General features: G+C 38.0%; 3 protein-coding genes across 4 annotated transcripts; 2 read left to right on the top strand and 1 right to left on the bottom strand.

Moving 5' to 3' along the window:
- The first annotated feature begins 31,390 nt into the window (after positions 1-31,390).
- Positions 31,391-32,173, top strand: LOC110867258. Its single transcript, XM_022116382.1, has one exon. It carries the CDS (start codon positions 31,391-31,393, stop codon positions 32,171-32,173), a length of 783 nt encoding a protein of 260 aa, XP_021972074.1.
- A 17,175-nt stretch (positions 32,174-49,348) lies between these two features.
- LOC110869289 (probable membrane-associated kinase regulator 6) lies at positions 49,349-49,924 on the top strand. Its single transcript, XM_022118589.2, has one exon. It carries the CDS (start codon positions 49,349-49,351, stop codon positions 49,922-49,924), a length of 576 nt encoding a protein of 191 aa, XP_021974281.1.
- Positions 49,925-54,944: 5,020 nt separating this feature from the next.
- On the bottom strand, positions 54,945-60,212 carry LOC110869288 (S-type anion channel SLAH2). Of its 2 annotated transcripts, none has more exons than XM_035975450.1 (5): positions 59,503-60,212; positions 58,172-58,310; positions 57,002-57,424; positions 55,581-56,348; positions 54,945-55,485 (listed from the first exon to the last, which is right to left on the bottom strand). In XM_035975450.1, exons 2-5 carry the CDS (start codon positions 58,283-58,285, stop codon positions 55,084-55,086), a joined length of 1,707 nt encoding a protein of 568 aa, XP_035831343.1. In that variant the 5' UTR covers positions 58,286-58,310; positions 59,503-60,212; the 3' UTR covers positions 54,945-55,083. The 2 variants fall into 2 exon arrangements, with proteins under 2 accessions (XP_035831343.1, XP_021974280.1); XM_022118588.2 differs by lacking the exon at positions 59,503-60,212 and adding an exon at positions 58,472-59,218.
- Positions 60,213-72,089: the final 11,877 nt, after the last annotated feature.

Below are 72,089 nucleotides of genomic sequence, written 5' to 3'. Positions count from 1 at the left end.
TTTAACTAGACTTGTTATACCGTTTCATAATTTTCTTATGTTGGTTCCTTTTTTTATCACGACGCTATCGGTTGTAAACTTGTAAAAATATAACCTTTTTAGAACTTGTTATTCCCAACTTAAACTAAGACAAGTAAATAAAAAAAAATGAAAAAGTTTTTGAAAAAATTTGGGGTGTTTAGCGGTTCCAATAGAGTTTTGTGTAAGGCTTGTGTTTAGGATTTTGCAAAATTTCAAGGTTTTAGCATCCCCCCCACACTTAAATTACACATTGTCCTCAATGTGTCCAAAAATATAGTTTTTGGTTGATTAGAATGTATAAAAGTGGGTTAAAAAGCAAAGATTTATGTTACTGGCATCCTGGACACGGCCCCGTGTTGACCGGGCACGGCCCCGTGTTGACCGGGCACGGCCCCGTGGTCAAGTGCCAGTAACAAAAATTACAGAATTGAAACAGAAGCCTAGACACGGGGGCGTGTCCGCTGAACACGGCCCGTGTCCAGTTACCTGAACTGGGTGATTTTCTGCAGGGGCTCAGCACGGGGCCGTGTTGGTTGGGCACGGCCCGTGTTGAGCCTTCTGTGATGGAGATTTTTGTCGGGTTGCTCTGTTCTTCGTGCATGGTTCCATTTTTCTTGTTCCCTTTTTCATCCATTACCACCATGAGTGTGTTTTATTCTCAAAACAACCATCAATCTTAAAAACCATCATAACATTGCTAATAGAGAGACATTACATTAAGTTAGCTAAATAACTAAGGGATACATAAGGTTATCATAAGGGTTCTACTTATTTAGGAAAATTTCGGGAATAGCTTCCCGATGTAGTAACACTCCCTAGCCGATGACTCCTCGGTTGTTACTCAAAGCCATTCTTCTATCTCCCTTGGGAGGTAGAAGGTAGCTTCATTCTCTTCCGTGTCTCGAGGAGGAACGCTCACCGGGACTCCTTGCACCACCCTTGGTTGAGGTACTTGGTGCATGGCGTGCCATTCGGCTGGAATGATGACCTCGGGTACTACATTCCACGCCCTTTGGGTTATCACTGGAACCAAAGGCGGGGAAGCGAGAAGGTTTAACCTTTGGTGCAGAAGGTTTACTTCTCGCAGGCAGCCCTCCAAACCTACCGTCAGATGATTAATACGGTCCACCAATGCTTCCTCTACCCCCGTCATTTCGTCTATGGCTTCCCTCAAAGCGTAAACGTAGTTTACTAGGGAATCCTCCGCCGTGGACGATCTCCTTCCATTTCGGTTATTTCTTGAAGATGTTCCGCTGTTTCTGCTGGCCATTTTCTGTGAAATAAACCGAAGATAACTAAACTTTTGCAAAACAGTACCTCGAACACGGCCCCGTGCTTAGTGAGCACGGCCCCGTGTTCAGCTGTCTGCAGGATTTTTTGTCTATCGATTCCAGGTTTTTAAATTATTTTAATACACTTTTATTGTGTTTTAAGCTCAGATAATTTAAAACAAAGTTATAGAACTAACTTTAGACAAGAATCCGTAGAAAAAACTCCTACAAACCTTTCATAGAAGGTTGGAATCATGGGTTTCCAAGCTTCCATGGAGGTAAGGTTTGAAAAATTTTTGGAAGAAGGAGAAATGAACAAAAGTGGAAAAGACAAGATGGTCCTTAGGAACCTTCTTTTAGCACTTACCTAGGATGGTATATGTGAAGATCTCAGGAATCTCTGCTTGGTGAAGTGGTAAAAAATGAGCAGGATTCAGGCTGCATTTAAAGAAAACGACAGCACACTGGACACGGCCCCGTGTGCGCTGGACACGGCCCCGTGTGCGCTGGACACGGCCCCGTGTGCAGAGAAAATCCTGACACATTTTGTCCATATTCTAACAGAATCAGCAGCGAATCTTCTGAGTGAGCACGGGGGCGTGTTGACCGGGCACGGCCCCGTGTCGGCAGGCTGTTTTATGGAGTTTTGTCTTTACTAAGGAGCTAATCTATATCGGGTGGCTCTTGAGTTGTTGGAACAACCCCAAAGTGCCTAAGATACCTTAATTGTCCTATACTAAGGCGAGAACGCAAGAGGTTGTCGGTGAGGGTAATTCCTATTTTCATTCTAGGTGGACAAGTCCAACCCTTTCCCGGGCTCTCGTTAAAGAAGGTGTATGCCGAATCGCTCAGGTCTATGTATGCATCGAACGAAGTCGATGGGGAGTCCTTCACGGCACAATCGGCACAGGGACGACTATCGTCCGCGTCTTTTCTAGGTAAGAAGGTATTTTCGGGAGCAACGAGGTTGTCGGAATGCGGTTCCAACATTTCCTCATGGTCATCATCTTGGGATGGATCTAAAAAATCCTTCCTAAGTTCTTTTGACCAATTGAGAAGTAGTTATTCTAGTTGAAATAACTCGTCAAGGAGCATTTCTCCTAGAATATCTGGCTGGGCGCATTCGAGGGAGAAATAGTGCTTATTTTTACTTTCGCCCCTCTTAAGGTTACAAGGAATCGGTGGGTCTATATAGTGGGGCCTATAAGTGAGGAAAAAACATTTTAATTCCTCATGTTCGCCTCCACATATTCGACACCACAAACCATAAGAGTGCCGAAAGTAAAAAGAATTACTATCACTCATGTTTGTGTCAGAAATTACCAACCGCCGGGATCTAACGGTTCTGTTTTCAGCAACTGAATCTTGGGCACGGGGGCGTGTTGAGTGGACACGGCCCCGTGTTCAGCCTACTGTCTGACTTAAAACAGGATTGCCAGTTCCAATGATTGAGCACGGGGCGTGTTCAGCGGGCACGGCCCCGTGTTGAGCTCTGCTGAAGCTAAAAATCTGAGAAAAAATCCTAAAAAATTAAAGAAAAATAAAAATATGATTAGGCCGTTGATTCCTAACTTTCTTAAAATCCTTGTGTCCCCGGCAACGGCGCCAAAAACTTGATGTGCGTATAGTGTAATATAATTTTGATGTATATTTAAGCCCCTTTTTACACTTTTAGCCAAGTTTTAAATTTATAAAACACGATATTCACTAACACTAAACACACATATGGGCAAGTGCACCCATCGTGGACGTAGTATAGTGTTGGTAAGATACCGAGGTCGTCCAAGGACACAAGAGCTTTTAATACCGGTTTATCCTCAACGTCTAATCAAATCAAAAAGTGAGAAAAAATGTTTTAAACTAAGAAAAATAAAAACTAACTAAATGCTGAAAATAAAAATAAAATAAAAACAGATAGACAAGATGAATCACTTGGATCCGACACGTGTATTAGTATAACCTTTGATTATTTTCGCACTTTTGCACTTGTTTAAGAGATTATCTTAGTTATTGTAGTAGGCCCCTCTTTTGAAGGCGACGTTACCCTCAACCCAGTAGTTTGAGTCAGCAAGGATACAATCCTAAAGGGTCGGATTATTGAAAGATAATGAATTAAGTTATTAATGCAAATTGTGGTAGGCCCCGCTTTTGGCGGTGACGTTACCCTCGGCTAAGTAGTCTGAGTCAGCAGGGATACAGTCCTAAATAGCCGGGTTATAGTATTAATAGTAGTTAACTTATGAGGGGGTCAAAGAGTTTGGATCCCCGCCATCCAATACCTATGGGCATTGAAGGAGATCCTACTAAATTTGACCCAGGTCCCAAGCAGGACCTCTAAACGCTGAACAAGGGCAAGACCCTTACCAAACCGTTCCCTTAACCCCCAACCAGGTAGCCAACATACCTCCATATAGACCGTGGAGATATGAATGGTGAAAATCTTTTATTTTATATAGACAGTAAAATAATGCCAAGACACCATGGACAAACGATAAGGAAAGATCACCTTCAACATAAGTAACTAGTTATTAAAGTCATTAATACAAAACCAAATAAAAAGTGCAAAAGATTAAAAATAAAAAGTATTATACTAAACACTTGTCTTCACCAAGTGATGTAAGAGACTTAGGCAAACATGGCCTTGATTGTCAAGAACTCTTACGATCAATCTTGGATCCCGAGACGACTCACACACTCTACGATGGACAATGGATGATGGTGGTGGATGATGGTGTTATGGTGGTGGTGGGTGGTGGATGAAGTGTGAGAGAGGTGGTGTGCCAAGGGATGAGAGAGAATGAAGCCAAGCTCCTCTATTTATAGGCTGAACAGAAGGCTGGACACGGCCCCGTGTCCGTTGGACACGGCCCCGTGCCCGTCTGACATTCTCTCACTTCATTAATTGTAATTGCGAATTACAATTAATGCGCCTGCTGTACTTTCACCACGCCCCCGTGCTCGCTGGACACGGCCCCGTGGTGGGCAATGGAAGCTTCTACTGGTTTGTCTTTTCTGCTGCTTCCTGGGCACGCCCCCGTGTTCACTGGACACGGGGCGTGTTCAGACTCTGTTTCTTCTCCTTTGCCTTGGGAGGTGCCGTTGAGGGTCCGGGCAGTCCACTTTTGTTTCTTTTCTTGTATTTATGGTAGAATTAGTTGTCTTTTTGCTTCTTTTGTGATTTTGAGCTCATTTCATCCTGAAAATACAAAAGGAAGACAAAAACACTCTTTTTCCAACATTAGTACTTAAAAAGGGTTAGTTTTATGCCTTAATTGATGTGATTTATATGTTGCATTTTACACACATCAAGGTGTTACATCCTCTCCCCCTCAAAATAAATCTCGACCCGAGATTTACTCAAACAAATAAGGGTATTTTTCTTTCATCGTGGCTTCAACCTCCCACGTGAATTCGGGACCTCTATGGGCATCCCACTGGACCTTTACTATAGGTACCTGCTTCCTTCGAAGCTTCTTTACCTGTCGATCTTCAATCAACAAAGGCTTCTCCACAAAGTTACCAAAGAATGAAGGTGATGATTGTGTGTGTCTGTTTGCCTAGAAAACAATCGAAGGGAGTAGGTACCTTTGATAACATCGACATCGATATCTGTGTTTTTTGTTAGTTTCATAGAAAGGAGATAAGGTGTCAACAAATGATTGGTAGCGTAAAGTATATTAACAAGGAAGGCGCGATCCACTCTTGTGTATTATTTTGTGTGTCAGTGTTGGGGACCAGAGAGTGAAACTATCGGCCATTTATACTACATTGCATTGTCCATTTACCAGTGGGAGTGTGAGGTCCGTTCAATGATTGATATTATACTCATTTGGACTTTGGAGTATATCAATAAAGTCGAGTACTTTTCGGTTTCCTTTGGATTTTTACATTTATTGTTAGTTAGATCCATAACTGGTAGGAATTCCAACGAAAATTTTGTCGGTATCGGTTCGTTGTTTCATTATTACAAGGATATTCAGTGTAACAACAAAAAAACCTCAAAAATAAAGCCGCGATATGCCTAAAAGGACATCGACACTTGTTATACATCGATTAAAAACCATAAAGACAAATAGTAGTACCGGTTTCAATACTACTGATACTGGTATCAGTTTGGTTCATCATTATACCGGTAGGAAACTGACACCAGATATAGCTTACGATACCAACAAATAATCTATTATGAATACAACCATATTTTCCAACGAAATTTATGCCAGGGCGTCGTGAAAAAAATTTAAACACATGTACGGATTATTTTTTGGTTAACGAACGCAAGTTATAAGAAAAAGTCAAATCAAAAGTATAATATTGGTAAAGATCAAATAAAATGAGCTTAACAAGCTAAACATGAGAATTAAAGAAAGTTTTTTAATATTTTTTACGTCTACCTAAGCATGATTTTAGTTGAAAATAAAAAAAATAGTTTTCTATTGTCACACCCCAACCTATGGCGGAAACATCGGGGTGAGGCACTTAGCGAACCAGATTGTCCAAGAGAATCCATAACACTATTAGTGACATTATAATTAACATTCATGTCCCATACCATAAACTCATAAAGCACAAACAGTTATTACAGACATTGTTCTCAAAGACAAATATTGTTACGACAACTCAAATATTATTCGTGGGTTTCTAGACCACCTAACTTGATTCCACAAAAGTCCGCCAATCCTAGCATCTTAAACACCTGTCACATACGTTAAAATAGGTCCATACACATAGTGTAAAGGTGAGCATACAATTTTAATAGTATAGTAGTAGCGAAAACGGTTTACGCATAACCAGCATGTAACACATTGAAATGTGAAGCAAGTAAGCTATCGACAATGAAATATGCACAAACATGACAGCGAGTTGTAGAATGCGCAACACATATCACAGCTGTGACATGTGAAGTAAAACCCTTAACAACCCTGCCCACGACAGGTGCTGAGTCCATACTATAGTACTATCGTTGCTAAGGTGTCAGGCAACAATCACTGTATAAACATAACATAAAAGCATTCATCGAATAATGTGTATAACATGCAGAGAGGTTAGATTACAAAAAGTGGTTGCGTTGTGTGTCGATGTGATTTGTTATAGGTAACGTATGTAACACCCAAAAGTGCGTTAAGCAAAAATGGGATCAAGTATACTCACAGATAGTGTTTAGTAAATAAACACAGTCTTGGATTGAAGGGAGTGCTTGAGAGTTAGCTTGATCAGAGAACGATAGTGTAAGCATTGAACAACATGACATAGTGTGTCGGTGAGATGGGTGATCGGATGGCGGTTCGGTCAGATGACAGTCCGGACGGATGGTCATCCGGACGGATGACCATTCAGTCGGTGGTCATTCGACTGAAGGAAATGTGTTTGTAAAATGTTGAACTTTTGAAGTTTTCATTGTAGTATAAATAAAATCATTCGATTGGCTGGTCATCCGGACGGATGGCCGTTCTATCGGATGTCTGTTCGATTTGAAAAATTGAAGTTTCAAAGAACATGTCTCTAGGTTGGATTGTCATTCGATCGGATGGCTATTTGACTGGAAGTGTGATATTCTTTGAAGCTTTGCAAAATTGGTTAAGTGTTGAGCTTGGAAAAGGGGCAGTCACCTGGTCGAATAGTCGTTCGATCGGATGGTCGTCCGATTGGACGACGATTCGATCGAGCAACCTGTTTTTTTGAAAACTTGTGACATCAGTTAAGTTGAAAAGTTTTACGGTTTAACAGAGACGGTATGACGAGGTGTTAAACAACGTAATTCTCATCAAGTCCAACTTGTTCGGTCGGACGGGAATCACCCCGTTCAATCAGATTCAGCTGTTTGAGTTGAAGTTTCATGTTCAACCCGTGAACTGGTCGTCTCTTGTAACAACTGTCAATAAAACCAGTAATTAGGATAATAATTATCCAATAAGAAAACCCTAATTAAGACACCCAAGTAATTTGGCATAAACCCTGAAATTTTCGGAATAATCGGAATCAGGATCAGGGCCCCTAAAACTCGAGGGGGGCAAACCCTCGTTGGTAATTATCTTAATAAATTCGTTGCTCAGTTCTGATTTGTTAAAATTGTTGAATCACCTAAGCTACAACCGAACTCAGCTAGGCTAGGAAGTAGGCTGCATCCTTTACGGACCGTAAGGATTGGACCTTACGGACCGTAAGGGTTTAGGCATACGGTCCGTAAGTATGTCGAAATTTTTGCTATAAATAGCCGACCTTGGCATGCAAACTGAGGTGCTAAAACGTTTCACAAATCCTCTGTGGACGATCAGTTATTTCGAGAATCAGTCTAAACACACACACACGATCACGAAACGCTGCCGCAATCAGGGTAATAACTCGATCGCTATTACGATTCAACGTCCGATCGATTATAACTATCCAACGATAGTCCGGGTGCTGCTCAATTGAGCTTGTACTTTGATTATTCGTCGTGATTTCGACTTGAATATTAGAGTGCTGTTCGAATTCGGACTATGCTCTGTTATTCGTTGTGAACCCGATTGAATTATCGAGTATTGCACTGATTAATCGTTGTGAGGGTTTAATCTCGTGAATTGTCGTAACTGCTGTATTAGTTACTAACCTGCCTATGTGTGCATTGTGTTAAACTAGGTGTAATCAAGGCTAATCAGTAGGCTTATCTATTGCTCGTTAATCTGCAATGTGAGTCATTCTTCTTTTTAAACTGTTTTCTCACAGTTTGTGAGTAAGTATTACAAAACTCCAAGTTATTTTCAAGGTTATAGTTACAGGGATTAAGTCTTTGTAATCACCAAATTACAGCTGGTATGTGGGGTATTGTGCACATTACTATTTTTATCACTCTAGGTGAGTAAGCCTGATATTCGTCACTATTGGGGCGACGGGACCCAATAGTGGTATGACCACAGTCACAGATCCGGTCAAGTGACAAATACCCATTCTTGATAATTGGTTGATAGAAACATTGTAATTGCTCTTGATACTGTAAATTTATAACTAACAGGTCGTTTTAGAAAACTGAATGATTCACTCAGTATTTCCCCGCTGACAAAACCTTTTTCAAACATGTTTCAGGTGATCTGTGTGATCCAAGAAAAGTGCAGTAAAGCACTATCAAGCTCAGAGAAGTGGCTCAGTGTGAATAAACCAATAAAACATGTTTTGGGAAATAAAGATTTCTGTGTGAAATCAACTTATTGTAAATTATGGGATTTATCCCTTAAACTTTGTGTAATATATTAAACGAGTATTTTCCGGTGAAAAGATCCTGTAAATAAAAGACTTCTGCTATCGCATAAAGTAAATACCACGGGTACCATTGAACTCTGCGCCGCGGCCCCCGACTCCGTCCAGGGTAGGGTCGGGAGCCGTGACAGAGAAGGTGGTATCAGAGCTAATAACTAATAACTATTGAGCCACTGATCGAGCCGCTGATTAAGCCTAATATTTGACAAAATACTTAATTCTACTAATTGTTATTCTGTAATTATATGTTTTATTAACTGATTATTTGTTAGTTACAGTATGGGTAAACAAAAGCTGTCTGCTATCTACCACAAATTAGATGTTGCATCTTCTTCTAAAAACCCAGTAAACTTAGAAGAAGGAATCTTTATCAGCAAGGCAAACTATGAGAATCCTCTTTCCCCAGAGAAAAGGGATTCGATACTTAAAAAGAGTCAGGAGAAAAAGAAACCCCGAACCAAGAGAGTTAGGTTTAACCCAGAAGTCCAAGAATTTGGTAATACTGCACCTTGGGAAGATAAAATAAACGGGAAATGGGCAAATCTCTATATGCTAGCTACTGTAGCAGAAAATGCAAATCTCTAAATATCTGATAAGTTGGGGCTAGTAAGAAAAATCATTATCCAGTAAATAAATAAAATCCCAGTGTGTTTATTTCCGTTGTTTTCTGTATAAAATTAAAATGCAATAAAACTTCAAGTGTTTGTTTGTTAAACTTTGTTCCAAAGTTTGAACATTGCATTATTTTGCATATATACTATGCAGCATGAGTGAGATATCGGAAGCATTTCAAAATCTCAACTTATATCCAGTGCCTATCGAAGTCTCTTACGACTTTACTGGTTACATTGCTGACATAGAAGAACCTGTGGAATTCCAAGCTCCACCGCTGGAAAAAGCCAAACCTAAAAAGAAGAGAAGATACGTAGGATGGAGGAAAGTACGCCGTAGGAAACCAGCCACTAGGAGACTCCCTAAAATAGAAAATCCTGTGAGCGTGAGCAAGGGAAAGGAAATAGAAACTGGAGAAAGTTCGAAACCACCAGAAAAGGAAATAGGAATAGATCGTAAGCAAAATGGAATAGAGATTGGCGAAAGTTCTAAACAACCAGAAGAAATCACGTTCCAAGACGAAATAGACCGTCTCTTAGAAAGCTGTGAGGTTATAAGCCCAATCCGCACAAATTGGTACCCTTACCCGGCTACAGTCCAATTTCCTTTAAACGTAGCACCAGCTATTCCCGAACCTTTAATCCACACCCGACCACTAGGCGAATTGGAGGAATGGTGGACAAACGACTGGCAATTCCAAAACATAGTTAACAGTCCTTATAGTTTCCTTCCACAATTCGACCCAGAACCAATCCCGAATCCTCCCATGAGTAACGAAAACCTAGCTGAACTCCGTCAGTTCGGTGAAGAACTGATAGGTACGGGTAATAGGATTAGGGAAATGGGAGAGCATCTAACTTGGAAATACGATGAGAGGGAGCATCGTTACTAGAACTGTCAGTTAAACCAACCGGAAGCCATATTGTGTAATAGTGTAAATAGTAACCTAAAACTCTGTAAAATGGGCAATAAAACTCTGTAAAATACGGTGTGTACGGAGGCATATACAATATACCATAACAAAGTGAAAGTCGAGAAATCGACAATTTTGGTTATACTTGTATGTTGTGATAATTTATGTGTTCATCTGTGCTAATTTTGTTATTAATAAGATAGACACTAATAATTCCTACAAATTAGCAGATGGAAGACGCTAACAATGAACCAATTAATGAAGTAAATCAATCTGAGCAAGAACAGGAAGATCAATATATAACTCGACAAGATATCGAGCACTTTATCGCCCAAGGGATAGCCCATGCTATTCCAGCAATTGTGGCTGCTGTTCAAAAACCTGCCGAACCACAACAATTAAATCCTAGTAAACGTACTCTGGAAGATAACGGCAGTAACATCATAAATGGAGGCGGCAATCATAACGATCATGATCTGCAACAAGTCCCACTTCTAAAAAGAATAAAAGCTGCAACGTCTGGTTGCACTTACAAAGAGTTTCTTGCTTGCAAACCCGCTGAATTTGCAGGTAACGAAGGGGCAACTGCAACACTGCGTTGGTTAGAGAAAACCGAAGCAGTAATTGCAATAAGCAAATGTGCTGAAGAGGATCAGGTGATGTATGCATCAAATCTATTCAAAGAAGGGGCACTAGAATGGTGGAACACGGTCCTCCAGGCAAAAGGAAGAAGGATAGCCTATGCCATAAGTTGGGAAGAATTTAAGAGTCTTGTAGAAAGAAAATTATGTCCTGAATATGAAAAAGATCAAATGGCAAACAAGTTCCTAAGTCACCGTATGACAGGGGTAGATTGCCGGGGCTATACTTCGACATTCTTTGAATACGCAAGGGTAGTGCCAACACTGGCTTCGCCAGAACCGGTACTTATTTCTCGTTACATCTGGGGGTTAATTAGTGAAATCCGAAACATCGTTAAAGCTGCGAGACCTCGTACTATTGACGATGCTGTAGAATTAGGTAACACCCTAACGGATGAATTGGTACGCACAAGAGAGGAAGATCGCAAGAAGGAATTAGATCAAAAGATTACCCAAGGATTTCGTGTAGGTAATACCAAGAAAAGAGGAACGGGGCAATCCTCATCATCTCCTTTCTGCAAAACTTGAAAAAAGAAGCATTATGGACAATGCAACATGGTTTGCAATTTTTGCAAGACAAAAGGACATCGGGAAGAAGACTGCAGGAAGAAAACAAGAATTTGTTATAATTGCAGAGAAAGAGGTCATTTCCAATTTGAATGTCCTAAATTAGCTAAACCTGTAGCCAACCAAGCCAAACCAGTTGAAGGAGCAACTAAGAGAAATGCGCGTGCATTCCAGCTAACCACTCAAGAGGCCGAACTCATTCCAGATGTGATAGCTGGTACGTTCTTAGTACATGATGTATTTGCAAAAGTATTATTTGACTCTGGTGCAAACCAAAGTTTTATAAATACTTCATTTTGCCAAGATCTTAAGTTACCTTTAACCACTCTTAGGCAAATATTCACAGTAGAAACCGCAGAAGGACATTCTGTGAAAATAGATAAAGTCTGGCAAGAAGGAAAAATAGAATTATTAGGCCATAAGTTTTCTGCAAACCTGTTACCAATGAATTTAGCCGGATTCGATGTAGTGTTAGGAATGGATTGGTTAATAGCCAACCATGCACGAATCCTATGTGATAAAAATGCCGTAGAAATTCAAACACCTTCCGGAGAAGCAATTTTAATTACTGGAGATAAACCCCGAAAGCCACTGAAATTCATTTCCGTAATGAAATTGGCTAGTTATTCAAGAAAGCAGGAAATGGTGTACATGATTTCAGTAATCATTAACACTAAAGATAAGGAACTTCAGGACATTCCGGTAGTGTCAGAATACCCAGACGTCTTTCCAGAAGAATTACCTGGGTTACCACCTGATAGAGAAGTAGAATTTAGAATTCATTTAATTCCAGGTACTGCACCAATAGCTAAAGCACCATATAGATTAGCACCTACCGAAATGCTAGAATTAAAAAAGCAATTAGAGGAATTGTTAAGCAAAGGATTTATACAACCTAGTTCATCCCCTTGGGGTGCACCAGTGTTGTTTGTGAAAAAGAAAGGTGGATCGATGAGAATGTGTATCGATTATAGGGAATTGAATAAGGTTACGATTAAGAATCGATACCCATTACCTAGGATTGATGATCTTTTTGATCAATTACAAGGAGCTAGGTACTTCTCAAAAATAGATTTAAGATCCGGATACCATCAATTGAAAGTGCAAGAGGAAGACATACCTAAAACTGCTTTCAGAACTAGGTATGGCCATTATGAGTTTACAGTCATGCCCTTTGGGTTAACGAATGCCCCAGCAGCATTCATGGACATGATGAATCGAATCTGTAAACCATACTTGGATAAATTTGTAATCGTTTTCATCGACGATATACTTATTTACTCCAAAAGCCAAAAAGAACACTGTGAGCATTTACACGTTCTCTTAACTTTGTTAAGAAAAGAAAGGCTTTATGCCAAATTCTCGAAATGTGAATTTTGGCTGCAAGAAGTACAATTCTTAGGACATGTGGTAAATCACGAAGGTATCCATGTAGATCCTGCTAAGATAGAAGCAATTACTAAATGGAAAGTTCCACAAACAGCAATGGAGATAAGAAGTTTTCTAGGCTTAGCTGGATACTATAGACGATTTATCAAAGATTTTTCTAAGATAGCCGTACCTTTAACCAAGTTAACCTGTAAAGCTGCTAAGTTTGAATGGGGACCTAGACAAGAAGAAGCCTTTAAGATTTTAAAGCATAGGTTGACAAATGCACCAATCTTAGCTTTACCTGAAGGAACAGAAGACTTTGAAGTATATTGTGATGCTTCAAAGTTAGGCTATGGATGTGTGTTGATGCAACGCAAGAAGGTAATTGCGTATGCTTCTAGACAATTGAAAAAGCACGAAGAAAACTATACAACTCATGATCTAGAATTAGGAGCCATAATCTTTGCCCTTAAGATCCGGAGACATTATCTGTACGGAAGTAAGTTTACTGTCTATACAGATCATAAAAGTTTAAAATATATATTTGGGCAAAAAGAATTAAACATGAGGCAAAGAAGATGGATGGAGATGCTGAGCGACTACGACTGTGATATTCAATATCACGAAGGAAAGGCAAATGTAGTTGCCGATGCCTTAAGTCGTAAGTATCATGAGAAGCAGAAACGAGTCCGTGCTCTGAGATTAAATCTACAAGTAGATTTAATGGCACAAATCAAGGAAGTTCAGAAAACAGCCATCAAAGATGATGCTGAAGGAATGAAAGGTTACCTAAAAGAACTAGAACAAGGAAATGATGGAATTTGGAGATTCCATAAGAAACGAATTTGGGTACCTAAGCAAGGAGAATTAAGAAATAAGATTCTAGAAGAAGCTCATAAATCTAGGTATACCATGCACCCAGGAAACAATAAAATGTACCAAGATTTAAGAAATAATTTCTGGTGGATAGGAATGAAAAAGGATATAGCCGAATACGTATCCAAGTGTTTAACTTGTTCACAAGTTAAGGCTGAACATCAGAAACCTTCAGGATTACTTCAACAGTTAGAAATGCCAGTATGGAAATGGGAACTCATAACAATGGATTTTGTTACTAAGTTACCCAAAACAAAAAGAGGTAATGATGCAATTTGGGTAATTGTAGACCGATTAACCAAATCAGCTCATTTCCTACCAATGAAAGAAACCTTTAGCATGGAAAGGTTAGCACAACTGTACGTGGACGAAGTAGTATCCCTACATGGAGTCCCACTCTCCATTGTATCGGATAGAGATAGTCGATTTACTTCTCATTTCTGGAAAAGTTTTTAGAAAGCAATGGGAACTCGACTAAATCTAAGTACTGCATATCATCCACAAACAGACGGACAGAGTGAAAGGACAATCCAAACGTTAGAAGACATGCTCCGAGCATGTGTAATTGACTTTGGTGGTAATTGGGATAGCCATTTGCCATTAATAGAATTCTCCTATAACAATAGTTATCATTCAAGCATCGAAGCTGCACCATTCGAAGCACTGTATGGACGCAAATGCAGAACTCCAGTATGCTGGGCAGAAATCGGAGAAAGTCAATTATCAGGTCCTGAAATTGTACAAGAAACTACTGACAAAATAACTCAGATCAAGGAAAGACTGAAAACAGCTCGAGATCGTCAGAAGAGCTATGCAGATAATCGTCGCAAACCTTTAGAATTTCAAGTCGAAGATAAAGTACTTTTAAAAGTTTCTCCTTGGAAAGGTATAGTACGATTCGGTAAGAAAGGAAAGCTAAGTCCGAGATACGTTGGACCATTCCCTGTGATTCAACGAATAGGACCAGTAGCTTATCGGTTACAACTACCAGAAGAATTGTCTGGAGTACATGATGTATTTCATGTATCCAATCTCAAGAAATGTTTAGCAGATGAATCCCTGGTAGTACCTCTTCAAGTTATAGAGGTAAACGAAAAGTTGAAATTCGTAGAGAAACCATTAGCAATCGAAGATCGAAAAATCAAATTCCTCAAGCATAAAAGATTGGTATTGGTCAAAGTCAAGTGGAATTCAAAGAGAGGACCAGAATACACTTGGGAGCTGGAATCAGAAATGAAGCGAAAATATCCTCATCTATTCCAGTAAATCTCGAGGACGAGATTTTTCTTAAGGTGGGGAGGATGTAACAACTGTCAATAAAACTAGTAATTAGGATAATAATTATCCAATAAGAAAACCCTAATTAAGACACCCAAGTAATTTGGCATAAACCCTGAAATTTCCGGAATAATCGGAATCAGGATCAGGGCCCCTAAAACTCGAGGGGGGCAAACCCTCGTTGGTAATTATCTTAATAAATTCGTTGCTCAGTTCTGATTTGTTAAAATTGTTGAATCACCTAAGCTACAACCGAACTCAGCTAGGCTAGGAAGTAGGCTGCATCCTTTACGGACCGTAAGGATTGGACCTTACGGACCGTAAGCAGACCGGTTTCCCTTACGGACCGTAAGGGTTTAGGCATACGGTCCGTAAGTATGTCGAAATTTTTGCTATAAATAGCCGACCTTGGCATGCAAACTGAGGTGCTAAAACGTTTCACAAATCCTCTGTGGACGATCAGTTATTTCGAGAATCAGTCTAAACACACACACACGATCACGAAACGCTGCCGCAATCAGGGTAATAACTCGATCGCTATTACGATTCAACGTCCGATCGATTATAACTATCCAACGATAGTCCGGGTGCTGCTCAATTGAGCTTGTACTTTGATTATTCGTCGTGATTTCGACTTGAATATTAGAGTGTTGTTCGAATTCGGACTATGCTCTGTTATTCGTTGTGAAACCGATTGAATTATCGAATATTGCACTGATTAATCGTTGTGAGGGTTTAATCTCGTGAATTGTCATAACTGCTGTATTAGTTACTAACCTGCCTATGTGTGCATTGTGTTAAACTAGGTGTAATCAAGGCTAATCAGTAGGCTTATCTATTGCTCGTTAATCTGCAATGTGAGTCATTCTTCTTTTTAAACTGTTTTCTCACAGTTTGTGAGTAAGTATTACAAAACTCCAAGTTATTTTCAAGGTTATAATTACAGGGATTAAGTCTTTGTAATCACCAAATTACAGCTGGTATGTGGGGTATTGTGCACATTACTATTTTTATCACTCTAGGTGAGTAAGCCTGATATTCGTCACTATTGGGGCGACGGGACCCAATGGTGGTATGACCACAGTCACAGATCCGGTCGAGTGACAAATACCCATTCTTGATAATTGGTTGATAGAAACATTGTAATCGCTCTTGATACTGTAAATTTATAACTAACAGGTCGTTTTAGAAAACTGAATGATTCACTCAGTATTTCCCCGCTGACAAAACCTTTTTCAAACATGTTTCAGGTGATCTGTGTGATCCAAGAAAAGTGCAGTAAAGCACTATCAAGCTCAGAGAAGTGGCTCAGTAGGAATAAACCAATAAAACATGTTTTAGGAAATAAAGATTTCTGTGGGAAATCAACTTATTGTAAATTATGGGATTTATCCCTTAAACTTTGTGTAATATATTAAACGAGTATTTTCCGGTGAAAAGATCCTGTAAATAAAAGACTTCCGCTGTCGCATAAAGTAAATACCACGGGTACCATTGAACTCTGCGCCGCGGCCCCCGACTCCGTCCAGGGTAGGGTCGGGAGCCGTGACATCTCTTCTGTAGGAACCCATTCTCAGATTCGTTTTCCACTATAGAGTGAGGAGGGAGTCTCAACGAGTCCAGATCCTAACGGTATTGAATGAAAAATAAAGAATGTTGAAGGAAAGTTTGAATCTAGCTGAAAATGTTTAGTTTTAGTTGAAATTAGTGTAAAATCATATGGAAATCCTTTAGATCCGAACGTATCTAGACGAGATGAGGTCACACTTCAGTGTTCATAAGAACTCCACGATGACGTCACCTTAAAACAACCCAAAACCGATGATTTCACGGTGAAAAGTTGTGATTTGATGGTGAAAATGATGAGAAAGTGTATAATGAAGATGGAAGTACATGATTTAGGAAGAAAACTTACAAGAATCGCGAGGAATCGAGAGAAAAGAGGCTGAGAGTGCACGGGTCGGACGGAGATGTCACATCAATGATCGGTGATGTGACAGGAGGGGTATTTATAGGTGAAGGGTGAGAAAGGCGGTGCAAGGTGAATGGGTCGGACGGCTGTCCGATCGGATGGCCATCCGATCGAATGGTCATCCGGTCGGATGTCCATGTCGTTCGGTCAGACGGTGCGTGCGGTTTAGTTTTCCGACTTTCGTTTCCTGCGTTGAGCGTTGCGTTGCGTTTACACGAGTTGCGAGTAAGCGATGCAATAGTATTACACATTAGTTACACAAATAACATAACTACTAAAAGACTTAAAAAGTAACCTTGCGTTTCCAGTTCGCAATGAGATTGCGTTGCAATAGGCTTGCGATTGCGTTTGCGATTAACATTCCAAAACATATTTATAGCACACACACAAGTAAGGCACATAATTACACATACACATAACGTCAATACGAATAACTGTGATTCGAGTTGCGATGCGATGGCGATAGCGTTTAAGTAAAATAGCGTTAAGTAATATATCGATTAACACATAAAAAGGCTACACTATTTATCGGGTCTTGAGAGTACAAGCAATAATTAAGCAAGGAATGACAGATCTGAATAACAACCTGACGTTGACCTTGACTTTGACTTTGACTTGTACTTTGACTTCAAAAGTCGGGTTGTTACATTTATCGTGTATTTACTCTAGGAGAGTAAGTATTTGCAATTACAATAGAGTGATTGCATAATTAATTACTCTACTAGTGTAAATGCACAGTTTTTTTTTTTCAGATTCTAAGACTTAAATTTATTTGGTTAATGATATAATAACTTTCTTTAATAAAAAAAAACATCCAAGGCCTAGAAACCCATTACTCTACTAGTGTAAATGCACATTTTACTCTTCCAGATATTTACCCACACTTTATATAAGTTTTCCACAAAACGATATGATATTTTGGTTTTGGCCCAAGGCCTAGAAACCCATTAAAAATTGTAAGTCTTCAATATATAAACGAAGCTTCACTTTCAATACATATTTTTGAGGATATAAAGATCTTAAGTTACAAATTTAATTTGTCGAAAGTTGAGTTTTTCTCCAAAACCTTTAGTAAATAATTTTTCAACCTCCGTACTTTTGAAAAAAAAAAACTCTCCAAAGTTTTTACTTCATTTAGGTGTTGTTTGTTTTTTTAAGAGGTAAAATGTCTGCAATCTGCGGACCACATCTACAGACATCTGTAGAAGAAGAGGTGGACCAAACCTCTGCAGTCTGTAAGAAGAAAACTGTTTGTTTTTAACGTATATAGACTTCTAAAATAAACTGGCGATGGTGTACGGATAGTGGTGGTAGGTGGTGGACGGTGGTTGTGGCAGACAGTGGTGGTGGGTGGTGGACGGTGGTGGTAGTGACGGACGGTGGTGGTAGTGATGGACGGTGGTTGGTGGTGGTGGATAGTGATTGTGGTGGTGGACGGTGGTAGTAGTGATGGACGATGGTGGGTGGTGGACAGTGGTGGTGGTGGTGGTGGACGTTGGTGGTGGTAGTGGTGCTTAACCCTCTGCAGAGCTTAGAAGATCTTAGAAGTGGCTAGGTCAAGTCTGCACCAAGAAGAGCTCGCGCAGACGTTTATTTAATAAAACGTCTTCTGAAAAAAAAAACAGTCTGCAGATGGCAATATCTGCGCGTAGTCTGCGCGGTGCAGACGGAAGAGGTTACACATATCTTTTTAGAAAAAACAAACACCACCTTACTAAAATGGTTTATGGCATATTTTCGAGGATATACAAATTCTTATTAACTTAGAGCATTCACATCCAACCTTTCATTTTGTACCCTATATTACACTAAAAATTACTATCTTTTCTCTATCCTTTTCAAAATAATACTTTTTAATACTTATATCATTACATTTTTTCTCTCTACCACTCGCAACCACATTCAAAATATATTAAAAAAATATAAAAAGGTGAACAACGTACACTCAAATTTATATGTGAACAGTAACATTTTCTATCTCCTCTACTCATAACTACTAACAACCATTTTTCATAAAATAAAAACTCCCCTCACATAATCTGGGGGGTTGGATGTGAATGCTCTTACAAGTTAGTATCTGCTATTAGGTCACCCAGGGTGTTCTTAATAAGCGATGGTCTGATAGCGGTACTCGATCATGTACACCGCCGCTACTGCTTTGGATACCCAAATAAGTAATCGAAATCCTTGAAAGTTACCTAAGAATGAAGGTGATGATTGTGTGTGTCTGTTTGCCTAGAGAACAACGTAAGGGAGCAGGTACATTTGATAACATTGGCATCGATACCTGTGTTTTTTCATCGGTTTCATAGAAAGGAGATAAGGTGTCAACAAATGATTGGTAGCGTAAAGTATATTAACGGGGAAGGCACCATCCACTCTTGTGTATTATTTTGTGTGTCAGTGTTGTGGACCAGAGAGTGAACCTATGGGCCATTTATACTACATTGCATTGTCCATTTGCCAGTGGGAGTGTGAGGTCCGTTCAATGATTGATATTATACTCATTTGGACTTTGGAGTGTATCAATAAAGTCGAATAGTTTTTGTTTTCCTTTGGATTTTTACATTTATTGTTAGTTAGATCCATAACTGTTAGGAAATCCAGCGAAAATTTTGTTGGTATCGGTTCGTTGTTTCATTATGACAACGATATTCAGTGTAACAAAAAAAACTCAAAAATAAAGTCGCGATATGCCTAAAAGGACATCAACACTTGTTATACATCGATTAAAAACCATAAAGACAAATAGTAGTACCAGCTACAATACTACCGATATTGGCATCAGTTTGGTTCCTCATTATACCGGTAGGAAACTGACACCGGATATAGCTTACGATACCAACAAATAATCTATTATGAATACAACCATATTTTCCAACGAAATTTATGCCAGGACGTCGTGAAAAAAATTTAAACACATGTACGGATTTATTTTTTTAGTTAACGAACGCAAGTTATAAGAAAAAGTCAAATCAAAGTATAAGATGGGTAAAGATCAAATACAAATGAGCTTAACAAGCTAAACATGAGAATCAAAGAAAGTTTTTTAATATTTTTTCCGTCTACCTAAGCATGATTTTAGTTGAAAAATAAAAAAAAATAGTTTTGTATTGTCACACCACAACCGATGGCGGAAACATCGGGGTGAGGAACTGAGCGAAACAGATTGTCTAAGAGAATCCATAACACTATTAGTGACATTATGATTAACATTCATGTCTCATACCATAAACTCATAAAGCACAAATAGTTATTACAAACATTGTTCTCAAAGACAAATTTTGTTCTGACAACTCAAATATTATTCGTGGGTTTCTAGACCACCTAACTTGATTCCACAAAAGTCCACCAATCCTAGCATCTTAAACACCTGCCACATACATTAAAATAGGTCAATACACATAGTGTAAAGGTGAACATACAAGTTTAATAGTATAGTAGTAGCGAAAGCGGTTTACGTATAACCAGCATGTAACACATTGAAATGTGAAGCAAGTAAGATATCGACAATGAAATATGCACAACCATGACTGCGAGTTGTAGAATGCGCAACACATATCACCACTGTGACATGTGAAGTAAAACCCTTAACAACCCATGTCCACGACAGGTGCTGAGTCAAAACTATAGTACTAACGTTGCTAAGGTGGCAGGCAACAATCACTATGTAAACATAACATACAAGCATTCATCGAATAACACATATAACATGCAAAGCGGTTAGTGTAAAAAAGTGGTTGCGTTGTGTGTCGATGTGATTTGTTATAGGTAACGTATGTAACACCCAAAAGTGCGTTAAGCGATCGATGGGATCGAGTATACTCACATATAGTGTTTAGTAAATAAACACAGTCTTAGATTGAAGGGAGCGCTTGAGAGTTAGCCTGATCAAAGAACGATAGTGTAAGCGTTGAACAGCATGACATAGTGTGTCGGTGAGATGAGTGATCGGATGGCGGTTCGGTCGGATGACCGTCCGGACGGATGACCATTCGGTCGGTTGGTCATTCGACTGAAGGAAGTGTGTTTGTAAAATGTTGAACTTTTGAAGTTTACGTTGTAGTATAAATAAAGTCATTCGATTGGCTAGTCATCCGGATGGATGGCCGTTCGATCGGATGGTTGTTCGATTTGAAAAGTTAAAGTTTCAAAGAACAGGTCTCTTGGTCGGATAGTCATGCGATCGGATGGTCATCCGATCGGATGGCTATTCGACTGGAAGTGTGATATTCTTGGAAGCTTTGCAAAATTGGTTAAGTGTTGAGCTTGGAAAAGGGGCAGTCACCTGGTCGAATAGTCGTTCGATTGGATGGTCGTCTGATCGGACGGCGATTCGATCGAGCAACCTGTTTGTTTGAAAACTTGTGAGACCAGTTAAGTTGAAAAGTTTTGTGGTTTAACCGAGATGGTATGACAACGTTTTAAACAACGGAATTCTCATCAAGTCCAACTTGTTCGGTCGGATGGGAATCACCCCGTTCGATCAGACTCAGCTGTTCGAGATGAAGTTTCATGTTCAACCCGTGAATCGGTCGTCTCTTCGGTAGGGACCCATTCTCAGATAGGTTCTCCACTATAGAGTGAGTAGGGAGTCCAAACGAGTCCAGATTCTAACGGTTTTGAATGAAGAATAAAGAATGTTGAAGGAAAGTTTGAATCTAACTGAAAATGTTTAGGTATAGTTGAAATCAGTGTAAAATCATATGGAAATCCTTTAGATCCGAACGGTTCTTGACGAGATGAGGTCACACTTCAGTGTTCATAAGAACTCCATGATGACGTCACCTTAGAACAACCCAAAACCGATGATTTCACGGTGAAAAGTTGTGATTTGATGGTGAAAATGATGAGAAAGTGTATAATGAAGATGGAAGTACAAGACTTAGGAAGAAAACTTACAATAATCATGAGAAATCGAGAGAAAAGAGGCTGAGAGTGCACGGGTCGGAAGGAGATGTCACATCAATGAACAGTGATGTAACAGGAGGGGTATTTATAGGTGAAGGGTGAGAAAGGTGGTGCAAGGTGAATGGGTTGGAGGCTGTTGATCGGATGTCCATCCGGTCGGATATCCATTCGATCGAATGGTCGTTCGGTCGGACGGCGCGTGCGGGTTAGTTTTCCGACTTTCATTTCTTGCGTTGAGCGTTGCGTTGCGTTTACGCGAGTTGCGAGTAAGCGATGCGATAGTATTACACATTAGTTACACAAATAACATAACTACTAAAAGACTTAAAAGGTAATCTTGCGTTTCCAGTTTGCGATGAGATTGCGTTGCGATAGGGTTGCGATTGCGTTTGCGATTAATATTCCAAAACATATATAAAGCACACACACAAGTAAGGCACATAATTACACATACGCATAACATCAATACCAATAATTGTGATTCGAGTTGCGATGCGATGGCGATAGCGTTTAAGTAAAATAGCTTTAAGTGATATATCTATTAACACACAAAAAGGCTACACTATTTATCGGGTCTTGAGAGTACAAGCAATAATTAAGCAGGGAATGACAGATCTGAATAACAACTGATGTTGACCTTGACTTTGACTTTGACTTGTACTTTGACTTCAAAAGTCAGGTTGTTACATTTATCGTGTATTTACTCTAGGAGAGTAAGTATTTGCAATTACAATAGAGTGATTGCATAATTAATTACTCTACTAGTGTAAATGCACAATTTTTTTTTTCAGATTCTAAGACTTAAATTTATGTTGTTAATGATATAGTAACTTTCTTTAATAAAAAAACATCCATAATTAGGTAGGAAAGGTAGATGGTTCTTGTAACGCCCAGCGTCCCTAAACTTTAGGATCCTGTCAAGACTAGTCCCTGAAGTTTAACTTTTGTCTATGTTAGCCCCTGGTCTATGTGGATTGTCTATTTTCTTAGAGTGTCTAAGTATACGTTAGGAAATGCCTAATTCTATACGATTTGAATGCCTAAATCTATGATTTGAATGTCTATTCGGAATGCCTAATGTTGAAATGCCTAAATGAGGAATGTCTATATGTGGGATTGCCTAAATTCTATATGGTTGAAATGCCTAAACGTCTATATATTTGGAATGTCTAACTCTATGTGCATGAAATGTCTACACCCATATTGGAATGTCTAAACCTATGTTGGAATGCCTAAATCTACATGGTGCCGGACTCCTTAGACTCGTGAAACTTGATTCTTGGTTGAACGAGAGACTGGAGCCTTGTCACTGGCATGATCTATTTAATCTTGTAAACCTTTGATGTATATGCTAAAATCTAGATATTTTACCTAAATTGTACATAACGCAACGCCTAACCTAACGCGCAAAATGAATCAAAATCGGGAACGCGGAAAGATGGATTCGCCAGAGTGGCCGTCCGATCGGATGACCACCCGATCGGATGACCTTCCGATCGGATGACCACCCGAACGGGTGACCACCCTATCCACCTTATGCCGCCTCTACCTCACGTCCTCATTATAAATAGACCTGTCACATCACCATTTTGAGTGATGTGACAGCTCTGCTCGAACCAGACGCACGCGCACGCTATTCCTTCATTTTCTCATCGATTTCGGTACGTTTTAGGCTAGATTCTTGTACTTTCTTGATCTACCCTTCATTTTCTACGTGGTGCTCACTTGAAATCACACTTCTCACCTGGAATCTCTCAGATCTGAGTTCTTGAGGGTGATGTCATCATGAAGGTTTGTACAAACTGACATGTGACGTCATTCTAAGCTAGATCTAGCTCAGATCTAAGATGATTCATGCGTTTTTTATACTAGATCTAAGCTAAATATATACTTTTCATATGAAACTTGGGTTACTTTTCATCTTTTCATTCAATTTTCGCCTTAGTCTGGTAGAATCCGGATCTAAACAGGCTATGGACTTAATGCATAGTCTAAAGTCGGCTTGGACCTGGGTCATACCGGAGAAGACGAGCATGAAACAGATTCCGACATAATTTCGTTGACAGGCGACTGATTGGGCAGGGGTGATTCCCACCTGATCAGGATGGCCTTGTGCTAACGAGTTTTACCGTTGTCTCGATACGTGTCGTGCCGTCACCATTAATCTAAAAACTTAGAAATTTAACAAACATGATAATCAAAGAACAAGCGTCGCTGACCGAGTGGCCGTCCGATCGGACAACCACCCTATCAGGAGACACTTACCTTCATCTTGAAACTTTCAAAAACTCCTGGTAAACAATAAAAACTCGGAAGCCTGATCGAATGGCAACCCGATCGGACAGCAGTCCGATCGAACATCCATCCGATTGGGATGTCCAGTTTACATACCATCCGATCGGACAAGCCACCCTGGTTCCTCTCATATGATTCTCACCCGGATGAGTGGCAACCAGATCAGATGGCCATCCGATCGGGCAGCCATTGTCACCTCACAAACACAAGGGTCATCCGACCGACTGACCATCCGATCGGACAGCCAGCCGATCCAGGGACTAGTTTAACACTATGATTCGATCTCGATACTCCGCCCGACTCTTATGCTATTATAATCTAATCAGGCAAATACTAAAAAGAGCTCCCTTTGATCCAATAGCAGTTCATACTGTTAAGCAATCACTCTGAGTATACTCGATCCCCTTTTACTTTAAACTTTTGGGGTGTAACATGTATTCTATGAAACTTAAAAATGAATCTTTGAAACTTATACTCTATCCTATGTGAAACTTGTGATTCTTGATTCTTGACTCTTTGTGCTATGTGACGTTTAATCCAGAGTGTGTAGTTCCGCCTTAACAATAGTAGCACTATAAGGGGTGCACATCTCCCATTATTCTTCGGGGGGTATTGTTAGGAGGATTCTAGTTTACCTTGAGTCTTGGGTAAACACTAAAGCATCGGGATACTTGGGCTATCACTGCGTGGACTGCGACACTAGCACGACTGAAACTATTTTTATATACTTACACTGTGGATATGAGTTGTTTTAATGTATTATTCTAGTATCAAACTTGTATACTCGCCAATACTTTTGTATTGATATTTTAAAACATGTTGCAGGCTCATAGGTTGCTGTGGAACTCATGGAAAACAAGCTAGGATGATGCCTAGAAACACCACCTAGTTAATCTAAGATTTTTGAACAATATTGATGATGTAAATCGGTTGGGGTGTGACAGATTGGTATCAGAGCCATAACTATAGGGAATTAGGATAAGTAGGAATACTTGCCCTAGTCTATAGTCTTAGGAACTTGATTCTTATTTGTTGTTTAAAACTTATGCATTCTACCGTATCTGCTTCCTAACAGCACATGTTCCTATTAAACTTACATGCCTTTCCTAAGGCTGCTATAATATACACTTTATACTACGAAGACGCTGTTACACAGTGTTTATTTTTAGCATGAGATTTGCCCAGAGGATAGGAGTGACATCCGAACCTTGATGGGAAATCTCCATATTATTCCAGTAGGCCTTATCTGCGGCTAGGTGCCCGCGCTAGCTAGGGTACGATGTTGTCAAGTTAGAGGTGAAACTCAAACCTTGATAACTAGTCCCACTCCTTGATGTTTTCATGTCTCGCCAAAGTCGCGTGACTTCCAATCAATTGAGTGCGTGAAGTGACTAAAAGAACGAATATCGTAGGCCTAACATCGATGACGTATTTGTCTAAGTAAGTCAGGGCACGCTACCTCAATTCGAAAGGGGTTCGAATCACTTTGGTTAGTCGCCGTTCCTCTACCCGGAACCATCCTATATTTTAAAAGCCCATCTTATTTTTATGTTATCTCAATTTTATGAATGTGGTTTCATCTATGACGTTTTAAACTTAATTCTTCGTTTATTTAGAAATGCTTTTTACGCAAATCTGCACGTTGTCCGCAATAAAAAACATTAATTCTAATCTCAGATCAAACTAAATTTATGAAGTTTTACTCTATATGTAATCTATGTGGTAAACATGATCGACTATGGTATGATATGTTGTGGTGTGAAACACTAAGATGAGACGGAAGTACGGGACAGAAGTGGTGTGTCCGAAGCATGGTGGATACGCCGCTGGTACTTCCTATATATAAGCGCTTCCGGCATATTACCAACTTCCGTACCAAGTGCCATGCGAGATTTAGTGTTTGTAGACCATTGTGGAAAGTCTATGTAATCTACGGAATGTCTATGTAATCTATGGAACGTCTACGCAATCTATGAGCAGACTAAGTAATCTATGAAAATTCTAGCATGATCTATAGTTATTCTAATGTGTTAATCTATGATAATCTAGCGAGTTAAACTATTTGAGCTAATCCTTGATGATCCGTCTTGTCTATTAATCTAATCTATGATCATCTATCTGGTTAAGCCTATGTTAAACTACCTACTTGAGTAAGCTATGATAATCTTTCAATATTATCTATGTCAATCTAGGAAGTGATCTATGATAAGCTGCTTGAGTATGCTCCGCTGATCTATTTTATGTGATTTATTTGAGTAATTTATGAGTAATCTACGATAATCTATTAAACTATGTGAATATATGATGATGATAATGATGGGTATGTTGAGTGTTACGATACGTAGCCTGACACCGAGTACGAGGAAGGGCGATGTGCCCGAAGCGTGGTAGATACGCCGCTGGTACTTCCTATATATAAGAGTTTCTGACATGTTGACCAAACTTCGTACAACGTGCCATGTGAAGGTCGTGCGTTTGTGGTGTTAGTCTATCTCGTATCTTAATCCTTTAATCAATTGTGAGTGAATCTTTATTATGGGACTTCGTAACCTAGACTTATACAATCCTTATGTGGGAACTCGTAGATGTCTACTCGAAGACTCTCTGACAACCTAAGGAAATCAAGGGAGAAGTCCCAGAAAAAGATGATGTCATTCATGGACGACCAGATCGCTCGGGTCGTGCCAAAGATTGTTTCTGAACTTCAAGGATCTACCACTCCTCCATCCTCTGTGGACTCTAAGGTAGAGAAGCCGACAACTACCAAGTTCAACTACAAACACTTCGTCTCCTGCAATCCCAAGCCGTTTACGGGCAGTGATGGGGTGACAGCTATGCTGGAGTGGTTCGACAGTATAGAGGTCACCTTCATCAACAGTGAATGCCCTGAGCCTTTGAAAACCAGGAGTACAACTGGAGTGTTTTAGGGTAGGGCTTTGGAATGGTGGTCCAATGAAAGAAACATCCGTACAAATGAGGCAGCCTATGCTCTCCTGTGGGCCGAGGTGCGAGAACTCATGATGCTCGAGTTCTGTCCTCCCCATGAGCAACTCAAGCTCGAAGAAGAATTTTGACACTTAAAGCAAGTTGGTGATGACAACATGGCGTATACTACCCGGTTCAAGCAGCTAAGTTTTATCGTTCCTCACTTGGTTTCGACTCCTAAGCGGATGATAACCAAGTATATCAATGGTCTGCCTCCTGCTATGCGTGACTCAATCGAAGCAGCTCAGCTAGGATCTATTGAGGAAGTCTACCGTCTCGCGGCTAGTCTCAACAACAATCGTGTACGTGACAAGCAGTTTGCTACCCCTGCTCCTTCGAAGTCTGCAAATCAAGTCACTCAGCAGCCGAGTGGCAGCAAGAACAAGAAACGGAAAGCTCAGGGCTCAGGATGTAATGCTATTACTCCTACTGCTAACCCTGCAGCAAAACCTGCTCCTACTCCTGCTGCTACTAACCCTGCTGCTCCCGAAGCAAAGAAGCAATACACTGGGTTTTATCCCAAGTGTGCGACATGCAACTTTCATCATCCTGCTACTTCTGCATGCCGATTGTGTACCAACTGTAACCACTATGGTCACACGGCTCCTTACTGTCGTCAAGCTAATCCTGCTCCTCAAGCTCAGCAAGCTCTTGCTCCACCAGCACAAGCAGCTCTTCCAGCTCCTCCTCTTCAGAACCCAGGGCCGATCAATGCAGTTCGGGCATGCTTTCACTATGGGGATACAACTCACCTTCGCAATCGTTGCCCCTAGCTGAACCAGGATCAACCAGTAGCCGCTCGTGGACGAGCGTTTAACCTCAATGCTAATCAGGCTCGCAACAACAATGACGTGGTGAATGGTATGTTTCTCGTTAATAATCTATATGCTTCGATCCTATTTTATACTGGTGCCGATAAGAGTTTTGCGTCCGTGGAATTCGAGTCTTTGTTAAATTATACACGCTCTAAGTTACCTGAGTCGTTCACTGTTGAGGTCGCTAATGGTAAGTCGATTCTTATGAATTATATTATGCGTGATTGTTCCTTGATTCTTAATGATCACATATTCTCTATTGATCTTATCCCAATGCGTTTGGGTAGTTTTGATGTCATTATCGGTATGGATTGGTTGCGTAAGAACCATGCCGAAATTGTGTGTCACGAAAAGCTTGTCCGTCTCACTCTTCCGTCTGGTGATCTTTTACATGTCTATGGGGACCGACCTTCGAAGGGACTAAGGCTGATGTCATGCACACAAGCGAGCAGAAGTTTACGTAAACAGAACCCTGCCTTCTTGGCCCACGTAGTGGAACAAAAGGGCAAAGGGAAGAACATAAGCGATGTTCCAGTTGTGTGTGACTTTCCTGATGTCTTTCCTGAGGATCTACCCGGTCTTTCTCCTCCCAGATCTGTTGATTTTCGTATTGATCTCGTACCTGGTGTGACTCCTGTCGCCAGGGCTCCTTACCGTCTTGCACCTGTCGAAATGCAAGAGTTATCTAGCCAGCTACAGGAACTGCTCGATAAAGGTTTTATTCGTCCAAGTACCTCCCCGTGGGGTGCTCCCGTGTTATTTGTCAAGAAGAAGGATGGTGCGTTTCGTATGTGTATCGACTACCGTGAACTTAATAAGCTTACTGTGAAAAATCGTTACCCGTTGCCCCGTATTGATGACCTATTTGACCAACTGCAAGGCGCGTCGTGTTTCTCTAAGATTGACCTACGTTCTGTATATCATCAACTAAGTGTTCTCGAAGATGATATTCCTAAAACTGCGTTTCGTACTCGATATGGGCACTACGAGTTCGTAGTCATGCCGTTTGGCCTGACCAACACACTTGCAGTGTTCATAGACCTGATGAACCGTGTCTGTAAACCTTATTTGGATCGTTTAATGCCACGTATCGCACCCTGTCTGTTCCTGTCGCATCCTGATTAACCCTAATGACTTGATGACACTAAAATCATCAACATTTTTCTTCAAAATTCGTTAATTATGTGTGATCAAACGACGCAATCCAAACTTTAGCTTGACTTAATCACCTGGCTTAAGTATGAACTCAATTTAATAGCTTAACTGAACCTTCATTGATGGGAAAATAAACATGACCCGACCAAAAACGGTATACAACAATTTCGAAATCAAACTGTGTATGGACAAACTTTCCCAAGTTGAATAAACCTATGAGCTAGGATGCAAACGAATAAGGTATTCTAAATGCAATCAAAACAACCCCAAAACAATATAAAAGTAAGTGTAAAGAGACACTAAATTTTAGGTGGAAAACCTCCACAATATGAGAGCAAAAACCATACAACTACTATAGCCGCTTTAAATTCACTATCACTAATATTTAGGGGCATAGAGTTTACTCGAGGTAAACTAGAGACATACAATAATCACCACGTACACTAGAGACATACAAACAAATTATTTTAAGTGTATGAAATAAATAAATAAATGAAGATGAGTAAAAGGTATAATAACAAAGAATTACTGTCTTTCACTCTTCAAAAAAACCAAGAATGAATCCCACACGTTTTCCTTCGCTTTCTTCTTTTGCGTCGGCAGAAGAACCCACAAAAACCTTCAAACTCCTTTTCTTTTGTTTTAGTGTATTCAAATAATTGTAGCAAGCACATCCAAGGAATAATTGTTTTCAAGCTTTTTGTCTTTTTGTTTTTTAATTTTCTTTATACCCTATACCTATACCTAGCGAGGTTAAAAAAAAAATAGATATCTAAAAACCGGATAATCCAAAATTTTGAATTCATTTCCTTCGTTTTCTTCTTTTGCGTCGGCACAAGAACCCACAAAAACCTACAAACTCCTTTTCTTTTGTTTTCGTGTATCCAAATAATTGTAGCAAGCACATCCAAGGAATAATTGTTTTCAAGCTTTTTGTCTTCTTGTTTTTTTTATTTTCTTTATACCGTACACCTATACCTAGCGAGGTTCAAAAAAAAATTTAGATATCCGAAAACCGGATAATTCGAATCTTCCAATTCGGGATCGGATATTGACTTCTAAAAATTTCGGATAATCGAATTATCCGAGATCCGAAAACAAATTTTTTTAAATATATATAATTTTATGAGCAGTATATATAGTTTGAAATATTGTAAAAATAGATAAATTATCGGATTTGGGTGTGGATTTATGAATGTTTTTTTTTTCAATGTTGTAAATTTGGAAATTTTAATTTATGTTTAGTTTTAATCTATATATAAAACAATTTTTTTGATATGAATTTTATAAATTCAGATATCCATTTAGATATCCAAATTTGTATTCGAAAATCAGATATCCGAAATTTCAAGTATGTATTCGGATATTAATATTCACTACCCGAAATTTTTGGACATCGGCTTTTCGGATATCCGAAAACCAGATAATCCGATTTTGAACACCCCTACCTATACCCATCTAATTAGATATAAAAATAAACAAAATTCATGATGCAAACTAAGTTTTGAATACCTTGAGAACATTAATACTTAACCAAGTTTGTTGGAAATTTCGAATTAAAAGAAGATTCCTTTGCGTGCAAGGCGAGGAAACATGGAGTAGATAATTATAGAATATTTAAACGTGTTTAGGTTTAATTATTTAGTGATAATTATCATGTCCAAAATAATAGGTTTATTAGCAATCCTAGTTATAGTCTAATAGGAGTGTTTAGATTATAAATACCATGCTTTGGGTATTAGTGATTGTAATTCAAGTTTTGAGTCAGTTTCTTGAATAATAATAATAAACGTTTGGGTGTTAGCCAAATACTTTGAAATTTCCGATTTCAATTTCCGTCCGATACCGATTTATCTTGAATTGGTATCAGAGCGACCTGGGAGATATCACGTACCTGCGATTGAGTTTGGGATCAAGGGTAACTCGCCGGAAGTTTGAGTTCAAGGATCGGCAGGTTGGAAACGATTCAAGCAACCGTTGATTCTCCTGTCGTCTGATCGAAAGCAGGTTGGAAGCAGTTCTTTGAACTGTTGATTGTCCTGCGCAAACCGATCTAGAACCAAGCAATACGCCGGCCAGAGTTAGAAAGAATCGGATTGCAGCTGCTTACCCGTAAAAGATCTGGATCGAAGGAGGAAACAAGCTGAGCGTGGAGGCCGTTCTTGTTTCTGTTGTCGTCAGAACTAAAGGGGAAGCAACAAAGGGTTTTCATTGGATTTTTTTTGGGTCAGTTGTTAAAGGCCCAAATCGAATACATAAAAGTCCAATTTAATTCCAAAGTGTGGTGCTTTTGTTCGAGAACAGTAGATCACATTCTTTGCTTTGGATTATTTATTAAGTCCAAAACAAATTAGTTTTATTTATTTTTCGGGTTCGTGTTAGAAGTGGAATTCGGGAAGTAAACGTGTAGACTGGAGGAGACTGAACCAGTTACACCGGGTCCGTTTAATCTTACGTATAGTCGACGAAAGAAAAATATGGTTGGAAGTGATGGCGGTAGCAGCTCGAATACCGAGAAATCGGTTCCAAATTCAACAGCGCTTCAATGCCCGATGTTGAATAAGGTTAATTATACTATTTGGGTGTTGTGTATCCGTGCGATTTTTAACGTTCATGGTGTGTGGGAGGCCATTGAACCCGGAACTGAAACCGATGTGAAGAAAAACAATATGGCGGTTGCCTTGTTGTTTCAATCCATACCGGAAGAACAGATCTTGCAAGTTGGTAATATGAAGACGGCAAAAGAGATGTGGGATGCACTGAAAGCGCATCATCTGGGAGCCGATCGGGTACGTGAAGCAAGACTACAGACACTCATGTCAGAATTTGAGGCGTTAAAGATGAAGGATTCTAGCACAGTTGATGAGTTTTCTAGCCAGTTAACAGGTATGTCTTCAAAAGCGGCGTCTCTCGGTTCTATAATAGAGGAACAAAGGATCGTGAAAAAGTTTCTTAGTGGTTTACCAAGGCGGTTCATCCATATGGTAGCCTCAGTTGAGCAACTTGTGGATCTAAAAACAGTCGCATTCGACAATGTTGTTGGTCGAATAAAGGCGTATGAAGAACGAATAAAAGATGAAGAATTGTTGTCGGATAATCAAGGTACTCAAACAAAACTAATGTTTAATAATTCTAATGCCTCTTCAAGTTCTAGACAGACTTCACGCGATTCGAGTAGGGGACGCGGGAAAGGCTGGAACCGTGGACGTGGTGGTGGTGGACGCGGTCGAAACCAATCCGGTCAAAATCGCGGGTCATAAAACGGGTCCAACGAAGGGGATAAACAACAAGGAAAGAAGGATTATTCGAAGGTTTAATGCTTTCGATGCGACAAATTCGGTCCGTCTTGATGTCCAGAGCGAAAGAAAGAGAAACAAGCAAACTTGATCGATGCGGAATAAATTGACCCGTCTTTGTTTATGGTGCAAGATGTTCAAGAAATCGTTTACTTGAATGAAGAAAAGGTCATTCCAAAAAATTACGAGAGCGGTTCGGAAGAAAAAGACTTGTGGTATTTGGATAATGGTGCGAGTAACCATATGACAGGTAATATATCTTTTTTCTCTGAATTAAATAAGCGTGTTGGTGGCAAAGTTAAATTCAGGGATGGTTCTCAAGTCGAAATATGCGGGAAAGGGTCTATATTACTATTGGGTAAAATGGGGGAGCAAAGGTTATTGACCGATATTTATTATATCCCTAGTTTACGTAGTAATATAATTAGTCTCGGTCAAGCAACGGAGTGTGGATGTGATATTCGTATGAAAGACGATTATTTATTAATGCGTGACGCTCAAGGCAAGGTATTAATGAATGTTACTCGATCTAAAAATCGTCTTTATACGATTAAATTAAAAGTTGGAAAACCCGTTTGTTTGAAAGCTCGGATTGATAATGAAAATTGGTTATGGCACGCGAGACTTGGTCACCTAAATTTCGAGTCCATGAAACAAATGGTGAATAAAGATATGGTCGTGGGGATGCCAAAAATCAATCATGAAAATCAAATGTGTGATTCGTGCCTAGTCGGGAAGCATACGAGACAATCTTTTCCGAAGACGGCGTCGTTCCGGGCAACGCGTGCCTTGGAACTTATTCATGGAGACTTATTCGGACAATTCGGGATCGGATATTGACTTCTAAAAATTTCGGATAATCGAATTATCCGAGATCCGAAAACAAATTTTTTTAAATATATATAATTTTATGAGCAGTATATATAGTTTGAAATATTGTAAAAATAAATAAATTATCGGATTTGGGTGTGGATTTATGAATGTTTTTTTTTCAATGTTGTAAATTTGGAAATTTTAATTTATGTTTAATTTTAATCTATATATAAAACAATTTTTTTGATATGAATTTTATAAATTCAGATATCCATTTAGATATCCAAATCTGTATTCGAAAATCAGATATCCGAAATTTCGAATATGTATTCGGATATTAATATTCACTATCCGAAATTTTTGGATATCGGCTTTTCGGATATCCGAAAACCAGATAATCCGATTTTGAACACCCCTACCTATACCCATCTAATTAGATATAAAAATAAACAAAATTCGTGATACAAACTAAGTTTTGAATACCTTGAGAACATTAATACTTAACCAAGTTTGTTGGAAATTTCGAATTAAAAGAAGATTCCTTTGCGTGCAAGGCGAGGAAACATGGAGTAGATAATTATAGAATATTTAAACGTGTTTAGGTTTAATTATTTAGTGATAATTATCATGTCCAAAATAATAGGTTTATTAGCAATCCTAGTTATAGTCTAATAGGAGTGTTTAGATTATAAATACCATGCTTTGGGTATTAGTGATTGTAATTCAAGTTTTGAGTCAGTTTCTTGAATAATAATAAACGTTTGGGTGTTAGCCAAATACTTTGCAATTTCCGATTTCAATTTCCGTCCGATACCGATTTATTCGGATATTAATATTCACTATCCGAAATTTTTGGATATCGGCTTTTCGGATATCCGAAAACCAGATAATCCGATTTTGAACACCCCTACCTATACCCATCTAATTAGATATAAAAATAAACAAAATTCATGATGCAAACTAAGTTTTGAATACCTTGAGAACATTAATACTTAACCAAGTTTGTTGGAAATTTCGAATTAAAAGAAGATTCCTTTGTGTGCAAGGCGAGGAAACATGGAGTAGATAATTATAGAATATTTAAACGTGTTTAGGTTTAATTATTTAGTGATAATTATCATGTCCAAAATAATAGGTTTATTAGCAATCCTAGTTATAGTCTAATAGGAGTGTTTAGATTATAAATACCATGCTTTGGGTATTAGTGATTGTAATTCAAGTGTTGAGTCAGTTTCTTGAATAATAATAAACGTTTGGGTGTTAGCCAAATACTTTGCAATTTCCGATTTCAATTTCCGTCCGATACCGATTTATTCGGATATTAATATTCACTATCCGAAATTTTTGGATATCGGCTTTTCGGATATCCGAAAACCAGATAATCCGATTTTGAACACCCCTACCTATACCCATCTAATTAGATATAAAAATAAACAAAATTCATGATGCAAACTAAGTTTTGAATACCTTGAGAACATTAATACTTAACCAAGTTTGTTGGAAATTTCGAATTAAAAGAAGATTCCTTTGCGTGCAAGGCGAGGAAACATGGAGTAGATAATTATAGAATATTTAAACGTGTTTAGGTTTAATTATTTAGTGATAATTATCATGTCCAAAATAATAGGTTTATTAGCAATCCTAGTTATAGTCTAATAGGAGTGTTTAGATTATAAATACCATGCTTTGGGTATTAGTGATTGTAATTCAAGTTTTGAGTCAGTTTCTTGAATAATAATAAACGTTTGGGTGTTAGCCAAATACTTTGCAATTTCCGATTTCAATTTCCGTCCGATACCGATTTATTCGGATATTAATATTCACTATCCGAAATTTTTGGATATCGGCTTTTCGGATATCCGAAAACCAGATAATCCGATTTTGAACACCCCTACCTATACCCATCTAATTAGATATAAAAATAAACAAAATTCATGATGCAAACTAAGTTTTGAATACCTTGAGAACATTAATACTTAACCAAGTTTGTTGGAAATTTCGAATTAAAAGAAGATTCCTTTGCGTGCAAGGCGAGGAAACATGGAGTAGATAATTATAGAATATTTAAACGTGTTTAGGTTTAATTATTTAGTGATAATTATCATGTCCAAAATAATAGGTTTATTAGGAATCCTAGTTATAGTCTAATAAGAGTGTTTAGATTATAAATACCATGCTTTGGGTATTAGTGATTGTAATTCAAGTTTTGAGTCAGTTTCTTGAATAATAATAAACGTTTGGGTGTTAGCCAAATACTTTGCAATTTCCGATTTCAATTTCCGTCCGATACCGATTTATTCGGATATTAATATTCACTATCCGAAATTTTTGGATATCGGCTTTTCGGATATCCGAAAACCAGATAATCCGATTTTGAACACCCCTACCTATACCCATCTAATTAGATATAAAAATAAACAAAATTCATGATGCAAACTAAGTTTTGAATACCTTGAGAACATTAATACTTAACCAAGTTTGTTGGAAATTTCGAATTAAAAGAAGATTCCTTTGCGTGCAAGGCGAGGAAACATGGAGTAGATAATTATAGAATATTTAAACGTGTTTAGGTTTAATTATTTAGTGATAATTATCATGTCCAAAATAATAGGTTTATTAGCAATCCTAGTTATAGTCTAATAGGAGTGTTTAGATTATAAATACCATGCTTTGGGTATTAGTGATTGTAATTCAAATTTTGAGTCAGTTTCTTGAATAATAATAAACGTTTGGGTGTTAGCCAAATACTTTGCAATTTCCGATTTCAATTTCCGTCCGATACCGATTTATTCGGATATTAATATTCACTATCCGAAATTTTTGGATATCGGCTTTTCGGATATCCGAAAACCAGATAATCCGATTTTGAACACCCCTACCTATACCCATCTAATTAGATATAAAAATAAACAAAATTCATGATGCAAACTAAGTTTTGAATACCTTGAGAACATTAATACTTAACCAAGTTTGTTGGAAATTTCGAATTAAAAGAAGATTCCTTTGCGTGCAAGGCGAGGAAACATGGAGTAGATAATTATAGAATATTTAAACGTGTTTAGGTTTAATTATTTAGTGATAATTATCATGTCCAAAATAATAGGTTTATTAGCAATCCTAGTTATAGTCTAATAGGAGTGTTTAGATTATAAATACCATGCTTTGGGTATTAGTGATTGTAATTCAAGTTTTGAGTCAGTTTCTTGAATAATAATAAACGTTTGGGTGTTAGCCAAATACTTTGCAATTTCCGATTTCAATTTCCGTCCGATACCGATTTATTCGGATATTAATATTCACTATCCGAAATTTTTGGATATCGGCTTTTCGGATATCCGAAAACCAGATAATCCGATTTTGAACACCCCTACCTATACCCATCTAATTAGATATAAAAATAAACAAAATTCATGATGCAAACTAAGTTTTGAATACCTTGAGAACATTAATACTTAACCAAGTTTGTTAGAAATTTCGAATTAAAAGAAGATTCCTTTGCGTGCAAGGCGAGGAAACATGGAGTAGATAATTATAGAATATTTAAACGTGTTTAGGTTTAATTATTTAGTGATAATTATCATGTCCAAAATAATAGGTTTATTAGCAATCCTAGTTATAGTCTAATAGGAGTGTTTAGATTATAAATACCATGCTTTGGGTATTAGTGATTGTAATTCAAGTTTTGAGTCAGTTTCTTGAATAATAATAAACGTTTGGGTGTTAGCCAAATACTTTGCAATTTCCGATTTCAATTTCCGTCCGATACCGATTTATTCGGATATTAATATTCACTATCCGAAATTTTTGGATATCGGCTTTTCGGATATCCGAAAACCAGATAATCCGATTTTGAACACCCCTACCTATACCCATCTAATTAGATATAAAAATAAACAAAATTCATGATGCAAACTAAGTTTTGAATACCTTGAGAACATTAATACTTAACCAAGTTTGTTGGAAATTTCGAATTAAAAGAAGATTCCTTTGCGTGCAAGGCGAGGAAACATGGAGTAGATAATTATAGAATATTTAAACGTGTTTAGGTTTAATTATTTAGTGATAATTATCATGTCCAAAATAATAGGTTTATTAGCAATCCTAGTTATAGTCTAATAGGAGTGTTTAGATTATAAATACCATGCTTTGGGTATTAGTGATTGTAATTCAAGTGTTGAGTCAGTTTCTTGAATAATAATAAACGTTTGGGTGTTAGCCAAATACTTTGCAATTTCCGATTTCAATTTCCGTCCGATACCGATTTATTCGGATATTAATATTCACTATCCGAAATTTTTGGATATCGGCTTTTCGGATATCCGAAAACCAGATAATCCGATTTTGAACACCCCTACCTATACCCATCTAATTAGATATAAAAATAAACAAAATTCATGATGCAAACTAAGTTTTGAATACCTTGAGAACATTAATACTTAACCAAGTTTGTTGGAAATTTCGAATTAAAAGAAGATTCCTTTGCGTGCAAGGCGAGGAAACATGGAGTAGATAATTATAGAATATTTAAACGTGTTTAGGTTTAATTATTTAGTGATAATTATCATGTCCAAAATAATAGGTTTATTAGCAATCCTAGTTATAGTCTAATAGGAGTGTTTAGATTATAAATACCATGCTTTGGGTATTAGTGATTGTAATTCAAGTTTTGAGTCAGTTTCTTGAATAATAATAAACGTTTGGGTGTTAGCCAAATACTTTGCAATTTCCGATTTCAATTTCCGTCCGATACCGATTTATTCGGATATTAATATTCACTATCCGAAATTTTTGGATATCGGCTTTTCGGATATCCGAAAACCAGATAATCCGATTTTGAACACCCCTACCTATACCCATCTAATTAGATATAAAAATAAACAAAATTCATGATGCAAACTAAGTTTTGAATACCTTGAGAACATTAATACTTAACCAAGTTTGTTAGAAATTTCGAATTAAAAGAAGATTCCTTTGCGTGCAAGGCGAGGAAACATGGAGTAGATAATTATAGAATATTTAAACGTGTTTAGGTTTAATTATTTAGTGATAATTATCATGTCCAAAATAATAGGTTTATTAGCAATCCTAGTTATAGTCTAATAGGAGTGTTTAGATTATAAATACCATGCTTTGGGTATTAGTGATTGTAATTCAAGTTTTGAGTCAGTTTCTTGAATAATAATAAACGTTTGGGTGTTAGCCAAATACTTTGCAATTTCCGATTTCAATTTCCGTCCGATACCGATTTATTCGGATATTAATATTCACTATCCGAAATTTTTGGATATCGGCTTTTCGGATATCCGAAAACCAGATAATCCGATTTTGAACACCCCTACCTATACCCATCTAATTAGATATAAAAATAAACAAAATTCATGATGCAAACTAAGTTTTGAATACCTTGAGAACATTAATACTTAACCAAGTTTGTTGGAAATTTCGAATTAAAAGAAGATTCCTTTGCGTGCAAGGCGAGGAAACATGGAGTAGATAATTATAGAATATTTAAACGTGTTTAGGTTTAATTATTTAGTGATAATTATCATGTCCAAAATAATAGGTTTATTAGCAATCCTAGTTATAGTCTAATAGGAGTGTTTAGATTATAAATACCATGCTTTGGGTATTAGTGATTGTAATTCAAGTTTTGAGTCAGTTTCTTGAATAATAATAAACGTTTGGGTGTTAGCCAAATACTTTGCAATTTCCGATTTCAATTTCCGTCCGATACCGATTTATTCGGATATTAATATTCACTATCCGAAATTTTTGGATATCGGCTTTTCGGATATCCGAAAACCAGATAATCCGATTTTGAACACCCCTACCTATACCCATCTAATTAGATATAAAAATAAACAAAATTCATGATGCAAACTAAGTTTTGAATACCTTGAGAACATTAATACTTAACCAAGTTTGTTGGAAATTTCGAATTAAAAGAAGATTCCTTTGCGTGCAAGGCGAGGAAACATGGAGTAGATAATTATAGAATATTTAAACGTGTTTAGGTTTAATTATTTAGTGATAATTATCATGTCCAAAATAATAGGTTTATTAGCAATCCTAGTTATAGTCTAATAGGAGTGTTTAGATTATAAATACCATGCTTTGGGTATTAGTGATTGTAATTCAAGTTTTGAGTCAGTTTCTTGAATAATAATAAACGTTTGGGTGTTAGCCAAATACTTTGCAATTTCCGATTTCAATTTCCGTCCGATACCGATTTATTCGGATATTAATATTCACTATCCGAAATTTTTGGATATCGGCTTTTCGGATATCCGAAAACCAGATAATCCGATTTTGAACACCCCTACCTATACCCATCTAATTAGATATAAAAATAAACAAAATTCATGATGCAAACTAAGTTTTGAATACCTTGAGAACATTAATACTTAACCAAGTTTGTTAGAAATTTCGAATTAAAAGAAGATTCCTTTGCGTGCAAGGCGAGGAAACATGGAGTAGATAATTATAGAATATTTAAACGTGTTTAGGTTTAATTATTTAGTGATAATTATCATGTCCAAAATAATAGGTTTATTAGCAATCCTAGTTATAGTCTAATAGGAGTGTTTAGATTATAAATACCATGCTTTGGGTATTAGTGATTGTAATTCAAGTTTTGAGTCAGTTTCTTGAATAATAATAAACGTTTGGGTGTTAGCCAAATACTTTGCAATTTCCGATTTCAATTTCCGTCCGATACCGATTTATTCGGATATTAATATTCACTATCCGAAATTTTTGGATATCGGCTTTTCGGATATCCGAAAACCAGATAATCCGATTTTGAACACCCCTACCTATACCCATCTAATTAGATATAAAAATAAACAAAATTCATGATGCAAACTAAGTTTTGAATACCTTGAGAACATTAATACTTAACCAAGTTTGTTGGAAATTTCGAATTAAAAGAAGATTCCTTTGCGTGCAAGGCGAGGAAACATGGAGTAGATAATTATAGAATATTTAAACGTGTTTAGGTTTAATTATTTAGTGATAATTATCATGTCCAAAATAATAGGTTTATTAGCAATCCTAGTTATAGTCTAATAGGAGTGTTTAGATTATAAATACCATGCTTTGGGTATTAGTGATTGTAATTCAAGTTTTGAGTCAGTTTCTTGAATAATAATAAACGTTTGGGTGTTAGCCAAATACTTTGCAATTTCCGATTTCAATTTCCGTCCGATACCGATTTATTCGGATATTAATATTCACTATCCGAAATTTTTGGATATCGGCTTTTCGGATATCCGAAAACCAGATAATCCGATTTTGAACACCCCTACCTATACCCATCTAATTAGATATAAAAATAAACAAAATTCATGATGCAAACTAAGTTTTGAATACCTTGAGAACATTAATACTTAACCAAGTTTGTTGGAAATTTCGAATTAAAAGAAGATTCCTTTGCGTGCAAGGCGAGGAAACATGGAGTAGATAATTATAGAATATTTAAACGTGTTTAGGTTTAATTATTTAGTGATAATTATCATGTCCAAAATAATAGGTTTATTAGCAATCCTAGTTATAGTCTAATAGGAGTGTTTAGATTATAAATACCATGCTTTGGGTATTAGTGATTGTAATTCAAGTTTTGAGTCAGTTTCTTGAATAATAATAAACGTTTGGGTGTTAGCCAAATACTTTGCAATTTCCGATTTCAATTTCCGTCCGATACCGATTTATTCGGATATTAATATTCACTATCCGAAATTTTTGGATATCGGCTTTTCGGATATCCGAAAACCAGATAATCCGATTTTGAACACCCCTACCTATACCCATCTAATTAGATATAAAAATAAACAAAATTCATGATGCAAACTAAGTTTTGAATACCTTGAGAACATTAATACTTAACCAAGTTTGTTAGAAATTTCGAATTAAAAGAAGATTCCTTTGCGTGCAAGGCGAGGAAACATGGAGTAGATAATTATAGAATATTTAAACGTGTTTAGGTTTAATTATTTAGTGAGAATTATTATGTCCAAAATAATAGGTTTATTAGCAATCCTAGTTATAGTCTAATAGGAGTGTTTAGATTATAAATACCATGCTTTGGGTATTAGTGATTGTAATTCAAGTTTTGAGTCAGTTTCTTGAATAATAATAAACGTTTGGGTGTTAGCCAAATACTTTGCAATTTCCGATTTCAATTTCCGTCCGATACCGATTTATTCGGATATTAATATTCACTATCCGAAATTTTTGGATATCGGCTTTTCGGATATCCGAAAACCAGATAATCCGATTTTGAACACCCCTACCTATACCCATCTAATTAGATATAAAAATAAACAAAATTCATGATGCAAACTAAGTTTTGAATACCTTGAGAACATTAATACTTAACCAAGTTTGTTGGAAATTTCGAATTAAAAGAAGATTTCTTTGCGTGCAAGGCGAGGAAACATGGAGTAGATAATTATAGAATATTTAAACGTGTTTAGGTTTAATTATTTAGTGATAATTATCATGTCCAAAATAATAGGTTTATTAGCAATCCTAGTTATAGTCTAATAGGAGTGTTTAGATTATAAATACCATGCTTTGGGTATTAGTGATTGTAATTCAAGTTTTGAGTCAGTTTCTTGAATAATAATAAACGTTTGGGTGTTAGCCAAATACTTTGCAATTTCCGATTTCAATTTCCGTCTGATACCGATTTATTCGGATATTAATATTCACTATCCGAAATTTTTGGATATCGGCTTTTCGGATATCCGAAAACCAGATAATCCGATTTTGAACACCCCTACCTATACCCATCTAATTAGATATAAAAATAAACAAAATTCATGATGCAAACTAAGTTTTGAATACCTTGAGAACATTAATACTTAACCAAGTTTGTTGGAAATTTCGAATTAAAAGAAGATTCATTTGCGTGCAAGGCGAGGAAACATGGAGTAGATAATTATAGAATATTTAAACGTGTTTAGGTTTAATTATTTAGTGATAATTATCATGTCCAAAATAATAGGTTTATTAGCAATCCTAGTTATAGTCTAATAGGAGTGTTTAGATTATAAATACCATGCTTTGGGTATTAGTGATTGTAATTCCAGTTTTGAGTCAGTTTCTTGAATAATAATAAACGTTTGGGTGTTAGCCAAATACTTTGCAATTTCCGATTTCAATTTCCGTCCGATACCGATTTATTCGGATATTAATATTCACTATCCGAAATTTTTGGATATCGGCTTTTCGGATATCCGAAAACCAGATAATCCGATTTTGAACACCCCTACCTATACCCATCTAATTAGATATAAAAATAAACAAAATTCATGATGCAAACTAAGTTTTGAATACATTGAGAACATTAATACTTAACCAAGTTTGTTGGAAATTTCGAATTAAAAGAAGATTCCTTTGCGTGCAAGGCGAGGAAACATGGAGTAGATAATTATAGAATATTTAAACGTGTTTAGGTTTAATTATTTAGTGATAATTATCATGTCCAAAATAATAGGTTTATTAGCAATCCTAGTTATAGTCTAATAGGAGTGTTTAGATTATAAATACCATGCTTTGGGTATTAGTGATTGTAATTCAAGTTTTGAGTCAGTTTCTTGAATAATAATAAACGTTTGGGTGTTAGCCAAATACTTTGCAATTTCCGACTTCAATTTCCGTCCGATACCGATTTATTCGGATATTAATATTCACTATCCGAAATTTTTGGATATCGGCTTTTCGGATATCCGAAAACCAGATAATCCGATTTTGAACACCCCTACCTATACCCATCTAATTAGATATAAAAATAAACAAAATTCATGATGCAAACTAAGTTTTGAATACCTTGAGAACATTAATACTTAACCAAGTTTGTTGGAAATTTCGAATTAAAAGAAGATTCCTTTGCGTGCAAGGCGAGGAAACATGAAGTAGATAATTAAAGAATATTTAAACGTGTTTAGGTTTAATTATTTAGTGATAATTATCATGTCCAAAATAATAGGTTTATTAGCAATCCTAGTTATAGTCTAATAGGAGTGTTTAGATTATAAATACCATGCTTTGGGTATTAGTGATTGTAATTCAAGTGTTGAGTCAGTTTCTTGAATAATAATAAACGTTTGGGTGTTAGCCAAATACTTTGCAATTTCCGATTTCAATTTCCGTCCGATACCGATTTATCTTGAATTGGTATCAGAGCGACCTGGGAGATATCACGTACCTGCGATTGAGTTTGGGATCAAGGGTAACTCGCCGGAAGTTTGAGTTCAAGGATCGGCAGGTTGGAAACGGTTCAAGCAACCGTTGATTCTCCTGTCGTCTGATCGAAAGCAGATTGGAAGCAGTTCTTTGAACTGTTGATTGTCCTGCGCAAACCGATCTAGAACCAAGCAATACGCCGGCCAGAGTTAGAAAGAATCGGATTGCAGCTGCTTACCCGTGAAAGATCTGGATCGAAGGAGGAAACAAGCTGAGCGTGGAGGCCGTTCTTGTTTCTGTTGTCGTCAGAACTAAAGGGGAAGCAACAAAGGGTTTTCATTGGATTTTTTTTTGGGTCAGTTGTTAAAGGCCCAAATCGAATACATAAAAGTCCAATTTAATTCCAAAGTGTGGTGCTTTTGTTCGAGAACAGTAGATCACATTCTTTGCTTTGGATTATTTATTAAGTCCAAAACAAATTAGTTTTATTTATTTTTCGGGTTCGTGTTAGAAGTGGAATTCGGGAAGTAAACGTGTAGACTGGAGGAGACTGAACCAGTTACACCGGGTCCGTTTAATCTTACGTATAGTCGACGAAAGAAAAATATGGTTGGAAGTGATGGCGGTAGCAGCTTGAATACCGAGAAATCGGTTCCAAATTCAACAGCGCTTCAATGCCCGATGTTGAATAAGGTTAATTATACTATTTGGGTGTTGCGTATCCGCGCGATTTTTAACGTTCATGGTGTGTGGGAGGCCATTGAACCCGGAACTGAAACCGATGTGAAGAAAAACAATATGGCGATTGCCTTGTTGTTTCAATCCATACCGGAAGAACAGATCTTGCAAGTTGGTAATATGAAGACGGCAAAAGAGATGTGGGATGCACTGAAAGCGCGTCATCTGGGAGCCGATCGGGTACGTGAAGCAAGACTACAGACACTCATGTCAGAATTTGAGGCGTTAAAGATGAAGGATTCTAGCACAGTTGATGAGTTTTCTAGCCAGTTAACAGGTATGTCTTCAAAAGCGGCGTCTCTCGGTTCTATAATAGAGGAACAAAGGATCGTGAAAAAGTTTCTTAGTGGTTTACCAAGGCGGTTCATCCATATGGTAGCCTCAGTTGAGCAACTTGTGGATCTAAAAACAGTCGCATTCGACAATGTTGTTGGTCGAATAAAGGCGTATGAAGAACGAATAAAAGATGAAGAATTGTTGTCGGATAATCAAGGTACTCAAACAAAACTAATGTTTAATAATTCTAATGCCTCTTCAAGTTCTAGACAGACTTCACGCGATTCGAGTAGGGGACGCGGGAAAGGCTGGAACCGTGGACGTGGTGGTGGTGGACGCGGTCGAAACCAATCCGGTCAAAATCGCGGGTCACAAAACGGGTCCAACGAAGGGGATAAACAACAAGGAAAGAAGGATTATTCGAAGGTTCAATGCTTTCGATGCGACAAATTCGGTCCGTCTTGATGTCCAGAGCGAAAGAAAGAGAAACAAGCAAACTTGATCGATGCGGAAGAAATTGACCCGTCTTTGTTTATGGTGCAAGATGTTCAAGAAATCGTTTACTTGAATGAAGAAAAGGTCATTCCAAAAAATTACGAGAGCGGTTCGGAAGAAAAAGACTTGTGGTATTTGGATAATGGTGCGAGTAACCATATGACAGGTAATATATCTTTTTTCTCTGAATTAAATAAGCGTGTTGGTGGCAAAGTTAAATTCGGGGATGGTTCTCAAGTCGAAATATGCGGGAAAGGGTCTATATTACTATTGGGTAAAACGGGGGAGCAAAGGTTATTGACCGATATTTATTATATCCCTAGTTTACGTAGTAATATAATTAGTCTCGGTCAAGCAACGGAGTGTGGATGTGATATTCGTATGAAAGACGATTATTTATTAATGCGTGACGCTCAAGGCAAGGTATTAATGAATGTTACTCGATCTAAAAATCGTCTTTATACGATTAAATTAAAAGTTGGAAAACCCGTTTGTTTGAAAGCTCGGATTGATAATGAAAATTGGTTATGGCACGCGAGACTTGGTCACCTAAATTTCGAGTCCATGAAACAAATGGTGAATAAAGATATGGTCGTGGGGATGCCAAAAATCAATCATGAAAATCAAATGTGTGATTCGTGCCTAGTCGGGAAGCATACGAGACAATCTTTTCCGAAGACGGCGTCGTTCCGGGCAACGCGTGCCTTGGAACTTATTCATGGAGACTTATGCGGTCCAATTTCTCCGAGCACGATAGCGGGAAACAGGTATGTATTTGTCTTAGTTGATGATTTTTCACGTTTCATGTGGACTTTTCTTTTGAAGGAAAAAAGTGAAGCGTTTGAAACCTTCAAAAAGTTTAAAGTCATGATGGAAGTGGAAGTTAGTAGAAAAATCAAGACGTTTCGAACCGATCGAGGGGGAGAATTTACGTCTCATGAGTTCAATCGGTTCTGTGAAAACGAAGGGATTATTCGACACTTAATCGCTCCATATTCACCTCAACAAAACGGGGTGGTGGAGAGGCGAAACCGTACCTTAATGGAGATGACTCGAAGTATATTAAAAGCGCGACAAGTTCCTAATTTTATGTGGGGGGAGGTGGTGAGGCACTCAACCAATTTAATAAATAAAATTCCAACACGTGCGTTACACGAAGACAAAACACCGTACGAGATGTTAAAAGGAAAGAAACCGGATCTTCAATTTCTTAAGGTTTTCGGATGTGCCGCTTATTTGAAAATTGTTGGCAGGCATCTTCCAAAATTAGACGATCGTTCGACTCGTCTAGTTTATCTTGGAAGCGAAAAAGGTTCGAGGGCGTATCGTTTATACAATCCAACGACTCGAAAAATTGTTGTGGGTCGAGACGGGGATACGGAGTTTGATGAAACGCTTGGTTGGAATTGGGGAAAAAATATTGTTTTTAATGGCGAAGAGTCTCGCGAACCGGGTATGTTTTGGGTCGAGTTTGATGGCGTTATTGACACGGGAGATGGGTCGGTTAATACGGAGTCCAACGAATCTGACAGTGGATCACGAATGCAAACTGGGTCAGAATCAACCGGGTCAAGTAATACTGAGGGCCTATGTGGTGTTGATAATGTTAAAAATAATACTTGCCATGGATCAAATAATACAACATCAAATAATGATATGTTGGGCACATTATGCCCACATCGTGGACAACATGCCACCATTAAAGATTTTGTGGGCTCCTCAAATCCAAGTCAAAGTGATGATATTGTTTCTTACGATGAAGATCAGCAAGGCCCAATAAGGCATGAAGAGATGCAATCGGCTGGAATAAGAAGTGAATCACATGGCCAAAATATTAGAGGACAGACTCATACGGCTGAGAACAGAGCCGTGAATAGTAGAAATAATGAAAATAATATTTTTGTGACTCCGGATCCAATTGTTCGTAGATCGAATCGTGCTACGGTTACCCCGGTACGTTTTAATGATTACGTATTAAATTCGAGTACGATTGATGAAGATTTTTTATTGCTTACGGATGATGAACCGGTTCGCTTTGACGACGCAAAATCTAAACCGGAGTGGATGAAAGCAATGCGCGCAGAAATCGAATCAATTAATAAAAATAATACTTGGTCGTTAACCGAGTTACCACGCGGTGCAAAAGCGATTGGTTTGAAGTGGGTTTTCAAGGTTAAGCGAAACGCGGATGGCTCACTAAATAAACACAAGGCTAGACTCGTGGCAAAAGGGTTATGTTCAGCAACCCGGAATTGATTTTGACGAAGTGTTCGCGCCAGTTGCTCGACTTGAAACGGTTCAGTTACTTTTATCTCTCGCAGCGAATGAAGGGTGGGAATTACATCATCTAGATGTTAAATCCGCGTTCCTACATGGCGAATTAAAAGAAGAAGTTTATGTCGTTCAACCGGAAGGGTTCGTTAAAAAAGGTGAAGAGCATAAAGTTTATAAATTGTCGAAGGCGTTATACGGGTTAAGGCAAGCTCCACGTGCGTGGAATACGAAATTAAATAATATTTTATTAGATATGAAATTTCACCGGTGCTCGCAAGAACAAGCCGTATACCGAAGAACCGTTGGAACGAACGTCTTACTAATCGGCGTGTATGTGGACGATTTAATTGTGACGGGTTCAAATTTGAAACTTATTATGGAGTTTAAGCGTGGGATGGCTAAAAACTTTGAAATGTCGGATTTGGGAACGCTTACTTATTATCTTGGAATTGAAGTGTTGCAGAGCAAGGACGGGATAAAAATTAAGCAAGAGGCGTATGCAAAGAAAATACTGACGGAAGCCGGTATGATTAACTGCAATCCTACTAGTGTTCCCATAAACCCGAACGTGGAAGTTTCTAAATTTGAAGACGAAGAAGATTTTGATGCAACGAGATATCGAAAGATTGTCGGGTGTCTCTGGTACCTTTTACAGACTCGACCAGATTTAGCGTTTTCGGTCGGAGTAGCCAGTCGGTACATGCAATGCCCGAAGCAATCTCATGCAGCTCTCATCAAGCAAATTCTTCGCTATTTAAAAGGTACTTTTTGTTATGGCATTACCTATACTCGAGGAGAAAATATGTTAGTCGGTTACGGTGATAGTAGTCACAACATAAATCCAGACGATGGAAGAAGTACTACGGGACACGTGTTTTATTTTGGGTCTTCCCCAATTACTTGGTGTTCTCAAAAGCAAAGTACGGTTGCTTTATCATCGTGTGAAGCAGAGTATATGGCGGCTAGTGCAGCCGCGTGTTAGGCGGTTTGGCTAAAAGAATTGATTAGTGAATTACTCGACAAGAAAATTCAAGCGGCGGTGTTACGTGTTGATAATACATCGGCGATAGCTCTCGCGAGGAACCCGGTTTTCCATGGAAGAAGCAAACACATAAAATCCCGGTTTCACTACATTCGGGAATGTGTTGAGCGTGAAGATATCGTGGTCGAGCATGTTAGTGGCATAGATCAAAAGGCGGATATTTTGACGAAGGCTCTTGGGAAGATCAAGTTCAAGGAGATGACTGAAAAGCTTGGAGTTGAAGACTTGTCAGATCCGAGTTCGAAATTCCGGGGGTGATTGTTGGAAATTTCGAATTAAAAGAAGATTCCTTTGCGTGCAAGGCGAGGAAACATGGAGTAGATAATTATAGAATATTTAAACGTGTTTAGGTTTAATTATTTAGTGATAATTATCATGTCCAAAATAATAGGTTTATTAGCAATCCTAGTTATAGTCTAATAGGAGTGTTTAGATTATAAATACCATGCTTTGGGTATTAGTGATTGTAATTCAAGTTTTGAGTCAGTTTCTTGAATAATAATAAACGTTTGGGTGTTAGCCAAATACTTTGCAATTTCCGATTTCAATTTCCGTCCGATACCGATTTATCTTGAACCAAGTTCGCTAAATTGGTGCTCAGTTAAGAGCTTGCTATAGTTTGATTTGAACAAGTTGATAAAAATAACATTCATTTAAATCCGTGGTTCGGTCACAAAACAGTCAAAACTAAGATTACAATTGTGGATAATCCGTCTTTACGGGAGAAAAAAATCCACGCTAACTTAGAAGACCATTGGCACTTGCAATACCTTTGACAGCCAAAACCCGACATAGATTCAAGGCGGTCATTTTCTGCATATTTGTTGGAACATGAATCTAGTTACGAAACATTTGTCTAGAAGACGAATCTAGTTATAATTGTTTTTGTCCTCAAAAGACAATTTGGTTTCAAGTCTCTTTCTGCTTCTTCGTACCATACTTCACGTCCATTTCTTTCCCCGACAGCCAAGGGGACCATTGTCTAGTGTTTTTGTTCTTTAGAGTTCGTTGAGATAATATTTGCTAAATTTCATCAGTTTAATTATAATTAAAGTACGCTTTCGAGAATTTTCATTCTACAAGTGTTGAATAAATATATACAAGGTATGGGACCATTGTCTGCTCTTTTCTAATATTAAAAATCATAACATGAGACATTACATCATGTGTAGGGTTTATATTCCTTTATTCTATGGTAACGTGGACCACATAGTATGTGTCTTTAATGTTATATATACTTTAGGGTATCTTATAAACAACCTGCATACTCTAGAATTTGATTCTATCACCTAACTAGTGTACATTTATCCTCCATGGAAGATGCAGAACCGCTCTCCGTCGAGAGCTTTTCGTACGCTTGGTTAGTGCCATCTCTCGATAGCCCAAATAGCTCCTTTAGACTCTCGTTTGACGGTGCTTCTTTCATTGAGATGGATCCTAATCTTACGCCCTCCAAAAGATTTCTCGTCCATCAAGATTTTGATTTCAACATACCAAAATCGCAACCCCCTATGACGAATCTTGTCCATGCCGATAAGCTCATCTCAAATGGCATCCTGCTTCCTTTGGAACCATCCATTAATATTCCTGTTTCACCTCTCCCTTCGGCCACTCGAGAGGAAGGGCGTTTACGTAAAAGCCGGTCCATGTCATTACGCAAGTGTAGTAGATTACACAAAACAATCATTCAAAAGTATATGGATTTGGTTAGGCCGCTTTGGTGTCGAATGAGACGCGGTAGGTCGGATAGCAATAGAGTACAAGGAGTGGAGAGTTCTAATAAGACAAGTGGAGTTGGAGTCATGTGTTGGGGTGGAAGATATTGTGATTCTGAGACCGCAATTCATGAGGCAGTTGTACATTGCAAGAAAACCATTGGCATGAATTAGATCGAGTTTGTTGGTCCTCTTGAAGTTAATTACTTTGTAAACTTCTTCATATATATAATTAGGAAATAAGGAGTGTATGTCTTCAGGCAAAAGTTAAGTTAATTAGTGCAACCGTGGGTTGCACATAATATAATATAGAAGTATTTTATAGTGCAACCTATTTGATTACACATGTTTTGTTGGTTTAGACGTTTAAAAAGTTATAACTTAAGTGTAACTATAACAAAAAAACAATTGAAGTCAATTTGAGTGATCTTTATTTGTAAAACAAAATTGCCTGTATCAGTGGCGGAACCAGAACTTCTTTGTCAGCAGATCACGATAAGACTGTCTTTTCTACCGGCTACAACTAGAGAGTCCAAAACATGTTTTTTCCTAGAAAAATCTCAGATTGTACATATAAAAATCTTACAAATTTCTATGTCCGGGGGTCATCGAACCCTCTTGACCCCCCCTCTGGTTCCGCCCCTGGCCTGTATTGCTTAATTGAACAATACACATAGGGTTTTCATGGCGAATCGCCTTCCACGATAAAATCCATCAATGTATGTAGAATCGTTTATCAACGCTACACTCTGTGGTGACTAGTTGATTTCTTGTCCCGCCAAAATGAACAACTAAGCCAAAGATGGTTAGGACCACAAGCACATCACGTGGAATGTATCACAAGCAATGCTTTGTACCCCATTTCAAATGAGACCATTTCAGGGAACACAAAGTTGAATTCAACAATGACAAAGAGTGTGATCACAAGGAAAAACCGAGCAAGAAGCTGCATGGCAACGTGTTTTGGTTGTTTAATGAACCAAATTATATTCTTTGGAACGGTTTCTAGCCGGCGAGCAAATAGAGAATGGAAGTGTATTTGCGTAGGAGAAACCAGAATAATTATATGACATAAATATAGATATATTGGTGATGATATTTGGTTCAACTTGTTGACAATTCGCTTATTCATATCTCAACAACCAAAAAGACTAGTGATGGGTTCAAATTCGTGTTTGCTATTTATGTGGTAGATTAGGGAGCGAGCCAGGAGTAAGCTCAAGCTCGCCTCTTATAAACCGAGTCGGCTCGGCTCGATTTAGATTCGAAACTAAGTTCGACTCTCAATGAAAGCACCAATGTTGTGTACTCAAATTAACACAACGAAGAGATAATCAATTGAGAAGTAACTACTGTGATTCGATTGTTTCAATTGAAAGATTACAATGAGAAATCAACAATAACAAAGAAGGAGATGGGAAACAGATTTCAGAAGAGAGATGAGAAGACTAGAACCAACTTCTAACACTATTCATTCATGGCCCTGCTCCCTATTCTCATCGTGCTTTTATCACCGCTACCAACATTACCGTTCAATTTGTTGGGCCATTGGACTGGGCTGGTTGGATCTTCTTTGGGCCCAGGTCCGGTTCATAACATTGGAAATCTAAACTCAAACTCAACTTGTTTAGGCTCGAATTTAAAAAAACTCAGTAGTCTGAAATATCATTCAATAGTTTAAAAGAACATATCGATCCAAAATAAGCTCAACAAGCCAAAAACAAATTCAACCAAATACAAAGTAAGTTTCAAATTTCTACAAAATACAACACAAGTTCATTACCATCCTAATCAACCCCCAAATATGCCATAGATATCCAACTACACATCTATATACTCGCAAATAATAACCATTCTTATATAATTTTTATATGTATAAAAACTAAAATATATTAAAGGTAAAATAATCCGAGCCAAACAAAGTTGAACTAACATGTGAGCCAAACCGAGCCAGTCCCGCTCTTTACGAAGTGAGCTGAGTCGGCTCGGCTCAATTTCAAACTGGGCCATATAAAACAAGCATTTTTGAGCTAAATTTGAGCGAGTTTCATGTCACGAGCTTCGTCGAAAACGCTACTGTAGATAACGAAAGAAAATCTTTATTATTAATGAATTAAAGGGCAAGTGGACAACAAAGTTATTAATATTTAATGGGTTTTTGCTCCTAATTTGGGTTTTTGTTAAGGTGGTGGTTTTTGACTTTTTTGCATCAAGTCAGAAAAAACGTTCTTTATTAATGGGTTAAGGGACAACACAGTTATTAACAATTCAATATCTAATGGGTTTTGTACCTGCTTGGGCTTTGGTTAATGTCTAATGGTAAAAGTTTCGGCCCAACCAAAACGATTTGTGGTTGTGCACTAGGGATAAGCCTGGCATCAACCGGTATATGTATCGAAAATACCAGTATCGAAAATCTTCAAAAGTGGAAACCAGTACTGGTACCGAATATACCCGGTACGATACCGGTATTTGAGGGTAAAAACCGGTAAATACTAGTATCGAACCGATACCGTACCGGACTGATACCAAAAATGTACTCGGCACGATAAATTCGATACCGATACCCGACACCATTTGCTCATCCCTACTGTGCACTCCCCATAACTGTATTTAACGGTTCAACCAACAAAGAATTAGTGAATTACCTTCCTTTTCACATCATTCAAATTGAAGTTCAAGAACATGGTGGAGAATTCTTGTAAACTCTCCACTAATCTGGCACTTAACTAGTCCACAACTTTCTTTGTTTGTACATTGTTATATCTTAAACATACAGGTGATAAACTTACAATAATTTATATGTGTTAGATCTTAATGATTATCAAAACCCAATAAAGAACAATCTTTTTAGACAAATGAACCCTCCATTTAAAATAAAACACAACCTTCCATTTATGTATTTCATAATTACCTATCCTTCAAAACTATTGATAAAACTTATCATGATTTGTGTTAATTGGATCATCTTCTAACATCTTTTTCTAGTTAGTTATTAGCTAAAATTTTTATACAATTATGTTAATTATGTTATTGCGGGTGATGAAGCAAGGATCCACCGCCGGGGTAATTGGGTCACTGCATAAACTAGAGGAGATAGACTAGAGGGTGCTGCAAAACAACATGAACATCTCATTAGAAGGGGCAGGGCCGGCCTTGGGCCTGTGCAGGAGGTGCTACCGCACAGGGCCCAAATATATTGGGGGTCCAAAATTGTTTAAAAATATGTTTATATTTTATATATAAATTTATGGTAGAAAATGTTAAACAAAATGATTCTTTGGCCCACTGGATTCCTCGCTTGACGTTGTTTGTATAGCTCTCCTGTTCGATTCTCATTAATTGCAGTTTTGGATTTTTTTTTTTTTTTTTTTTGGTTTCCTTCATGTATTGTTTGGGCCTAAGAGGCTGTTCAGCTTACTCATTTAGCATGGAATAGATGAAAAGGGCCCATATGCTTCTTGCAAGCTTTATCTTTTAGTCTTTGAATATACTATTTCTTCACATTTAAATTTGGCCCTTCATAAATCTGTAAGGTTTTTTTTTTTCTTCATTTAATCATTCACATAAATGCTTTACACATTTTCTTGTTTAAGTTTGTAAGTCTTTTTTTTTTTTTCAATTATTATTTCTCATTTAACCATTTATAGTTTAAAGTATTAGAATCCAATTTCTAGTTTTATTTTTTTATTTGCATATGAAAAGATTTGTGTCATCAAACCAACTTGGATATGTTTACACAATTAAGTTATTTTTACCGTAAGGATTTAAATGTTAGTTATTTTTGTTTGTGTAGAGGGTGTTGAAATTGTTACACAAAAACTTGAATTTATTGATTTTTAATTCATGCTAATTTGAGTTATGTATTCACTCTTTGAACATAGATAATTGTGTTAACTGATAAGTTTTCTTAACAATTTTGAAACTAATTGTGCTTAACTTCATACCGATTTTTTGGATAATACTCGAAACCTATATTTTGATTAAAACATGTGATGTGCATATTAAAATTTTGGTTGTTGATCATGGAATTTGAGATATAGAAAATGTGGTTGGATCCAGACAACTAATTCATTGGTCGAATACAAATGGAGAACCTCATGATTAGTTTAACTATTTAACACAGATCATTTTGCTACATTAGCTTTATTATTATTATTATTATTATTATTATTATTATTATTATTATTATTATTATTATTATTATTATTATTATTATGTGTTTATATTCAGGGGCCCATTTTTTTCTAATCGCACGGGGCCCAAAAATTATTAAGGATTTTCGGAGACGGCCCTGAGAAGGGGCCAGAGACCGGGATCTATGTCTGGACCACCTTCCGACGCTTAAGTCAGTATATTCATTATAATTAGAACGCATATATAAAATGAGAGTAAAAGGTTATTTGGCGACTTCATTAAGAAGCCTGACTGATTAAGAGGTAGCCTCTTAATCAGTTAACATGTTTCTAAAACTTACTTATTAAGAGACTCCATGAACATTAAGGTAGTGTTTGGTATGCTGGAATGAGAGGCGGAATAGAATGGATGATTACGAGGGAATGAAGAAAAGGGTGTTTGATTTGTCAGGAATGAAATCACTTATTCCAAAATACATTTCATTCCCTCAAAATCATTCCATCTACCCCATATATATTTTTTTTTCATTTCATCCCTTATTGCACTATTAATCAACAGCACAACAACCCACCACCTGCGCCACAACCCACCACCGACGCCATCCCGACAGCCACCGTCGCCGCCGCCACTCACCCACCACCGTTAACACCAACCGCCAACGCCACTCGCCACCGCCACCCACCACCATCGTCGATGCCACCACCGTCACCCACCACCAAACGGCCGCCGTCGCCGCCGCCACCCACCACCGCCACCTATAACCACCCACAATTACTACCACCGACCACCACCACCACTCACCGCTAATTTTATTCCTTCGTTTTTCTTGCCACGAAACAATATACAATATTAATTCATTCCATTCACATATGGTAACCAAACAAGACACGGAATGGTAATGATCCATTGCATTCCATCGTACATTCCGTTACCTCGTACATTCCATTCCTTCGTCTATTCCATTACCTCATACCAAACAGACCCTAAGAGGTGTCTCAGAGGTGTTTTTAAGTGAACCAAACTTACTTATATGATCTTTTTGTAATCACGTTATAAATAAGGATGCAAAATAAGTGTCCTATTGATATATGTAAAAGAAAAGTGTCGATTTATATACACATCCATCCAAAGTTCATTGGAACTTAATTTCCTAACTAAGCTCCTCCTTTGTCTAATCATTAAACCTTCATTACTATTTACACTACTCGCACTGCCACGCCTAATCCCGAAGATATCACTGGAACTTGGACTACTTTCTCTCCCGAGTTAACTTGATGTTCAATATCTTTAGCCGAGCCGCATGTGTTCCGACGATACCATTTCCTTTGTGCTTTTGGTTTCTGACCGCTAATAGCAATCCCTATATCGTTCGGGAAAAGGTCTCGTAACACGAAAGCATGAACAATAGTTGTTATAAGTAACCCTGTGACTGTTACTGTAGCAGCAATTGCAAGTGTTAATGACAACCCTTTAGTTACAATATTTGGGACCTCAATCGAGTATCTTATCGTCGCAATTGCAGCTCCTGTCATCGGGAATGTGTACGCCCACCACGCTAACGAGAACTTGAACCCTCTAAAGAAATTCACACGAACCACCTGCAGCATATGTAACAACATTTAATTATACTATGATCCTCAAAAACCAGTATATATATATTGTTTTCGTTATAAGTTAATTGAACCGAACTAACCAATGAAAAATAGAGAAACAAGGCAATGAAATACGCTAGCCTTGATCCGTAATCGAACGAGCCATTAATTTTGGCCCACGCCATTGAAGCAACACTAGGAGCTGCGACAAACAGAAAGAAAACCGGATGAAGCTCTTTCGGGAGAGTTTCGTTTGTTGGGAGCCTTTGATACAGTGTCACAAACAAGACTGTATAATGCGCCAATCCAACGGCAAAAAAGAAAATCGGGCCTTCTTTTAACCCCATCGACGCCCCTAATAACGCCCCAACGAAGTTCCCAACCACCGCTAGATGGTTAGATGGGTTGGCCACCTTTGACAACCTCCTCTGCCCTCCGGACATCCACTGCCCGTAAATCTTGAGCTCGAGACACAATATCGGTGTCATTAACACGTACCATAACCAATGTGGCAAATGCGCGTGGAGATCTTGCGGAATTCCAATGGCCAAAAAGAGTAACGCGATCCACGGGGCGAAAAAGAAGTTGACCCGAATCGGGTGGTAGTATTCTCTTCGAACCGCTTCAAAGTAGAAGATTACTTTTAGAAGGTATGTTGAGGCCACAACCACAAACAAAAGGATCGATATGCACCATAATATGTAGTTAACTCTAAGGCTTATATGAATGAAATGGGTCCAGGCCGTTGAGGCACTTTTCCACAATATCGCTTGGCTACTTACGCCGAGACATATACCAAATGATGAGATCGGATAACGAAGAAGAAATGGCCATTTTTTATCTTCGGGAAGCATTATTTCTTCGGAAGGCTGTTAACCAAAACACAACAACAATACCCATACCCAGTAAATCCCACTTAAACGATTAAATAAATTTTGGGTATCAAAAGTTTGATGTTACATATCTTAGCTTATAATTTTCCATTTTACCAACAATATATAACTAAATTCTTAGTTATTTTCAATTACATTTTTTTTTTCTGAAAGTCAATTTTCTAGTAGTGCATAAAAGAAAGAGTAAACTGTCATTTTGGTCCCTGTGGTTTGGTCACTTTTGCCACTTTAGTCCAAAACTCAAACCTTTTGCATCTGGGTCCCTGTGGTTTCAGTTTTATTGCCATTTTGGTCCAAAAATGAAATCAGGTCATATTTGTCTTATAAAATCCTGCTATTTTGTCCTTTTCCTTTGGGGCAAAATGGTCATTTCCTTTTTTATAAATAAATACCAGATTTTATAAGACAAATATGACTTGATTTGCCCCTGAGGAAAAGAACAAAATTGCAGGATTTTATAAGACAAATATGACTTGATTTTATTTTTGGACCAAAATGGCAATAAAACTGAAACCACAGGGACCCAGATGCAAAAGTTTTGAGTTTTGGACTAAAGTTGCAAAAGTGACCAAACCTCAGGGACCAAAATGGCAGTTTACTCTAAAAGAAAAGAAAATGATTTGACGTACCCTAAGAGTTTCCAACTCTGGACCTTGTAAAGCATCAAAGTATCTATCCGCAGATAAACTCTCTCCTTGAATATTCTGGGGAGGGTTTATCTCCGGATCATTACGTGGCAACGACTTTCCACGTAAAACTGAAAGTTGTCTCTCAAGTTGACCCGACCATGTTTTAAACGAGTTGTATCTATTGTCCTTCATCGCATCCATCCTTGGGTTTTTAACAGGTGTCGTGAGACGATCCGGTGTTTTCTCGGGGCCCGTTTCATCAATTTCGCAGCCGAAGTTCAAGTTTCGGGCCGGGCTATCCTTGTCTTTGAAGAAAACTCTTTTGGCATCCAATGGCGATTGTGGAATGCTAATGGAAACAGATTGTGTTGTTTGATGGGAGGGAATATCAATCGGGCTTCCGACGTCGTTTCCATTTGGAACCTAGTATAATCAAACAAGAGTTTTAAGTTCTGACAACCACAATATTACAAAATCTAACCACTTTATACAATACACCTTCATTTCAATCGATTATTATCTTAAATCTATAAATGGTCGATTAAAGTTTTTTTGACGGTATAAACAAAACAAAAATAAAAAATAAAAAATAAAAATCTAAAGTCTACTCAAGAATTCACTATCCTTTAAAAAAAAATATTTAAAAAGTCGGTTATTATTTTAATTGTAAAGTTTATACATATATTCACCATATTAATTAATTATTATTCATTAAAAGAATAAAATAACGAGAGTACGAGACGAATCTACACCATATGCGGGAGTAGGGACACAATTTTGAACTTTTGTAGTTTTAAAAAAAAATATATGAAAAAAAATATATGAAAAAAAAAAGTTATTTCGATGCATCCTCTTAAAAAAATATGTAATAATTTAACCCATAACTAACTTTTCTTTATGAAAAAAATAATTATTTCTATGCATTGTCTTAAAAAATATGTAATAATTTAACCCATGACTAAACTTTTCTTTAACTATAAATTTAGATCACTAATGAAACACTGAAGTATCATCGTGTTACCAACAGAACCCGTAACCCATAACCCATAACTAAACTTGAAAATTTGAATTTGTTTATTGAAAATTTAAACCGTTTCGACCAGTCCTAAATGTTTACCAACTCAACATTATTTTACTAGCTACCCAAGAAAATAGTAAAACAAAACATACCATCATCTGAAAGCTTGAGCCACTTTGCTTCATGACACCATCATCAAAACCCACAATCTGGTCGGAACCCGGAGATCTGATCGGAGCTTCAGGGGAACCCTTGTCGTTTTCCATTTTTATAGTCGATATCTATATATATCTGTAAATTAAAAAAAATATATATATATAAAAATCAATGCACTGCAAAAATAAAATCAACCTTGATGCATAGGCAATGTTCTTTGATGCGGATCTAAAACATCAAGAAGTGGAAAAAAGACTTGTACATTTATTGGTTAAATGTGCATAAATGAGTAGTACCTTGAAGTAAGGCCAAGAGAGAAATGATGAAGGAGCACAGCTTACACTCTGAAATGTGAAGCTTTGTTATATAGCACTCACTCTTCTCACTATTATTATTATTATTATTATTATTATTATTATTATTATTATTATTATTATTATTATTATTATTTTGTACAAAAAGGTATCTAACCAATATGATTATACTTTAAAACACAGCATTTCTTATTTATAATAAAAGTTAAAGACACTATAAATTACGTGAATACCTTTTAAGTATTCACCTTATTTTTGTCAATAGAGATTTCATTGGTTTGATCCAATAGTATTTATCTATTCATTCTAGCATACGTACCTTTTTTTCATGTACAAATATGAGACGTGGAACAATTAATATTGTTTCTTTTAAAATTATGTGTTGTGGTCGTTATGGTTGTGTCACCTCACCTCACCCAGATGAAGTGCCAAACACCACACCGCACATTCGTTATTGGGGAGCCAAAACAAAGGGTGTTGTGGGATTAACAAGCGTCAATGGATAACTTGTTTGAATCACGTTTTTTCGTTAATTCTTGAGCCAATCAAACCGTTACACATCACCCACCTATTTATTATTATTTTTTTCTTTATTTAATTAAACGACTAACGATGACTCTATACTAATAACATAACTTTTAACCAATAAACTTTACATTGGCAAAGGTAAAGCCTTTAAACATCTTGGGAGGGAGAGGTCTTGGGTTCAAGTCCCATAGACGACAGGAATAAAAGAAATTTGCAGTTCAAAAAAAAAATAGAGTAAACTTCCGTTTTGCTCCCTGTGGTTTGGTCGTTTTAACGGTTTTGCCCCAAACCTTTAAAAATAGCCATTTTACTCCCTGATCTATGAAGTTTATCACCATTTTGCTCCCCGCCCCTAACGCCATCCAAAATATTTGTTAAAAATAAGGGCAATTTGGTAATTTTACATATAATGAGGAGGGTGTTTTAGTAACTTTACAAAAAGAATTTAATTGTTGTTAATTATAATCAATAAAAAACATTCCTACCATCATCACTATGTATCTCTCTCTTTCTCCCTTTTTGTAACAATCACCAGCACCATCAAACACCACTACCACCACCTCCAACCGTAACAAGTCCGACTGCAACCACAACCCCAAATCCAACCGACTGCAACCAGAACCCCAAATCCAACCGTCACCACCGCAACTCCAATCCAGCCGTCATCACCTACCTCCTGCGTCGGCCGCACCAATACTGAAAAAACCGGCAAAACCGGTTCAATACTCTACCTCTGCCAGCCGCACCGACACTGAAAAACCGTCATCACCTACCTTTGATTGGGTTTATTCGAGATGGGTGAACCATATTTTTACAAAGCAACATTATCAACCCATTTGCCACCTACTTTTTCTCTCCTCTGCGACTCCGTTTTCTCCGGTAACACCTCACTTTATTCCAACCACTTATTTCTCAGCTTTAATCTCCGCCGATAACCATCACTAACTCAGATTCGCATCTCAGTTGCACCAACGTCAGTTGCAGTGGCCAAAGAAGGTTAACCAGCGACAATATCCGACCACCCGGGTCTTTAGGAGAAATCGATTTTCAGATCTAGTTGTTTGGGGAGAAACCCCCTTTTCAGATCTGGTTGTTTTGGGGAGAACTCAAATTTCATACGGCGAAGGGGAGGAGGTGGTGATGGGGTGGTCGGCAGGCAGTGGTGATCGGTTGGGTGGTGGTGGTTGGTGAGGTGGTGGTGACTGGTTGCAGAGAAAGTATAGAGAGAGGGGGGAGGGGTGAACCAGGGAGATGATGAGTTTTTCATTTTATATATATATAAATAAATATCTATATTAATAAATGGATAATAGAAATCAATTAAATACATATATATAGAATTACCATAATACCCTTACATTTAACAAACATTTTAGACAGAGTTAGAGGCGGGGAGTGAAACGAAGATAAGTCAAATAGATCAGGGAGTAAACTGGCTATTTTTAAAGGTTTGGAGCAAAATCATTAAAGTGACCAAACCACAGGGAGCAAAACGGAAGTTTACTCAAAAAAATAACATAACTTTTAGATTCAATTCCTGATTCTACCTATGAAGATATAAGAAATCAATTTGACATCTCCTGTAATTAAAATTGTAACTAAAATTTTAACTGGTCAACATGGAACAAGTTATTAATAACTTAACAAACCAAAAGATAACCTCTCAGTAAACTGTGATATTTGACAGCTCTTATAGTAACCGGCTAAGCAAGCAATGTACCCCCAAACCACCCCCTAGTTTCGCCATCATCGAAATTTAGGTCTTGGTTGATAAATATTTATTTTGTGTGAATTATAAGTAAAATGCTTTTAGAGATTGAAAGAAAAAGCAAATTTTCAGATCTAAAAGAATCTACTATGAACCAATGCACTAAAAGTTATCTAAAGATTGCACAACAAGGAAATTGAAAGGTTTTATAAGCATACAAATTATGAACATATCGTACAAAGATATAACATCCATTACTGAATAAAATAATTTTTACACTTTGTTCTTGGTATGGAACAGTGAAATAGAGATATAGTCTGACCCAAGGTCGGGATTCAAATATCGTGTAGTATGGACAGTTTATATGAAATTAGTGTTGTTGAAGTGGTTATGTGCATATTTCCTTTAAAGTAAGGTATTTAATTCAACATATAGATTTTGACTTTAACGGCAACATTCATTTTGATGTCAACAGAACAAAAAAAACCACCTTTACTTGACAATGACTCATTAATATACTTTTCTTACTTGTACATAAATAATGGAATTAAGTAGACCTTTTCTAGGGGAAGGTTCATTTGAGAAGAAATTTAATGTGAGAAGAAAAAGAAGAAATGGCATATTAGTAAAATACTATTTCATTTATAACTCATATCATTAATTTTTTCTCTTTTTAATTAATTAGTCAACTAATCATTAATTATATTACATATAATCTAAAAAACCTACACATATCAAAATTTTCCTACATATACCCTACACATTATAAAATTTTATCCTACACAGTCGAAATTTAACCTACACACCTCGAAATATATTCTACACAACTCATAATTTATCCTACACAACTAATAATTTATTCTAAACTTTAAATTAAGTTGTTTTTTTTTAATTTGGAAAAAGTATATATTTTGAAAAGGAGTTACAAATTTAATTTAGTTACTTATTAAAGAGGAAGAATACAAATTAATGATTTATTTATGTTTACCAATATACCCTTATATTAAAATTAAATGCAAATATTAAATGAAGTAATATGAAGCATTCTTATTGGTTGAAACTTCTTCTTTTTTCTTCTTACAAAAAAATTATTCTCATTTGAACCATCCACACCTTTCCTAACCATTACAAGCATATATATCCCATTTTAACTGAAAATATAATGGAATTAATCCTACTACCAAAAAGAACAACAAAATATCAGTTTTACTGTTTATATAATTAACTTAGAATATGTCTTAGATAAATATAAGATTTAACATACGGTAAGGGTTATTTTCACATGTCATTTTCTGTTATAAGAAAGAAAAAACTAAAGAATTTAGCTTTTTTTTTCATTTCCTTTCTTTTCTATGTGAAACTCAGAAAACACAAACATATTTGATTTTCCTTTTTTTTTTCTTTCTTAAATGAAACTCAGAAACACAAACATATTTCTGTTTCCTTTTAATTCCTTTCTTTTCTCTCCTTAAGGCACTGATAACTGACGGATATAGGGTTGTGACGGGTGAGTAAGACTAGGGTTGTGGCAGGCAAATGGGACTGATAGAAAGAGCTAGAGGTAGGTAGGTGGGTGGTCGGAAGTGGTGGCAACAATGATAACGATTGATATGAGAAAGAATATTATCATAAACCATAAGAAAATAAGTTATAAAAATTATGATTGCGTCCGTGATACATACTTTATGTAAATTAAATCGACATGTTATATTTTACATTAAAGAGTAATGTACTAATGATTTATAGGTTCCACTACTTTTTATAGTAAAGGTAAAGTTTATTCAGTTCTAGTAAAACCAAGTTGTTTTAAACCCAATTGATTCAAATAATATAATTAAAAATTGGAAATCACATCGAGATAGATAGAAGGTAAAGTTATTATTCTACAAATCATCAGTGTGGTTTTTAAATAATCATTTATTTATGACAATTTAAATTGTAAAACAAGGCTTTACTTAAAAATAACTTAATTTACTCTTCATCCATCATCAAACAAAAAACAACTTGTTTTATATATGTTATATATTGTTCTCCGGTTTAGAAATAATTGAAAAGGCAATACCCATCTGTAATCCAGATATGTTCACTTTAAAACAAAATACGATGAATAAAAACAAATGCACATGAGAGCCATTATTTGGATCATTGGATGCATCAAGTCATTTTTCTTTAAGAAAAAAAAATCATGGGTATGATATGTAGGACAAGAGATCAGACGAAATCCCAAACGAAACAAGTAATGAAGCTCACATCGATCAACCGAACATGTACGGAGAAACCAAATGTGTTTTTCCATCCAGAATAACTAAATTTGTTCGTAAATTGACAATAATGTTTGTCATAGAAAAAGAAAACACAAGAGAAAAAAAATATTTCTAAATCTAGACGTAAAGGAGATAGTAGTATAGCCACGAAACATATACGTAGAATGCATCCTTATGACCATAGACATTGTTTGTATGCGATTTGAAACACTTTTGACACATAAAACCGAGACCGTTTTGTTATACTTTTATAAATGGCAAATTGGATTTAAATACTCCAATCTGACTGTTTTTTGGTAATAATAATCCCAACTGAGTTTATTCCCGCTAGTGGTCTTACATTTTTTTCATTTTGTTTGTATAATGGATCGTCATTAAAAAAACATAACGGAGTTATTTTTTTTTTCCGAATTACAAACCGATGTTTTAGGGCTTTTGATCGAAATGAGGATACATGTCGACTGATATAAAATTTACCTAGAAACAGTGCTCCAAACGACGAAAATGTGCTTCAATTCAGGTGTTTAAACTTCCAATTAACAAAAATCAAGTCGTTTGGAGCATCGTTTCGAAGTAAGTTTTACATCAATCGGCTCGTATCCTTGTTTTGATCAAAAGCCCTTAAACATCGGTTTGTAATTCGAAGAAAAAAACTTAACTCCGTTAACTATTTTTAACGACGGACCGTTATTCAAACAAAATGAAAAAGATTCGAACACTGACGGGGATATACTCAGTTGAGATTATTATTGACCAAAAATAGCCTAGATTAGATTATTAAATCCAATTTACCTTTATAAATCGGTAATCATGGATCAATTATATAGGAAAATCAAATCAGAAAAAAAAAGAGTAAACTTCCATTTTGCTCCTTTTGGTTTGGTCATTTTAATGGTTTTGCTCCAATCCTTTAAAAATAGTCATTTTACTCCAATAGTTTACAATGTCTTTTCCATTTTGCTCCCCGACTCTTAACTCAGTTAAATCATTCAACTAAGGGTAGGGGTATTTCAGTAATTTTATAAATAAGTAATTAATTATATATTATTAATTCCTTAAAACACCACACCACATTCTCCGGCAGCGGTGTGGCATTATGGCCTACGATTTTCCGGCAAATACGTAGCTTATGGATCTGGATTCCGCTTCTTCCGGCGAGGTTTCCGGCAATGGTGGCAGTTTATGGAGTTTAGGAGACTTACTGAAGACTATAACCCACCATATCTGAATCTGTACTCAAAACCTACCATCGAGATCTGAAGGAATTCGGATCTGGTCTGAGGAAAAATTCTGATTTGTTCCTTGGAGATCATAAACAGTCCACAATCCTGGTACCGTTATATTTCCAGAAGCATATTACCCCCAAACTTCTAGCAAACCGTCTAATCTCACTACTGGATCTAACCAAGCAATCATCACATTCCGTTTCCGATAAATCAGGAGTACACTGCATCATCCCTATACAGTCCACAATCCCGGTACCATTATATTTTTAGAAGCATAGTTCCGGAGCTGCCCACCACCCGCAGCCTCTGACCACAACTCACCGAGCAAATCAACCACTGTGTGATTCCACTGACCAAAGCTTGAATCTGAAACATTGTTCCCGTTGTAAAAATAATAACCAACTCCACCACCTATAGTTCTATTTGAATACCATAAGAAACATGTGTCGTACCATCCCCCAGCCTCCATTCGATTCGGACAAACTTGTCGCAGCCGACGAGTAACATCATCTACACATCTTCGGCATCTTTCTGGCTCGATGTCTCCACGACAAAGGGCGGCCGCTTTAGCTTGTCCAGACGTCGAATTGTAAAACCCGAAGCCTTTATTTGTTCTTGTTAAGGAATATAGTACGTCGTCTAGATTTTGTTTGTAGGCTGAGTTTTGTGTGAAGTTGTGGTCGGTGGAGTTGCGACGGTGGCCTTCTTAGCGGATGCTTTCGTCGACGGGGCGGCGGTGGTGGTGGACTGGTGGAGGTGGGTTATTGGATGCTTTGCTAGTGGTTGTTCTTCTAGGATTTGTGTAGAAATGGGATCTAAGAAGACATGGTAAACTTAGTTGAATAATTCATATATAATTAGTTATATATAAAATTACTGACATACCCCTACCCTTAGTTGAATGATTTAACTGAGTTAAGAGTCGGGAAGCAAAATGGAAAAGACATGGTAAACTATTGGAGTAAATGGCTATTTTTAAAGGGTTGTGATAAAACCATTAAAACGACCAAACCACAGAGAGCAAAACGAAAGTTTACTTAAAAAAACCGTACCTTACATGATTAGAAGGTGGAATCCTTTTCTTTCGACAATGCTACATGCTGAGTTTGATTTTGATTGATGGTTAATTTGTGGCCATCAAAATAAACCCACCTAAATTCCCTTTTTGCTCATCAAATGCCAGGCTTTTAGGATGTTTTTCATTTTTTCTTTCTTTTTTTTTTTGGCCTATTTTGTTGGAAGAATGATAAAATAAAGAGTTAAATGCTTCGTTGGTCCCTGTGGTTTGTAAAAATTGCTAACTTGGTCCTAGTGGTTTACTAATTACACGCGTGGTCCCAAAACTTGTCAAAAATGAACTCGGTTGGTCCCCAACCCTAACATCAGTTAAGTTTTCAAGTTAAGTCCATGTTAAATGACCAAAATACCCATGATTATTAACAAAACCCATGCTCTTTTATCTTTCACATTCAAAACATAATTTTTTCAACTCTTTCTATTCGATGATGAAGATCTATAACCATCTGCAACTAAGATTTAAATCTGAATTGTATAAGAACAACAGCCGCAAACTGTTTATTTCTTCTTCTTTCTACGAAACCAATCCAGTTCTGATTAAAAAAAAACTGCAACTCGATCTGCAATATCTCAGATTCAAACAATCTAGGATCTAATTCTCAAAAATCAACAACTTCTACTCGAATTCAAAACATATATGAAACTTCGATTCAATCAACGAATATTTATTATTGCTAATTCAGATTCAATCTTCGCTTATAAACTTTCCTTCTTCTTCAATAACCAACAAAATCAATACCCTATTGTTTTCGTCTTCGATGCAACAGCAACAACCTTATTTGAAATGATAACTTGCAACTTCAATCTTCTTTTTCAACTGAAATCAGATCTGAAAGTTTCGTGGTGTCATAATCATATAACCAGCCACAGTTATCAATTATTAGACTACAAACATTACTGTTGCGATAAAGATTCGAGTTATTATCACAAATCCAGTCGAAAAAGTGGAATGCCAGTACTTTTTTCGCAGCAATTATTCACAAATTAATGAATACTCGGACATGGTGGTGGTGGGTGAGATGGTGGCGGCTGTGCTTTTTGTTTAAGAAGAGGGAGACCTGTGATGAAGATGATGCAGAGGCTGGGTTTTGTTAATAAGCAAGGGTATTTTGGTCATGTAACATGGACTTAACTGAGATATTTAACTGATGTTAGGGCTAGGGACCAACCGAGTGCATTTTTGACAACCTTTGGAACCAAGCGTGTAATTAGTAAACCACTAGGAACAAGTCTGCAATTTTTGAAAACCACAGGGACCAACCAAGCATTTAACTCTAAAATAAAATAGTTTAAAATACTATATTTATTTTCTACGATGTTCTAGACCAAATTTGACTGAATACATATGCATTCACAAATTACTAGTCATTGGAAAGTTTCAACAAAGATTATGCATGTGAAAAAGCTTAATCGTTTGAGCCCATTTTCGAAATGTGACATCCAGTTTAGTTCGAAGTATGTTTATCACCATCCAACTAAATATATGTAGTGTGATGTCGTCACTCCTCACATCCAGGCAATAAACAAATCAACGATACGTTTGTTAACATATAAAATACATAAATTATTGATTTAATTACATGTATCTTTCTTTCACTTGACATGTTCATTTTCTTTTGTAAATAGATTATTTGTGCTTAATTTCCTTTCTGAAGAGGTATGGTCCCAATTCCCTGCCTACATGGCAGGGACCACACCACTTTTGTGCACACAAGGCATCCATGTCACCAAAACCTTCTAGAAGCTTCCAGAAGACATCTAGGCGGTTCACAGCTGGCATCAAAGATGCTTTGCCCAACATAAAGGACAACACGTGTCACCATTGACAAAAGGCCACATAGGCCTGCGACAATCCAGGGAGCAGGGCTGACGCGACCAGTACGAGGTACCCAGCACAAGCGAATACAAGGACGCCACGTGTACCACTACACCCTTCGCGACAGAGCAGACCAAGAGGATATTCCCCTTGGTCGGACAGCTGGCGCGCACCCACAGCTGGCACAGCTGCTTCCTCCTTCTTCACCCTCCGGCTATAAATAGGACCCTTCATCATTCAGGTGGATCATCTTGACTCTCTTTACTCACTTTATACACACACTATTTTATTCCTCTCAGAGCAGTACTTATTCTCACGCCAGAGCCTGGTTAAGAGGGAAAACCCCCTTCCCCCCTCTTAACGAGACTAACGGTGTTTACTGTTTTGCAGATCTCAGGTCACCGATACGAGCAAGAGAAGAGGTTGAACCCATAAGTGAAACAACCCTCTTGGTTATCCTTGTGTTAACCATTGTTTCAACATTAGCGCCATCCGCTTTTTTGCAAGACCACTCTCACCTCTTTTTCTCTTCTAAAAAACACTCGTGAAAATGGCAGACCAGAATCATTCACACCCGGCTGACGGAGAAGTTTCTTCCTTTGAGCTCGTTTCGGACACGGTACACGTCCAACGAGGTCAAAGAAACGAGACCATCCAAGAAGGTCAGCTGAACAACGAGTTTCCATCCATTTTTGGAAGTGCGTCCAGGGCTGTTAGCCAAACCACAACTGGACCCATCTTCCAAACACCAGCAAGAATCATCACTCAAACCACAAACGGAGCTGCTCTCCAATCCTCAACGGGGATATTACACCAAACACCTCCGCCGATGCAGACTGTAAGCCATGGACCAGGCCCTTCTGTTCCATCGGAACAAGCACAACTCAACTACTCTGCACTTTTAGGGCTACCCGAGGGAAAAACTCTGGCTTCCTGGTATGCCGAACAAATGGCGTCCATAAACCTCGTTTACACGCAGCTCAGCGCACAACAAGCCTTGCTCCAAGCACAGGCTAACCAATCAGCATTCGTAACTCCACAACCAAGGTCTCTGAGTACACACACGACTCAGCAGACAAACGCGTGGAACTTACGACCAGAAAGAGAACCAGTGCAACATGTCAGAAGACCCAACATACAAGACACGCGCGATACTTATGCTGAAACAGAGAGCAACTTCGTCCAAACATCCAATCTACAACGAAGGCCGATCCAAACCCGTTTGGGCGCGCGCAACATGAATACAGAATGGGAAGAGGAGGAAGACGACCCAACTTACAAGGGGGAATCCACAGTGTTTAGCAGACTTCCTCCGGAACACGAAGCATACAAACAATCCAAGCGCGCGGGGTACAACCCCAAAGCAGAGCATGATTACACCTTGAGCTATCGTCCTGAGGACATGGCTGAAAATTCAAAATTCATTCAAGAAATCGCGTGCGCGGCTATCGACAAAACGAAATTACCACACAACGTGGGTAAATACAACGGGTTGACGGACCCAGACGATCACCTCCAGGTGTTTAAAGGTGCAGGAGCAACAGGCGGATGGAACTTACCAACATGGTGCCACCTGTTCGCTCAGACATTCGTTGGCGCGGCGCGCATTTGGTTCGACAACTTACCGGCTGGCAAAATCAAATCATGGGTCGATTTCCGAGAGAAGTTCCTGGCACACTTCTCTCAGCAACGAAGACAAGCCAGATATCCGGGTGATTGTCTGAACATATGGAGAAAAGACTATGAAAGCGTAGAAGATTTCATTACAAGGTATAACAAAGAATGTCTGGAGATCGGAGACATACCAGAGAAAATGATGCGCGCACACTTCATGCGAGCGGTCAAGTGCGACGATCTGGTTAAAAGAATCAAAGGGCGAGATGGAGGACCCAAAGACTGGGAAACCTTCATTGAAGCGGCCAAAACTATTGCGCAGACAGACAGGCAACGGACCGGTGACGATCACCGTCAGCGCGCACACAACTATAACGATCGAAACAACAGAAGGGGCAGAAATCAACCCTGGAGGGCTTCTGGGAACAGAGAAAGAAGCCCCCCACGGGACGATGCACGCCATACGATCAATCAGATAGCCCATCGAAAAGAAGTAAAGCGCGAAAATAGAGAAAAGCAGTGGACTCCACTAACCAAAACACCTTCTGAAGTTTTGGCCACAGAAAACCACCAGTTCAAACCACCCTTGCAGATGCGCAACAAAAGGGGTCAATACCCAAATCTCTTCTGTGAATTCCACAAAGATACGGGCCACTTGACCGATGACTGCTTCAGCTTAAAGCAAGAAATCGAAAGGGCTCTAAGAGACGGAAAGCTCGGTCACTTAGTCAAGGGAGGAAAGCGCGATTACCGCCAGATACAACGAAGAGATGAAGGTCCAGACAACAAGAAGCTCAGAAAGCTAGAAACTCATATGGTGCAAGGAGGTCCACGGCGACCAAGAAAAAACTACAACAAGCGCGCGCAGGATGATGCATGGCGCGAGAAGCAAGTGGTGTTCCCAGTTGTCAGGGGAGGTCCAAGAGAAAAGCGGCCAATAGTCATCCCAGGGGTGATCGGCCACTACCAAACAGATTACATCTTTATCGATCCCGGGAGCACCGCGGACATCATATATGAACAGTGCTTCAATCAATTCGACCAAGAGGATAAGGCGCGCCTAGAACCAGTCGATTACCCACTAACTGGTTTCTGCAACGAGGCCGTTTTTGATGGGAGAAATTCGAGAACCGAAGAAGTCACATTCATGGTACTACCGGCACATTCAAGACATGACATCCTCCTAGGAAGAGAATCCCAAGGAGATTTCAGCATGATCTGCTCCGCACCACATTCTGCCATAGGTTTTCCAACCGAAACAGGCATCGCGTTGATATACGCAAGCAAAGAAGTGCTAGCAACAGATGAAATCAGACCGGCAAAAGCAAGCTAGCAGGCACCGCGCATAGAAGCAGAGAAATGGGTATTGAACAGCGCATACCCAGAACAAACAGTCACTCTGGGGCCCGCAATGTCTGACCTAACGCGCGCGGCGCTAAAGAAATTATTGCACGAAAACATGGACGTGTTCGCCTGGACTCCGGCCGATATGGTCGGTGTCCCACGGCATATCGCAGAACACCGGCTAAATGTCTCAGAGGATGCAAAGCCAGTAGTGCATGCTAAACGACACCTGGGAGATATCAAACATGATGCAATGAAAGAACAAGTGTTGGAATTGCTAAACGCAGGAATCATCAGGGAAGTCCGGTACCAAACATGGGTAGCAAGCCCAGTAATGGTAAAGAAACCGAATGGTAGTTGGAGAATGTGTGTTGACTACAAGGATCTGAACAAAGCATGTCCCCGCGACTGCTACGCTTTACCAGATATAGATGAGAAAATCGATTCTTTGGCAACATTCCGGTGGAAATGTTTCTTGGACTGCTACAAAGGATACCACCAGGTCCAAATGGCCGTCCAAGATGAGGATAAAACCGCTTTCCGCACGCCAACAGGGTTATACTGCTACACCAAGATGCCGTTCGGCTTAAAGAATGCGGGTGCAACATACCAAAGGTTGATAAACGAAACATTCAGTGACGCCATTGGTAAGTACATAGAAGTGTACATGGATGATCTGGTAATCATGAGCAAGGAGGAGAGCGCGATGCTGGCAAATATCCAGAAGACCTTCAACACGCTGCGAAGCGTAAGCATCAAACTGAATCCAGCGAAGTGCTCATTCGGAATGGAAGAAGGAAAGTTTTTGGGCTTCATAGTCACTAAAGATGGTTTTAAGGTGAACCCAGAAAAGGTCCAGGCCATAGAAAGGATGCCTTCACCAGCAAACGTCAAAGATATGCAAAAGCTCGCAGGACGATTGGCAGCACTCAATCGGTTCCTAGCTAACCATGCTGCAAAATCCTTCCCATTCATCAAGACCTTGCGCAACTGCATGAAGAAAAACCAGTTCCAATGGACTCCGGAAGCAGAAAATGCGTTCCGCGAGATGAAAGACTGTCTAATCATGCTGCCAACTCTAACCGCACCAAACAAAGGAGAACCTTTGGTCCTGTACCTCTCAGCTTCCGACAAGGCAGTCGGAGCTGTACTACTTGTTGATCGTCAAGGTGTCCAAACGCCTGTGTATTATGTATCTAGAACCTTGACCGACCCAGAAACCAGATACGCAATCATGGAAAAGCTTGTCCTTGCACTGATTCACGCGTCAAGAAGGCTGCGCAGATATTTCGCCAATCACGTCATCCACGTGCTAACAAACTACAATATTGGGAATATCCTAGCAAGGCCAGAAGTATCAGGAAGGTTGGCCAAATGGGCAATAGAGCTAGGGGGACACAATGTGGTCTTCAGACCACGCCCATCGATCAAGGGCCAAGTCTTGGCAGATTTTATGACGGAAGTGCCAGACGACAAAGACAGAGAATGCAAGGCGATGGAGAAAGCTGAGAAAAAACAAACGGAAGAGCCATGGCTACTGTACACAGATGGTGCATCCAACGAAGATGGGGCAGGCGCAGGGCTAAGGCTAGTAAGCCCTGACAAACATGAGTTCACATACGCCATACGCCTAGACTTCAAGAGCACAAACAACGAAGCAGAGTACGAAGCCTTTCTGGCCGGCTTGCGTTTGGCGATCAAAATGGGGGTCCGACACATCGAAGCACATGTGGACTCCATGTTAGTAGCAGGCCAAATCAACGGCCAGTACGAAGCCAAGGGCGACATAATGGCACTCTATCTCAGCCAGGCAAAAACGTTGTTACAAACCTTCTATTCCTACAAGGTGCATCACATAAACCGCAGCGAAAACAAGCCGGCAGATGCTTTAAGCAAGCTTGCGTCGACAAGTTTCCAGCACTTGGCAAAGGATGTGCGCATAGAAGTTTTGAGCAACCCATCTGTTCCACTCAGAGAAGTCAGCGTCATCCAAACAGGAACCACGTCCTGGATGACACCCATA

The sequence above is a fragment of the Helianthus annuus genome, chromosome 7 (assembly GCF_002127325.2).
Source record: "Helianthus annuus cultivar XRQ/B chromosome 7, HanXRQr2.0-SUNRISE, whole genome shotgun sequence".
Classification (NCBI taxonomy): domain Eukaryota; kingdom Viridiplantae; phylum Streptophyta; class Magnoliopsida; order Asterales; family Asteraceae; genus Helianthus; species Helianthus annuus.
Note: the sequence above shows the minus strand (reverse complement) of the source record. Positions and strands in the feature narration are given on the sequence as shown.

Excerpts from the sequence above, each read along its gene's own strand:
- LOC110869289 (XM_022118589.2), top strand. The coding sequence starts at position 49,349 with ATGGAAGATGCAGAACCGCTCTCCGTCGAGAGCTTTTCGTACGCTTGG.
- LOC110869288 (XM_035975450.1), bottom strand. The coding sequence starts at position 58,285 with ATGGAAAACGACAAGGGTTCCCCTGAAGCTCCGATCAGATCTCCGGGT. Across the intron at positions 56,349-57,001 it reads CAGAGTTGGAAACTCTTAGG|CCTTCCGAAGAAATAATGCT; the intron begins GTACGTCAAATC and ends TTTGGTTAACAG. Across the intron at positions 55,486-55,580 it reads TGTTTCTCTATTTTTCATTG|GTGGTTCGTGTGAATTTCTT; the intron begins GTTAGTTCGGTT and ends CATATGCTGCAG.
- LOC110867258 (XM_022116382.1), top strand. The coding sequence starts at position 31,391 with ATGGTTGGAAGTGATGGCGGTAGCAGCTCGAATACCGAGAAATCGGTT.